Source organism: Phocoena phocoena, chromosome 12 (genome assembly GCF_963924675.1).
Source record: "Phocoena phocoena chromosome 12, mPhoPho1.1, whole genome shotgun sequence".
In the NCBI taxonomy this organism is placed as follows: domain Eukaryota; kingdom Metazoa; phylum Chordata; class Mammalia; order Artiodactyla; family Phocoenidae; genus Phocoena; species Phocoena phocoena.
The window spans coordinates 3,014,449-3,086,537 of record NC_089230.1 but is presented as its reverse complement, the minus strand read 5'-3'; positions in this window follow the sequence as shown (position 1 = coordinate 3,086,537).

The window sequence follows — 72,089 nt, the reverse complement described above, 5'->3', positions numbered from 1 at the left end:
TTAACTCTCTTTCCCTCAACCTGTGGCCTCCATTCCTCCAAATTCCTTCAATGGCCATAAATAACAACCAGGAGCAGAGTGGTTGTGTCTGTTCTTTCCAATTCCAGACGTTTCTCATCTTAAAACTGCAGCGGTCCCAGCCGGAGACTGCAACAAGGGAGAGGCTTGTCTGCTTGCCTCTGGTCACTGCTGTGCCCAGGTGGATGGCTTCAGCCAAGCCTTCTCTTTCTCCCTGCCTTTTTACAGCGGACAAGCTCTCTGCATGTGTGTGAACTTCCTTCATAGGAGTTAATAAGTCAACTATTGCCAGCTAAGGGAGGCGGGTTTTGAAAGAGGGATCACAGCGACTCCTTGATTCCCCACAGTGTTTCACTGCAGCCAGCAGAGAGGGAAACAAAAACACTGAGGAGAGAGCCACCTACAGAGGCCTCAGGAGCAGCTGAAGGAAGGACACCAGGAAAAGAAAAAGGAGTACTTACAGCTTCGTTTGCGTCATTCGGATGTAACCCACAGATGCCCAGGATGACATCTTTTTCTTTTTTTTGGCGGTACGCGGGCCTCTCACAGTTGTGGCCTATCCCCCTGCGGAGCACAGGCTCCGGACGCGCAGGCTCAGCAGCCATGGCTCACGGGCCCAGCCGCTCCGCGGCATGTGGGATCTTTCCGGACCGGGGCACGAACCCGTGTCCCCTGCACCGGCAGGCGGACTCTCAACCGCTGCGCCACCAGGGAAGCCCCCCAGGATGACATCTTTTACACTGAATGTGGTACCCAGAAATTTGGGGTGCACAACAGAAGAAATTGGCATGAAGACATTGTAGCCTTAGGACACTTTCAAATATAACCTCCATCATTTCAGTGTTTAAGCCCATATTCTGATGTGAATAATATCTATGCACTGCAAAAGTAGGTTAGGTGCAATAAATATAAAACCTATCTTAACTTGTGGATTGATGGACTTCAGTGGAAGATACCAAGAGGCAGCTTGCATACTGCACAAAATAAGTTAAATTTGGTCCTACTGCAAAACGATTTCGATACACAATTCGAGCAGCAGACATAACGAATGCCACCAGAAAATTATTCGCTTACTTTTTGCATCTAAAGGAGAGAAATGATACATTCTGCAAATACGTGAAGATACAGACGTAAATGGTTGCCAGAGAGGAGAAAGGGGAGTAGGATCTGTTTTGAGGGGAGGAAACCCGCCTGGTAAGGGCGGAGGAGCGGGTCCTGCCACTGACATTCACCAAGGACCGGATGGGGTGGGAGGTGCCTGCTAGCGGCTGGCTCCGCCCATGCGGTTCCCGAGAGCGTCCCGTGCGCAGCTCGGATACCAGCCCTGGAGACTCGGACACACCCTGCTCTAAGGGGCCGCGCAGAAGCGGCCACCGGGTGGAGAGACCCGCCGAATCGGCGCGGAGCTGCAAGGCCTCCTCACGCTGTAGCGGAGACTAAGAAATGGAGGGCGAGTGAGCAGGGCGCCTTGGTGCGGTTTGCGCCACGGCACCCGGGGGACGCACGGTAAACAGACATCGTTTGCAGCACTGCCCTTAGGGGAGGGAAAGCCAAAATGAGGACTGTGCTATGTACGTTCTACAGCGAGATGTTAAATGCGCCATCTCCCATCCTGTCCCTTCTGGAGGACTGTACAGCGTGTGCGTGCATGCGTTTGTAAGCACATCCTTTGCGCATACACACTCACAAAAGCAAACAGTAGTCCTGTATAGAAAACATGTACGGCCTATAATTTATTTTTCAGTGCATACGTATCCTTTAGATATTTCAGTACACACTCTACATCTTCATTTTTATCACACTCCGCGGTGTGTGGAGGGAGGGAACACAGGAGCAAGATACGTAATCTGCGCGTTAGGAAGTGGGCTGTAGCTCCGCTGACGTCTGCACCTCGTGCTTTGTTCCGCTGCCATCAAAGTGACTGCAGGTCCCAGCCACTGCAGTAATACACATGCGCCGCTGGCTACGAAATCCTCCACCTTACCGTGGCTTTAGCTACGTACTCTTGGTATATTTTAATTTTATTAGTTGAAAGGAGGAGGAGAAAAAAAGGAAATATTAAAGGACTTTAGGATTGTGTTTTAAAAATGCTTTTTCCTGTGTGAAAGATTGACACGGTAAGATTAGAGAGAGATTTCACGCCTGAAAATGTTCTTGTTAAATGGAGTGTCAAATTGAGTTCTGTGGAATTGTGTCAGTATTTCTTCCCGAGAAGAAATAAATCTCTTGATGGTACTGCTTCTCTTTTCTTTGTATATCAGTGTTTAAAACTATGTGGAAAAAACTTTTTAATGTGTTGTCAATCCTTACGTGTTATTCTTCTCAATTATTTTTGAGGGGCTTCACCACTTAAGATTAAGTGTGATTACATTTGCTTTCTAATGTATTACATTGTGTAAAGGTAATGGGAGATACGAATTGAGCACAAATGGTCACAAATGAACCATAACTAATATTTGCGTAGCTCTTACAGGTTGTAAGGTAACAGCAGTGGGAACGCTGTCTATGCGGGCACACGGGGGACTTTCTGGAAGGATCACAGCGACTGCTCTGAGAACTGGTCATTGGGCCTGGGTACGTGTGGATTAATTACAGGGTTAATGCTCTTGAATAAGTAGGGGCAGCAGGTGTTTCCTGCAACCTTGAGGAAGTTTCCAGAGGTGGAGACAGGAAGGTGGGGGAATCATTGTGCAGAAGGAAAGCCAAGGTGTTTGGTGTCTATGTTGGGAACCATTAACAGATGACAGCAAATGAGCATTGATCAGTTTCCCAGGGCTGCTGTAAGAGAGGGCCACACTTGGGAGGAAACAAGTGTATGGTCTCACAGTTCTGGAGGCTGGAAGTTCGAGATCAAGGCGTGGGCAGGGCCGTGTTCCCTCTGAGACCGGGTAGATGCTTGCTGGCCTCTTCCAGCTTCTAATCCCTGCTTCTGTGGTCGCATGGCCTGCTCTCTGTGCGTCCTCTGCTCTTCTTATAAGGACACCGGTCATATTGGATTGGGACTCACCCAAGAGACTTCATCTTAACTTGATTACGGTTGCAAAGACACTATTTCCATATAAGGTCACAGTCACAAGTACGGGGGTTAGGGCTTCAGCATAACTTTTCAGAGGCCATGATTCAACACACAACTAATGCTTTGGGGTTGCACCATTTGGATGGCAACTAACTCAGTCCATGAGGAACTAGTCCTGAGTTTCTCAAAAGACGAAACTAAGAGAAACAGAGGGACTAAGTCGGGAGTTCTCACACTGTCTGGGTTTCAGTGCTTCAAGCCTGATGGCATTAGCAACCTCAACAAAAACCAGCTTGCAGCTACAGGGATACCTGACCCTGGGGCGGGTACTGATGGGGCGATGAAGGGGCAGACCCGCCGACAGTGAGGCTGGCTTCTCAGACACCCGGGAGGACTTGGGCACAGCAGAGCCCACGCCAGGGGAAGAGAGGAAGAGGGGGGACCTGTGGGTCTTTGGGTCCTAGTGACTCTGGGTGCAGGCTCAGCGCCAACAGCTTAACCCGTCTCCGCCCTTGCCCCTCCAGTCCTTCTCCAGTTGGTGAGATCTGGGGAAGCAGGAATGACCACCCATGTGCTGAGCACAAATTAACCAGATGAGTGGCTGGATCTTTTATTTCATCCTGATGTGTGCCATGTCGTGTAAAGACTCATGCGTGACCACGTTGCGTGTTAGTCTATAGAAATAACTCACAGGTGAAGTCCAGCCAGGCCAGTGATTTCTAGCTGTCTTCCACAGAATCCTAGAGCTGGGAAGAGGTACCCTAAGGAACACTGCAGGGGTAAATTTACTTCTCTAATTTAGATAATAATGTCAAACTGTAAATTTAAAATTAAGTTTAAGAATTAAAGTGATTCTAAAAATAAAAGTTATAAGAGAAAATAAAAGCTTATTTTTAGATTTTTATAAACTTTTTGGTTACAGTCGATAGATTAACCTTATCACATATAATAAGTGCTCCAAGTGCCAGATTAAAAAAGAATTTATCTGAGACATCAGCGGATGCACAGGGCAAAAACGACATTTCAGTTCAGTTCCAGGTTAGCTAATTATCAACAAACAAACAAAACAAGAACCTTCCGAAGAACAAAGTACAGTCCACGGTTGATTTTTTAAAATGTACGGCTAAAATCTTACTTATTCGTGAGAAACTTGAAGCTCTCCTACTAAGATTAGAAATAAGGCAAAGATGTCCCCTCTCATCATTGTTTCAACATGGTCTTGGAATTGACTTTTGTCCGTTTGTTTTCTTCCAGGTTTGTTGAGACATAATTGACACACATCATTGTAAAAGTTTAAGGCGTATGACACAATGACTCAACTTACATATATTTTGAACTGATTACCAAAGTAAGTTTAGTTAATATCCATCATCTCTTATAAATACAAAAAAAGGAGGGAAAATGCTTTTTTCATTGTGATGAAACTCTTAGAACCTACTCTCTTAACAATTCTCCTATATAACATGCAGCAATGTTATCTACAGTCATCATGTTATATTAATACATTACATCCCCAGTACGTATTTATCTGATAAATAGAGACTTTTGTCCGTTTATCTGAAATTTTAGAGAGGAGAAGTCCAACTACTGCAGGCAGATCAGGGCTTGCCTGGAAGTGGAGGACTGATTTATTGCAGAGAGAACTTTTGGGGGTAATGGAAATATTCTATAACTAGATTATGGTGGCAGTTATACTGTTGTATACATTTGTCAGAACTAATCAAACTGCACGCTTAAATGGGGTGTGTTTCAGTGTGTGCAAATTATACTTTAACAAAGTTAAAGTCCGCTTAATAAACCGATTCCTAAAAAAGAAGAAATGTGACGCTCAAGACACCAAGCCAAGCTCTAAAAATCTTGCCAAGTGACAAGTTGTTCCCCCGTGGCCATAACGGTCCTTCCCCCAGCCAGGGAGTGCTGGCAGGGATGGTGGGAGCTCTGCAGAAACCATCCCAAACTCAGGTTACATTAAAATTCCTGTTTAATGGAAGAGAAGGTAGGTGCTGGTCGGTGGGCAGCGTGCTCAAATCGACAGAAAAAGCCAGAAACCAGACACAGAGAACCCTGGCCCTCATCCCCACCCTTATCCTGGTTCTCCACCTTACACGGGGCTCCGGAGGTCAGGAGGCAAGTAGGAGGCACTGAATGGCCCAGCACCCACCTCCACGTGGGGCCTCTTTCTGGCCCTGCCTCCGCTCAGCCTCCAAGTCCTGGAATCTGAGCCCAGAGGCAGTGGGAGGAGGGCGGCCCACGGGTGTGTTCGGGGAGAGCTGAGTCAGCCCGCCACCCCTCCAGGGAAAGCTGCCCGGCGCTCCTCTTTTCAGAGTCATTTTTTATGTTTTTTTTATACCTTTTATACCTTCGGGCATCCTTCATTGCAGGGGTCCCAAGCCACTATAGAGCAAACAGATGAAAACTTCACATCCAACATTAAATATATATGGATTTAGCTACATTGCAGGAGACCAGCTGGTGTAATGTTATATTGTGTGGACATTTAGTTAAACATTTAGTTCAAATTTTCTGTGTTTTTCCCACCACAAATTGCAGACAATATTTTTCCCTCTGTAGTTCTTAAAAATTTCAAAAACCCTAGTACAGCAGGGCCTCTGTGCCCACCACACCTAACATATAAAATGGTCTTTCCCTTCACATACTGGCTTCTGGCTGTCTGTTTAGACTATTCTTTTCTTTAAAGTTTCCGTTTCCATTAAGGAGAGCTCACCCAGAGAACTGGGTGCGTGGGCAGGGCAGGTGAGTTTGTCACCGGATGTATCCGGCCAGTCATGCTGGGCATCCATCCTGCTCACGTGTGGAGTCTGCCGGACAGGTCTGGGCTGGCCCGGAGCTTCTGTCTCTCTCACCAGCTCCGGGTGTAGCCTCTTGTCTTACGCTGGGCTCCTGTCTCAGTAGCGACTGAGTTCCCAGAGCAGCTGTCAGGAGGAGGAAAGGAGGAGAGGGCCGGGATGAGTGAAACCAAGGTGTGCTCTCAGGGGGAGGCCAGCTTCCACCGGAGCCCAGGGGGCTCTGGAGCAAGCATCTCACTGCCCTCAGCAGGCGGAGAGCTCCCCAACCTCGCAGGGCCGTACTCCCGAGGGGGCAGCTTCCGGCCGCTCTCAGTGGACTTTCACAGCGGCAGAGCCCCGGAGGGCGGGCTGGGATGCCTCCAACTCCTGCTCTCCTTGCTGCCGGTCTCGGGACCACACTGCGCGCAGAGCTCTGGTTCCCAGCGCGTCAGCAACAGGGATCTTCCCACCACCACGGATTTCCAGGATCCACCCCCCAGACAAAGGTCATTTCCAGAAACTTCCCAGGGACTCCAGTTGCGGCCAAGATTGGGACACACTGAATTTTAACTGAAGTGTCATTGGCTCTAACTGTCGTGCGGTAACGAGCATCGGCGGACCCTTCCTCGCATCCTCTGGGCTCAAGGATCTCGGGGTGTTTTCCCCCCTCACCTACGCACCCACCCACCCAGCACTGGTGCTCAGGGCCGCTCACACTGGAAACCACAGCTGCAGAGCCTGGCCTGCGACCTCAGCCGGCAGGAGACACGCTTTCCTTCCGTCACAAACTTTGCAAAGCAGGGCTCTTTGCCACAGCGGTCACGCAGAGTTTTTAGTGAAATATCTGTTCTGGTTTTTCCGTCATCCCCAGCCTATTGGCAGATGACATCCTGGTGGTGGGGGAAATGGGCCGCATTTATCCAAGTGACAATGTTCTCAGGATCTCCCCTGTTCCCACACCTCCTATGGCTGGTAAGGACTAAGGACCAAGGCCACCTCTCTGGGGAGACTCCTCAATCTCTCCTGCAGGTAAAGTCCTGGCAGCCTTTGGGTCGGTTCTCAGACAGAGGCAGCTACTCAAGCCAACAATGAGAAAGCCCGAGGACTTCCCCGATGGCACAGGGAATCTTCCTGCCAACGCAGCAGACAGGGGTTCAAGGCCTGGTCTGGGAAGATCCCACATGTCGCAGAGCAACTAAGCCCGTGCGCCACAACTACCGAGCCCGCGAGCCACAACTACTGAGCCCGCACACCTAGAGCCCGTGCTCCGCAACAAGAGAAGCCACCGCAATGAGAAGCCCACACCGCAAGGAAGAGTAGCCCCCGCTCCAGAGAAAGTCCACGCACAGCAACGCAGCCAAGATAAATAAATAAAAGTAAAAGTAAAAAAAAGAAGAAAGAAAAGAAAGCCCATTCGATTGGATTCCTTGCTCTGGTTCGGGAAGTGACATGATTAGGTTCCCCTCCTCTTTCTCCCTCTTATGCTTTTCACCAGAAAGAACAATTCATCTAACACATCCAGTGTTAACTGTGGGTGCTTTGGGGTAAGAAGATCGTGTGTGTGATGTGTGTGTGTGTCCTTTTCACTTTACACACTTCTGCACCCGTCAGATTGCCTACAGGGCAGACGGTGAGCACGTGACAGAGATCGTCTCTAATCACAAGGGCTAAGTTGAGAAAGGGTGGGTGTTAGGCCTTTATTGACGTCTGCATGGAGGTATATATGAGTCAAGTTTTATGAATGACCTGGTTCTAAATTTTTCCACGTGTGAGGGGAAAAACAATAGATCTTGTAAACATTTTCTTCTATGTTTAGCCTGTTCCATTAGCTACAAAAATCATAGTAGATGAAAACCTGAGAGCTTCTAATGAAAAGTTAAGACATTTTAGTATACAGTTATCACCTAAAATGAACAGTCTTGTGTGATAGGAATTATTTGTGTATCAAACTACTGAACATATTTTAGGCTACGTGTGGTTTCTCCAGACACTCTCAGAGAAAGACCGAGAAAAGCAAAGAGGATATTGGTCTCATGCATTTTCCAAATTATAGTAAAATGCTAAGGTTGTATTCAATGCTGATTATTTCATATATAGTAACTCAAAATGCAGGTCTATTTTTTACAGATAATACAAGCATGCCTGAGTAACAAGATGAAACGCGAAGATTCACCTCTTATCATATTAATCTCATTGATGTCGACATCAAGTTGTATATTTAAGGTTAGAAAAATCTAGAATTTATACTTTAGCTGTGTTTAGTCATCTGATATCTGATGATTACTAACACTGTACCCCACTTTGGTGAAGATAATAAGCCCAGTGACTGTCACTGTCAAATAGCAACAAATTATCTTCTGTTGACACACCTGAGATTGGCAGGGGAGTGCAACAATAAGAGCTCTGGGCTGACTTGAGTGGCCTAGAGTTTCATCTCACCTCTATCGCTCACAGCTGGGTGTCCCATGTAATCACATCATTGTTGAAGTTTAGGTCCAGGCCAACTGTGAGTCCACTTTCTAAAATGCCATGGCATTCTTGTCTTGAGAATGTAACTTATTGAAGGCTAATTCAAAATAAATTTCAACTCAGAAGGACAGAGTTTTATAGAAGCAAGTAACCGTAACAAATCTAGAAATAAAACATAACATCCAACCCATATGGATGCTTTCCTTAACCATTCAGACCGTAAGATGGATGCCTACAAGATGTAAACGATCCAGCATTTACACATAGAAAATAGCCCTGAAGCTAGAATAATGAAAAAGAATTAATGCCTGAGACCCCTTAAATTTTTTAAGAGCTGAATGTTGATAGACAGTTCTCTGTGGGTCTTTTGTGTCTCTGAATGTCTTGCACGGGAGGCACTGACTGCGTTTGTTTTGGACAGCTTTTCAAGGATGTTTGTGTGTGAACAGCCTTGGGAAACAAAGCTAGGATCTTCGTCCCCGGCAAAGAGCAGGCGTGCTTAGCATCCAGTGTAAAGAAGATAATGTCCCCTTCCCGGCGAACGGCACCCTTGCCCATTACATACGCTTTACGTTTCCTAAGTCAGGGTTCTTCTCCTGGACTACAAGCGACTGCACATTAAAATGTCCTCTTTGGGTTTTGCCTAATGGGAGTGGGGTTTGGGGGTCTGAGCTACTGGCTGTAGCTAAAGCTGAGAGTGAGGAACCACCTTCGCGTTGACCAACACCCATGGTCTGGGCAGGCTGACATGTTAGCTTGTAAGTAGGGAAAAACTCAGAACCCACATTTCCCAACTGAAGGTTGGATTTTCAAAGCATTACCTCTAAGAATCACTAAAATTGACAGTGATAATGATTAGTAGGTTTCTTCTTCCTGATAAGTTTTCAAATATCCGTGCCTTTCTGAGATTGATGTTACAAGTTGCTTAATTCTTTGATCCTTCATCTCCTCATTTATAAAATATGAATAACGGTATGATCCCCATAGGAGGGTTGAGTGAGACATCACATGCGGAAACACCCAGAAAGCGACTGGATATTACAGACACTCAATTTTCATTTGTGGATTTTGAATTTGAAATGTCATCAAGATTTGTCAAAGATCACAGCAGGAAAAAGGGATGAGATTACTTTTCAACCCAGAAGACTAAAAAGTTAAACAAAACATAATTCCCATTTTAAAAATTAACTTAAAAGATATTAATTGTTTAAAGTAAAAAGAATAAAAACGTATTCTAGGGCTTATAACTCATGAAGAAGTAAAATGTATCAGAACAGAAGCAAAGAGGACAAGGATTGGGAAAAGGAAGTAAACAATCATAAGTTCCTTCCAATATGCACGATATTATACAGTAAGTAGTATAAATGTTACCTGAAGGTAGATTTGATCGATTTAAGATAAACAGTAGACTCCAGGACAACCGTATACACACAAAAGAAATAACAACTAATAAACCAATTATGGCAATACAATTGAATTGTAAAAACTGTCAATACAAAAGAAAACAGGAAAAGAGGAAGATAGACAAATAATAGGTGGAACAATCAAACACAAAAGCAAGAGAATAGATTTAAAGACAAACATATTGACAATCACAGTACATGTAAACGGTCTAAACCAGGGATTTCTGCCAAGGGCCAGATCGTAAACATTTGACACTTGTGCACGCAATATGATCTCTGCTGCAAATACGTAACTCTGCTCTTGCAGCAAGAAATCAGTCATTGACCTTCCACAAATGAATGGGTGTGGCTGTGATCCAACAATATTTATTTACAAATCCAGGTGGTGGCGTTTGGGGCAGGGGTCATAGTTCACGGTCATCTGGTCTAAACAGTTCAATTAAAAGGCAAAGATATATATATAGAAAGACACTGAGAGGCTAATACTAAAATTTTGGAAAAACATATGTTATTAGAACACCAATCAAAAGAATGCTGAAGTGGCAAGATTAACAGTAGGCAAAGTAGATTTCAGAACCAAGAATATTACCAAGGATAAAGAAGGACATTTTATAATGACAAGGGGGTCAATTCATCCTGAGGACATAGTGCTAAATTAGTTTGCACTTAATAACATATCCTCAAAATATTTAAAGTAAAATTAAACTGAAAGGAAAAATTGACAAATCTGTAATTATCATTGGAGCTTACAACCTCCTTCTCTCAATAACTGACAAAACAAGGAGACAGAAGATTAATAAAGACATGGGAGTCTTAACAAGCACTAACATCAACTTGTCTCAACTGACATCTGCAGAAAACTGCAAAATGTACATTCATTTCAGGTGAACGTGGAACATTTGCCAAGACAGACCACATTCAGGGCCAAAAAATAAGTATCCATAATAAAAGGATTGAAATCATACAAAGTACATTCTCTGAAAAAAATAAAATTAAATTAGAAGTCAATGACAGAAATATATGCGGCAAATCCCCAAATATTGGAAATCGAACAACATGCTTCTAAATATGCAATGTTTCAAAGAAGAAATCAAAAGAGAAATTAGAAAATATTTTGATTCGGATAAAAATAAAAAACAGTCTATCAAAATTTGTGGGATGCAGGCAAAGCAGTGCTTAAAGGAAAGTTTATAGCATCAAAGGCTTATATTAAGAAAGAAGTGTTTCGAATCAATGATCTAACTTCCAGCTTAAGGAAAGTAGTAAAGGGACAGGACTTCTAATATGGTAGAGTGAAGAGCTTGGTAAATTCTCTCCCCCCAGATTAAAAATAACACTGGACATAATTATTTTAAAAAACAACTTCAGGGCTTCCCTGGTGGTGCAGTGGTTGAGAGTCCGCCTGTCGATGCAGGGGACACGGGTTCGTGCCCCGGTCCGGGAGGATCCCACACACCGCGGAGCGGCTGGGCCCGTGAGCCATGGCCGCTGTGCCTGCGCGTCCGGAGCCTGTGCTCTGCAACGGGAGAGGCCACAACAGTGAGAGGCCCGCGTACCACAAAAAAAAAAAAAAAAAAAAAAAAACAACTTCATGGTTCTAACAATTGACCAAAAACATATGACAAATTGAGAAGTGGTAATTCATGAAAGCCTAGAGAAGCTCAGATAATAGTAGCGGGAGACCGAAGGGTCTGTGCCTGTGGCTGATCCCATCCCTCTCCACTGTATCAGTGAGGCAGTTGTACCAGTTTGGGGCAGGCAATGGAAGCCAGCATCTTTGCTGCTAAAGGAGACTCACTTGATTTGGAATGGAGTGCAAAACGCAAGCAAACAACAACCCTACCCCCAGTGGTATTGTCAGTAACAGTGGAGATCTTAGCGGCAAACACATTGGGAGGAGAAACGGTCAGCTAGCCTGAGGCTGTAGTCCTGACAGGACAAGCAACACACAAGCAGACTAGCCAGGAAACGGCAGGGTGATCCAGGAAACGAGACAGCTCCATGGGGGAACCTGGAGAGACACAAGCTATCTAGCAGCTGACCGTGACCCTACACAGACACACAGAGGAGACGCAAAGGGGCCCACTGAAGGCTAGAGCCAGGACAGACCTGAATGTGCTTTCCACATCACACTCCCATCTGTTGGCAGATAGTGGAAGCCCTGCTGGCTCGGCTGTCGGAGCTCAGCGGTCATCGGCTGACCACTGAGCTCCACGTTGATGACCCCTGGGGCACCGCACTTAAAAATGAAAACAAGAATAAAAAACTCAGCCAAGACACCGTGGGGAAAACTGATTCCACAGATTTAGTTTAGACAAGCTACAATAAAGACACCAGCAACAACACCTTCGAGAAGGAAAAATCAGAACCCATAGTTGGTGCTCAACCATTGCCATTATACTTGAGTTTGTCAATTCCCTTTAAGAGTATAAACTTCCCCTTTATTATTTTGAACATATTTATTTGGACTGCTGCTTTGAAGGCCTGTCTGCTAAGTTCAACATCTGACCACACTCGATTCCATCAGTTGGCAGCAGGTCCCCAGTTCTGGGTCAGCTCTGATTCTCTCTCGTGTGGATCTGTAGCTCAGGCTTACCCTGCCTGCGGCCACCTTGGTGCAGGTCTCACTCCGAGAAGCATCAGCCACAGAGCCATAATGATGAAAAGCGTTTTAAAGTTTTCTAACATCTCTCAAACAGTGACAAAGAAGGGCCTGGAAAAAGGCAGATTGAGGCACGTTAAAGTTTTAAGGGTTTGTTTGAGCAAACATCCATCCACGCGGGCAGCACAAAATGGAAAGTGGTTAGGAGCCTCTACTGACAGGAGCCAGGGGGGAGGTTTTTATAGAGAAGTTGCAGAAGGAAAGCAAGGAAACCATTGACCGGCTACAGCCCAAGTGGTTGCCTTATTTGGGAAAGCCCATTGGCTGCTTGGGATCCATTGTTCTCCAGTTCAAGTGCATGGACTCTGGCTTACTAGGCTAGGAGGCGTGTGGGCCACCTGTCTACCGGCCTCCTTGTCTAGCGACAAGGTCTCTTTCATGATGTTTGGGAAAACTTCTTGAGATACACTTTCCAAATTCTCCATCAATATCTAAAAATATCTGTCTTCCTTCTCTTCGAGCAACCAAAGCACTTTTGTCAAACTTAGATCTTTAAGATCATTCCAAAAGGATTGAAATTTTGCAAGATTCCCAAAGGACAAAACCTTACAACACTTCAGAAAACAATAACGATAACAACTAAAATAACAACGATAATACCTTGCAGTAGGAACTTGCTTTTCCCCAAGTGTCACACAATTTTGAATCTTACTTCAAGTTTGTTAATATCATTATTCTGAATGTTCCACAGGAAATCAGACAGCCGAAAGCCCAGAAGGTGTATGTTTTCTAAATTATACCAAATTAGAGATCTAAACTTCAGGAAGTTTTCAGTGCATATGCCAGATTTATCCCAGGGGAAAATGAAACAAGAAATTCCTGGCAATTAGAGAACATGTGTGAAATCGCTGGGGTAGGCAAACTGTTTTCCAAATGCACACTCTCATGAGTAAGATATAAGTGTCTGCTGAACTGATCATCTGATTGATTCTGTCAATCACGTGGATATAAAAGGGTCTCTTACCATGACCTTGATTTGCATTTCCCTGATGACTAGTGACACGGAGCAGCTCTTCACATGACTCTTAGCCTCTGTGTGTCTGCTTCTGTATTTTTACCCATTTGCCTGTTGGATTTTCCATTTTTTTATTGATTAGTATGAGTTATTAAATACTCTTTATATCGATTCTCTGTTGGTTACACTTTACAAATACATTCTCCCACTTTTTAGCTCACTTTCACCTTCTTTAAGGTCTCATTTGGTAAACAAAAGTCCTGTTTTAACATCATAGAATAAAGATTGTCTCTTATTTTTTCTTTTTAGAGTTTGTGTCAGTCAACCAGGTGGAGTCAGTATAGAGGAGTGCCTGTCAGGTAGCTCAAGAGAGGGCATGTTAAATGGGGAACTCCTTACAAAGATGTTGAAAGAGTTGAAAAGATATTTAGGAGCATAAGACAGCCCAGAGATCAACCGCATCAAAAGTTCGCAAACATCCCTCGGCCTCGAGGAACAAAAAAGAAGAACTTGGAAGGAGGAGGGAATTGACCTGAGAAAAAGCAGGCAAATGACAGGGACAGTTTTAAAGTTTTGCTTTTGACGTTTAAGTTCTTAATCCATCTGGATTAGATTTTTGTTTATGGTGTGAGGTATGGATCAAATATTATTGTTTTCCAGATCAATAACTCATTTTCACAGTTAAATCCTCTGAAAGATAACATGTAGATACAGACCCTTCTTGATTTTTAATCAAATGATTCATTAAATATGAAACAATGGTTTATTAAAAATAAAGTTAGAAATAATAAATGTATCTCAAAATGCTTTACATTTTTGGTTGAAAACAGAATTTTAAGAATTTAAACTTTATAAAATTTAGCAACTCTTGACTTCCAAAATCTCTTGGTTTTCCTACTAGACCTAGAAAAAAATATTCAGATCAGGAAATCATCAATATTTTTGAAAACAAAGGAAGTCGTATTTTATATTCCTATTCTCCACAGAAGTGTGCACATATACACATTCGATTTTGTAAGAAGAGATGAGAAAGAAACAAACAAACTACATCCACTGGATAAGTTTTGCTCAAAGGAACGTCTGTTCAGTCTGAGTTTCTTGGCTTCATGACACTGCCCCTTCTGGGGATGTTTTAGGGTCCTTGGAGAATTTAGAATCTTAAGGATTTGCTCTGATTGACACAGCTTCCTTCTATTTCTTTAGATTAGTGGGTTCTTTTATATTCAGTGTTTAGATCAGTTTTTAAGAACCAGCTATTGCAGAATAAGGCCCGAGAGAAACAGAGGGTGCAGCGGCCGTGTGGTGTGGAGCGTGGGTGCCGGCTACGGGGGTCTGCTTGGCAGGTGGGGTCCTGGCTTCACTGCTCGATCCAGGACCTGTGGACATTCTGGTTTCAGTATTTCAAAGTCCTTTTTCTAGAGAATTGTCTTGAGTTCCCTAAGGTTGTTATATGAGTCAATCAAATACACCAGCAGAGCTATTGCTGTGTATGTCTGTCCTTGACTGAAATAGACATTACACTCATTCCTCCCTCTTTTTCAGCTCTTTATAGTCTGAGAGAAAGGAACATATTCACTAACAATTAGATCAAAAAGTAGTACTAGAAAATGGAAAAGCACCACGGCATCCTCAGGAGATAAAAACATCTCACGCTTACATTTGAAAGTCATATGGAATTGCCTGTACAACGTAAAAATTTTATGTCAAAGATTCCCTGTGGCACAGGCTTCGGAAATCGCCTCTGAATGTGGGAGAACACCTAGCTATTTACCTAGTTTACTGCAGATCTACTAGGTGCCTGATACTTTGCCACATGTATTCGTTTCCTAGGGTTGCCCCTTATCCAGGAGTAGAAAACGTCTCTTCTCCCTTCCCTGGCTGTCACAGATCTTCGCTTGTGTCCTGGAGGTGACAGTTTTCTGCTTCTCTTCCTGCGACTTGAGACTTTTGTTTTTAAGAGAAAAGGATCCGGGAAGTAGGCAGAGCTGTGCGCCTCTCCCTCAGCACCTGCCGCTCTTCCCCTGCCTGCCGGGCAGAAGGGGAGGCCCTGCCAAAGGGCCGCCCAGTGAGCACAGGCACCTTTGCGCCTGGAGACACCCAGCTGTTCCACGCTGCCCACTGGCCACCCTTGGCTTTTAGCACTTTGGTGACATCTAGGTGATTTCTCCTCCCCCTTGTCTGGAAACCATCTTTCTCCCCTGCTCTCCTAAAGCAAAGCCGTCCACGTGCCCATCGTTCCTTGGAAGTGTTTGTCTGTGGAATTCAGGTGAAATGGTTGCCTTGCAAATTCAGCGTGATGAACAGTTATGATGTGTAGATTATCTAGTTTTCTCTTATTAATAAGATGAGATTGATCTTAGCAGCTTTCTATATCCTGCACAGAAGGTACCTCTAGAGTAGACATCTAAGAGTGGAATATCTAGGCTACGTGCTGTATATGGCGTGAGCTGTGTTTACTCACAACCCTCTGACCCCAAATGTATAGGGTTTTTTTTTATATACCATCAAATTCTCTCTGCACAGTAACTGGGTGTCCTACAATTCACATCAATTCTGGCGCTAACCGCCCGGCGTTACTGCAGAGCTCCTAAGTTAATGGCTCAGTCCCACAAGACTGGTCCCCCTTCTGACCATCAGGCCATAAGTCAGGAGGTTCCCATGGCTCCCTCCTCAGGTTCGGTTATTTACTGGAATGGCTCACAGAACTCAGGAAGATGGTTACTTACTACCATTGGTTTGTTATAAGGGATACAGAGGAATGACCAGATGAAGAGCTACATAGGACAAGGTGCAGAAGGGTCCCAACACAGGCGCTTTGGTGGAGCTGCATGCACCGCCCTCCCAGCACAAGAATATGCTCAGAATCTCTCCAAACCCTGTTGTTTAGGGTTTTTTTAGTGGAGGTTTCACTGTGTAGGTGTGGTTCATTAAATCACTCTCTGTTGGTGATTAACTCAATCTCCAGCCGCTCTCCCCTCCCTGGAGGTGAGGGCGGTGTGGGTCTGAAGGTTCCATCCCTCTAATTGTGGTCTTTCTGGCAACCAGCTCCATCCTGAAGCTATCTAAGGGCCGAGACACATCTCACTAGCACACACGAGGCACTCAGCACTCGGGGAATCCGAAGGCTTATCGGAGCTGTGTGCCAGGGACCAGAAGATCAAATATTTATTGTGTATTATAGCACACACAGCTGTCATAGATAAAAGCAAACTCATGATTTGGGTGTTCGCGTATATTCTGTCCCCAGGAATAATATCCTTACCAGAAACTAATCCAACTTATTTTCCTCCTTCCTTCACTCCCACGTTTAGGGATGCTTGGTTTCTGGTGTACGCAGAGGACACGTTCCCCAGTGAGTTTATGGAGCTGACTCTTCAGCCAGGGGAGCTTAGCATCAAAGGCAGAGAGCATCCTGGAAAACCTGCTGACAGTAAACGTGTAGCAGAGGACTTTTTGGTGAAAGGTGCAGAGAATTTTTTTTCTGAGCGCCGTGTAAGGGTGGTCCTGGAATTTCCACCTCTGGTGAAACAGCCGAAGTGGAGGTAGTCCCTTTCAAATTGTTTCTGATCAGACTACTTCAGGAAGACTGATGACTGTACAGGTCGTCTTCCTAAAGCAGCTAAACATGTGAGGGACCCTTGTGTTGTCTTAGAAGTATCAATAAGTGGAAATTAAGCAATGGTTCCAGGTGTCATGATCTTTGTCTAATGCATGATGGACAACGGGGTAGCAATTTTCCACCCACTTAGGTCAGTGGTGTTCCTCAGAGGGGGCAAACCAGGGACTAGCCAGGGAATCAAAGCTCTGTCACTTGCTTTGGTGCATGGAGAAAAAAAGACCAGGGAAGCTAATCTGATAAGTGAGGAGACTGGTTTAGGACACTGCGTTAGCAAAAAGGCTAACGCCAGCTGCTGAGGAGAGGACACGGAACAAACCCCAAACCCGTGCACGTTTTCCACAGGAAGTTCCTCTGGTGCAACCGGCCCCACCTGAGGGGAAGGAGATGTGAACGAGAAGGGACAGAAGTCGGAACCAGGAGGTGACGGAGCACGAGCGGAGGAGGAGAGGAGAGCGGCCTCGGCTGTTACTTGGGGACTGGTCGGGGGGGCTGCTTCCTATCTTTGGGCATTGTGTTCACCACCTGTAAAGTGAAGCAGCTGGGCCAGATCATATTTAAAGTCCTTCCCTCCTTTAAGATTGTATTTCTTCCTCGTCTTAGATAAAGTAAAACCGTGGCTTTGTCCTGGGAACCAGGTCTCAGACGCTGGGCAGAGTCCTGGCCGGTGACACCTGGAGTGATATTAGCTATATTTCTGTTGGAATTCAGTTAAATGCTGAAATGTAAACTGGAAACTACCTTTGAAGATCTTATTTTTCTCAGGAGAGAACATAACCTATAACATACTTCCTCCTCAGTTTCCCAAAAGCAAAGGGCTTTAAATAAAACTATCTTGTAAAGATTTACCATAAAATGGCAAGGCATTTTGTGTGTGTGTGTCCACCGAATTTTGTTTAGAGAGGAAAGAAACGTTTTCTTCATCATCAGCCAGAGAATTAGGAATGAGTAATTTGAGGTTAGGACAAAAATGTCCATCTTTATATCATAACTGTACATCGTTATTTTTAATATTAGTAACAATGATGATCACATGCAACCTAGAATAACTTTCATCTGAGAACTTTTGAGCAGCTATCTGTTTATGATCGTATTTTTCTTCGCTACATCTCTAGGAGGAAGTGGACTGCATGACTGCGTTCTCCAGCTGTGCAAAGTAAGGAAGCAGCACCCTGTGCTCGTGTGGACGCCAGGCTCCTCCAGAGGTGATTCTGGGCCGAGCGCTTTGTTTCCCAGACCAGATGTCATCAGCTAATGAGGCTGCTGCCCGGGGTGGACGTCACCAGAATCCATTCGGGTGCTACAGACCTCTCCCAGATGTGTCACGGGTCACCATCCCCACCAGTTCTTTGTCTTTCTTTCCTTTTCTTCTTTTTCTTCTTTCTTGTTTGCTTCGCTTCCCATTGACTAGTAGCATGGGGCGTCACACATAGAAGACATCTGTAAATATTTACTGAATGACTGTATTGATTGCGTAAATAGACACATGGAAAATGGAATGTTTACCGTGGCTCTGCAGGTAAACAGTCTCAGCCATGCCATTTTGTCCCATTTGTATAATTAAAAGTGAGACAGTACATGCAGGGCTATCCTCTTTATTCACTTGGTGTCTAGGAGGGATTTCTAGGCAGAGCAGCCTGTGGATAACACAGAAGCTAACATGTACCGAGCATTTATCAGACACCAAGTTACGGTGCTCCTGGCATGATCGTGTAATGGATCCCTCACAAGTCTCACATGGTCAGGGGTCCTGGCCGTTACTCATAAAAATCAAGTGCCTAACGTACAGAAAGGGAATACTTTGGATGCATACTATGTATTTTATAAAAGCTACGAGAAGACTGGGAAAAAAGGCTCAATGAGCAGAAACCAGTCGAGGTTCGGGGATGGGGCAAATGTCACCTCCAAGAAGGAGGTCCGCTTAAGACCCCCTTCTGCTGTCCATCCTGACCCACCTTCCGTCTTTGTGACCCTCCCTTGGGATTCAGCAGCTTGGCTGAGAGCATCTGATTGGTGGGCTTAGGTTATGTGCTCTTGTCTTTGCTGCCAGGGTTGTGGGCTTTTCTGGGGGGAGGCGGGTTGCCTCCACCAAGACTCATAATATAAGCCATTACTGTCCAAAAGGATGTGTGTTCATATCCTGGGCAGGAAAAAGAAAGCCAATTAGATGTAGGTATTATTATTATTCCCATCTTACAGAGGAGGAAATCGAGGCTCAGAGAGGTTATATAACTCATCCAAAGCCACACAGCTGCTAAGTTGTATTGCAATGTTAAGTGATGAACAGAGGCACAAGGGAATGAGTATGTCCTGCCTTTTCATTAATCAGCTAAATTATTCAACAAAATACAGGTTGAGCAATTACCGTGTGCCAGGGAGTGCTCTCGGTGATGAAGATACCATGGCGAGCTATTTTCTGCTGTCGTGGTCCCTCTCTTCTTGGTCTTTACAATCTAGTGTGGATATAGACATTAAACATGTCACCGTGAAGGGAAATAAACGATGGCCAATTTGTTGAGATTAAGAAGAAAAAATACCATAGGAGGACTGAAAGTGAATGCGGGCTTATTTAAGTTGTCTAAGACAGAAGGTTTTATCTGAGTAGGGGTTAGTGGCAGGAAGAATGGGGGAAGCAGTGTCACAGGGATTTCAGGATCCACACACCCCTGGGATTGGAAAGAGCTTGGTGTAACCAACAGGACACACGCCCCTCTGTCTCCTCAAAGATGATCTTAACTAGAGTCCGTCAAACTCATCATTTTTATGAGGCCGGAGTAAACATGTGTAATCATTAAATGCACGAAGAGACCTGAATGATCGGTTATTGATTATTTTATGTCATGATGCATTCCTCAATGTTGAATTCTTTATTTAAAATTTAAAATCACTCAAAATAAGTAACAAAAGCTCTTCTATGGTAAAGAACAAAAGTCAAACAGCAACAAAGAAACAAGCCTGCAACGTGCCCAGGGAAGGCCTCTCTGGCCTCAGGGAAATCCATTACCCCGAGAAGGTGTCCTCGATGGTACAGTTTCCTTATGCCAGTGTGGGGGCCAGAAATGTAGAGAGGGAGACAAACCTCTAGGAGGTGGGAATTCCACTCTTCAATCAAGGATCCCTCACCAAACCCTGCGCCGATTCCTGCAGCCCAGTCCAAACATATTAGTGCTCCGGTCGGAAGCAGCCCCCGGGAAAGGTCAGGTGCAGCCTGACTGTGTGCGTCAGTGGTCTTGGCTATGCTGCGGTGACAAACCGCTCCTGTTGCTAAGTGGCTTGGAACAGCAGTATGTATTTCCTGCTCATGCCTCTTGTTCACTGTGTGTAGGTGGCGGGTCTTTACTCACTGTGGTCACTTAGGAACTAGCTCAGCGGGGACGGAACTTAGCACGTGCTTGCACCGTAGCTGGGCGAGGAAAAGGGCCGTGGAGGGTCTGCAGTGACTCTTCAGCCTTCTTCCTTGAAGTGACACATGGCTCTTGTCAAAGCAAGTGACATGGTCACTGCTAAGTTCAAAGTGGGTGGGAAAGTGCCTGGGAGCAGAAGAGAACTGAGATCTTCACGGGTAAACCTAATGAAAACCACGGGGACAGATGAAAGGATCCACGGAGCCCTGGACTTTGTAGGGTCTCATGAGTACCACCAAAGTTTGCAGCCAAACCTTTTTTCTTTTATCCTTTAAATCTGCATACCAGCCAGGATCCGTTCGAGATAACAGAAGCTACTGTAGGTATTTCAAGCCTAGAGGAATTTAGTCCTATAGCGCTGGAAATGCTGAGAGAGGAAAAGGGAGGAGAGGGAAGGAAGATCAAAAATGAAGTGATTGATTCGAGGGTCAGGGAGCTAACAGCCCTGAGCTGGGGTTCCCAAGCCCGCACCACAGCTGCATCGTTGGCTCTGAATCTGCCACTAAAATGCCACCTCACGAGGGCTGCAACTGTCACCAACAAGCTTGCCCTGGTGGAACTTGACTGAGGTCTGCAGATCGGGTAGAAGGCGTGTGTCGCTGTTTTTATTTACGAAATAGAAAACAGACTCACAGACGTAGAAAACAAACTTATGGTTACCAAAGGGGAAGGGGGGCAGGATAAATTAGGAGTTTGGAATTAGCAGGTACAAACTACTATATGTAAAATATTGATAGATAAACAATAAGGACTTACTGTCTAGCACAGGGGACTCTACTCAATATCTTGTAATAACATACAATGGAAAATAATATGAAAAAGAATATATGTAGGTATGTGTAACTGAATCACTTCACTGCACGCCAGAAACTAGCACAACATTGTAAATCAACTCTAATTATTTTTTAAATGGCCGTATTGTGGGTATGTGGGAAAATACCCTTATATTTAGGAAATACACACTAAAGTATTAGGGGGTAACAGGGCATCAGTTTGGCAAATTACTCTCCATAGATGCAGGGAAAAACCATCCTGTGTATTTTCTGAATTGCAACTTTTTTGTAAGTTTGAGATTAATCTTTTTCAATTTAAGAGCTGAGCATAGGAGCACGAGTGGCTCGTCTGAACAACAAATACACTCTTTCCCTCCCCACGAGAAGCCACAGCCTCGCTCTTCCCGAAGATCCATCAATTCCCAGAGGCCAGCTCAGCTCCTCTTTCCTTGCCTGCTGCTTTCTTGGTACCAGGACCCTGAAACACCTGGGTGACAGCCACAGCTTGAATTTTAATAGGACTCTCATAGTGTCCCCAGATGGGAATTCAGAAATGTCTGCCCTCTGGGAACCAGGACTTGTAGAACGTTGCAAACACGTTCCACTGAGAGATTGGGATCATTCACTGGATCAAGATGGTGGTGGGACCACTGTCCTTCCTGCCCTGTCCCCAGCCCCATAGAGCATAGCTGCTGGGGACATAGCACCACTTAGGGGTCACTGATTAGGGTAGAGACTTGCAGTAGCACTGGTGCTCCTCTTACGAGGGCATTCCTTACTTTTTAAATCAACTCCATTGGGGTGTAACTTACACACAATGAAATTCAACAGTTTCAAGTGTAGAATTCATGGATTTTTATCATGATTAGAATTTTTTACTACCTCAAAAAGTTCCCATACCCCTATGCCAACTCCCCCAGACCACCGATGTGGTCTCTGTCACCACAGTTCAGCTTTTTCTAGAATTTCATAGAGATGACTCAAACAGTATGTGGCCTTTCATGGTTGGTTTCCTTGGCTTAATTTCATGATTTTGGGATTCAGCCATGTTCGGGTGGAGTGATTTGCTCCTTTATACTGCCTGATAGAATTCTATTACATACGTACACCACAATTTGTTTGTAATAACCCTGAAATCAGCAGCGTAAGTCCTCCAACTTTGTCATAATTTTTAAAAACTGCCTTGGATTTTCCAGGTCCTTTGCATTTGTCAATAAAGTCTAGCATCAGCTTGTTGATTTCTACCAAAATACCTTCTGGGTTTTGATTGGGATTTGCATTGAAAGCATAGGTCAGTTTTGGGAAAGGAAGCATCGTAGCAATATTGATTCCTCTGTTCCGTGAATATGGAATCTCTCTACACTTGTTTGGTCTTTAATTTTTTTCAACTATTTTTGTTTTTTTTAGTTTACAGTATAGAGGTTTTGGACACATTTTGTTAAATTTATCCCTAAGTATTTCACGTTTCGATGCTCATGTAAATGCTCACACTTAAATGTTAATTTCCAATCAGTCATTGCTAGCGTACAGAAATATAGTTAATTTCTGTGTATGGCTCATGTAACCTGCAACCTTACTAATTAGTTCTAGTAGCTTTTTCATAGTTTCTCGGGGATTTTTCTATGTAGACAATCACGTAGTCTGTGAAGAAAGCCAGCTTTAATTTTTCCTCTCCAATCTATATGCTTCTTTTTTTCTTTTCCTTGCCTGTGTAGGACCTCGAAAATCATGTTGAATAGAAGTGGCTAGAGTGAGTCTTCTTGCCTTGTTTCAGATCTTAGGGGGAAAGCATTCAGTCTTTCACCATCACGTACAATGTTGGCTACTGTAGGTTTTTTATCGCTGTGCTTTATCATGTGATAAAATTAATGTATATGCCTAGTTTTCCAAGAATTTTATTTACTAAAAATGAATAGTAAATTTTGTAAACATCTTTTTAAAATTTATTAAGATGATCATATAGTGGGGTTTTTTAGTCCTTTGATACGGTGAATTATATTAATTAGTTTTCAAACGTTAAATCAACCTTACTTTCATGAAATCATACCCACCCATTTATGATGTATTATATTTTTTAACAGGCAGCATTCATTTGGTTAAGGTCTCTGATCATGAGGTATATTGATCTGCTTTTGGTGTCAGGGTCATACTGGCCTCCTAAGTGGAGTTAGGAAGCGTCTCAACTCCTACCATGTTCGGGAAGGATTTGTGTACAACTGGTACTATTCCTTCCTTAAGTGTATCATAGAATTCACCAGTGAAGCTACCTGAGCCTGGAGGGTTTTGCTTGTTTGGGGTGTTTTTGTGGAAATATTTTTAACTAGAATTTAATTACTTTCTAGTTATAGAGCTATTCAGGTTATCAATTTCTTCTTGAGTGACTTTGGTAGCTCCTGTCTGTAACGAATCTATTTCATGTAAGTTGACACATTAGTCCCTATGAAATAAAGTAGTTCCCTTATTATCCCCTCAATGCCTGTAGGCTCTGTAGTGATGACCTGCTCTCATATCTGATTTTGGTCAACTTTGTCTTCTTTATTTTATTCTAATCAGTCTGATTATACTGTAGTTTAGTAATTTCATCAACCTTCTCAAATAACACAGTTCTGGCTGCACTGGTTTTCTTTACTGGTTTTCTATCTCACTGATCTATTCTCTTTAACATTTTCTTCATTCTTCTTGCTTAGGTTTAACTTGCCTTCTTTCCTAATTTTTCAGAGTTGAAGCTTAGGATTGATTTAAGACCTTTCTTCTTTGCTGATATAAGCATTTAATGCTAAAAAATTACTCTGTAAGCACAGTTTTATGTGACTGCCACAAATGTTGGCATGTTGTACTTTCATTTTTATACAATTTAAAGTATTTTCAAATTTTCTTTGTGACTTCTTTTATCCATGGTTATTTAGAATGTGTTGTTCTGGCTCCAAATATTTGGATATTTTCAATATAATTTGTTATTAATTTCTGGTATTTTGCTGTTGTGAAAGGAGAATATGCTTTTATGCTCTCAGTTCTCTTAAATCTATTTAAACTTGCTTTATGGTCCAGAATATAGTCTTTTTTGATAAATGTTTTATTTGTACTTGAAAAACTGCTGTTGTTGGATAGCGTCTACTACAAAAGTCAATGTTCTCAAGCTGGATGGTCGTTGTAAGCTGAATAATGCCCCCCAAAGAAATCCAAGTCCTGCAACCTGTGACTGTTACCTTATATGGTGATAGGAACTTTGCATATGGGATTAAGTTAAGGATCTTATCCTGGATTATCTTGATGGGTCTAAAACGTAATCACAAGAACCCTGTGACCGGGAGGCAGAAGTTGACTTGAAGGTGATACACTGCTGGTCTTGCAGATGTAGGGAGGGGTCAGGAGTCAAGTAATGCAAAGAATGTGGCTTTAGAAGATGGAAAGAGCAAGGAAATCAATTCCCTCTGGAGCCTCATTTGTCTCCTTCCCCCAGGGCTCTCATTCCTGCGCTGCCTACTGTCCAATACCTGTAAACCCTGTTTTACAGTTTGTCTGGTTTTATAGTTGTTTTAGTTGAGAAGGTAAATCCAGGTCCTATTACTCCATCTGAGTTAGAATTGGAAGTTCCCAGCACTTCCCGTGTTTACATAGTGAATGGGTGTCCTCTGGACATTGCACAAAACATAAGCCGCTTGCGGGCGCTCTGGACTTCGGCTGGATAGCCGCTCGTGACCATTTTTCTAAGATCCCTCCCTCCATCGTCTACCACGGTAGTTCTGGCATTCCTGCTTCACTTAATAGAAAAATCCATCACTTTTCCAAAATTCCAGGTCAGTCTAGCTGTCTGTTTCCACTATCCTCTGGGGTCCTTGCCAGGGTGTTACACCTTATGTCACCGCAAAGCTCTCCAGGTACAGTAGGCAATTAGCAGGGAGACACTAAAAGAAAAGGAAAACGTTAGGTGACCCAGTCTGATCGCTTTTTGAACACGCTGATAACTGGACCTCATGACAAATGGCATTTTCTAGAGGAGTCATTAACTGTTGAATGTTTTTAGCTGAATGTAAACCTGTGGTAAACAAACCTAAAATCTGTGGGTTTATGGCCCATAGCTCCCTGGAAAATGTTACATAGGCAATACAACCCTCTGGGCATAAAATGGGGATGTTTCATAGCCTATGACATGCCCTGCTGTGTGACGTGACCTACACTTTACCTGGAGACCTCAGCTACTGCCCTGGGTCATCATCTTGTATGTCCTGTGGAAAGGAAAGCCCCAGAGAGCCTCCTTGGTGGTTCCAGACCTCTCCCTGCTCCGCCTATGCCCCAGGACCTCGCCAGCAGAGATCTTCTAGATCCTAGCGCCCCTCCCCATCCACCCACACACCCTCTATGCTCCTGGCGAGCCCAGCGTATCCTCAGTTGGACTTCACTAGGCTTTGACCCTTGATATCCGTCTAGTTCCCAGAATAGAAGATGGAGCTCTTCTCCCCCGGGGCCTCGGCCGATCCTGTGGGGAACCCTGGCACTAGGTGGATCCTTCCTGCTTACCCAACTGAAGTCAAGAACTCAGACTCTGTGCCCCCATCAACCAGGCCCCGGCGACGTGCTCCTCCTTAAGCAAGGTGGTCCCTGTGGTCACAGGTATCACCCGGTGAGGAAGGCAGCTCTGGGCTGAGGGCACTCCCAGGTATGTCATGGGGCATCAGAGTACCCACCACAGCATTCAATCTGAATTTTTAAAATTCTAGTTGCGAATCGCTGAATTGTAATTGGTCATGTCCTGAGATGGAAAAATACTGACCTAGCTCCTGCTTCAGCTGGCACGTGGCACCATGCTTGATGCGGAGCGGGTGACAGAATCACACTGCAACGCCAGCTCTGCTGATGGAAACGCCTTCTCTCCAGGAGCCGAGGCCGAACACGTTGAGCTAGTCTTGACTCATCTTTTGCTCTCGCTTCCCACACCCATCCCTCCACCTCTTCCGGTTTGCTCCCCCTCCAAAATGCGGTGTATCCGGAACCCGCACTCTTCTTCCCCTTTCCCTGCCGCTGCCTTGGTGTGCGGCAGACTTCCGCCAAAGGGATGCTTCAACAATGTAAATGAGATAATATCACTCCTCGGCTCAAAACCCTCTGTGGAGCTCCATTCCATTGAGTCAAAGGCTGAGACTTTACAATGGCGAAGCCCCTTAGGTCCCCCGACCCCTCCGTGGACACATCTCCCAGTGCTACTGCGTGTGGTCCGACCCGGGGGCCTTTACCTGGAACACCTTCCCCAGACACCTGCCTGGTTCACTCTGTCACCCTCTCCAAACTGCTACCCAAATAACTGTCCAGCAGTGAGGCCCACACTCTATCATTCTAATCACAGCCCTCACCAGCACCTCTTCCAAACCCCCTGACCCGGCTCTGTCGTTCGTAGTATTTCCATCTTACAGCATACGAAGCAGTTCACCTATTCATGTTATTCTTTTCTGTTATTCTTTCCCTCCACTAGGGCTCTCCATCCCAGGAGGGGCGGAAGTTCTGCTTGCTGTTCACGGATGTACGCTGGGTGCCTTCAACACAGGCGGCGCTCAGTAACTGTTCGCTCCGTCAGCGGCTGACATGGAGACCCGGGCTCACTGAGCTTGACTAGCTTTCTCTCCAAATGCTACCCACATTTTTAAAAACATTCTCATGCACGTAATGGAAGGTCACATAGTTGAGCCCTAAAACAAGAACTTCCAAAATGATTTGTTTTCAAAAGGTTTTAACTCCTAGGGGCTTCTCTGGTGGCGCAGTGGTTAAGAATCCGCCTGCCAATGCAGGGAACATGGGTTTGAGCCCTGGTCCGAGAAGATCCCACAAGCCACGGAGCAACTAATCCGTGCACCACAACGACTGAGCCTGCGTTCTAGAGCCCGCGCTCCACAACAAGAGAAGCCACTGCTCCCTGCAACTAGAGAAAGCCCACGCACAGCAATGAAGACCCAACGCAGTCAAAGATAAATAAATAAATAATTGTTTTTCAAACAAATGGTTTTAACTCCTAAACCTCACTCCTAAATTCAAATCTGATTGGAAATTAAGAATCGTTTGATTTATATAACTGACAAAAATGAATTCAGGACAACATCCTTTCTCCTAGGAATTGCATCTCCAGGGCTTCTGCTAAAAACAGTCTGCGATTCTAAGAGTCTGTTCACGCTCCTCGGCCGCATCCAAATATTTTAACGCCAACCCCACGGCCTGCACAGTTGGGCGGCCCAGCTGGTCGAGCTGGGGAAGCTCACGGCTGCTGACGTCATTGGCAGAGCCCAGCCTGGAAGCAGCCCCCACTCCACCTCCTCCCATGCGCTTCTCTTTCTGCCCAGTCCTATCAGCTAACTTTTGCTTCTCAGTGTCCAAATTCATCTCCTACAATTTCCTCAACAAGGAGATCTGTGACCTTTCTAGACTCTTCAGTCTTACTCTCAACCTGTGAATAGGTCAGTGAAAAAGATAGGAATTAAGTGTGAATAGTAACAATTCATGACACTTTTAGTTAGCCATTTATTTCTCAAGGTATTAATGTTAACTTTTAAAGAATACCCGAACCCATCCTTTTAAGGTTTTAGGTTTTCTATCTGAAAGGAGGATGAAGAGCATTGCAGAGACGAGCTGTCAAGCAGTGCAAAGCGGAGGATTATGACAACTGATGTATCAGTTCTCTTCACTTGCTTGCTAACGTCTGTGAATTTATTTTTTCTCACTTTGTGTGTGAAGACCAATAGTTTCCTTGGTTAGGCTCGTTGAACAGTATACCTCTTTGCCACTATGGTGTGCAAATAAATCAAATAGAAAAATCACACAACAAAACGCATGAGAGTTTAGTGTATAATTGAGTGTGGGGGGGAGCCCCAAACTAACACAGTTCATGATATAAATAGGAAATGTTTTCTTAAAGAATCTCATTTATTCTAGCATTTGCTTTAATCTGACATTTCTCCCGCTATGTTGGCTGTCTAGTTTAATTAGGGGACATGAGTGCCTAAGATCCAAAAACAGAAACAGGAAGAGGAAGAGTGAAGGAGTCCTATGGACAGCTACCTGGCTGACCGGCGAGCCCAGGGTCCCTGGGTCCTCAGCGTTCCTGCCGCATAGCAGGCAACATGGCGCCATCATCCCTGGGAATTCTCTCGCCCATATTCTCAGGGACAGTTCCACAGCGTGCATTCTCTCGCTCCATGTTCCTCCCTCCCCCCACTCACCCTATTCTGGGAAACTTCCCGGCATGTCCTGATCAGTTTTTAAGACGGACAGTACAATTGCTATCTTCCCTGGTTTCCTCTGTCTCCATCTCATCCCTGTTTAATTATGAGCTCACCCTTAGTCTCACCTCTTCTAAGATTTCAGCCCATTTTGTTCCCAATTTCTGAGGACTGTCACCCCAAACTTTTGTTCCTTTAAAATCTGTGACTTTAATCAGCCCTTCTTTTTCCTCCTGTTGTTCCTTTAAATAAAGTAGAGCATTAATTTGAACGATGTTTATCAGGCTGCACAGGTTAGGAGTAGTAAACCAGCTTCCCTGTTACTCACTTCAGAGCTGCCTGAATGTATGGATACCTCCTCTTTCCAGTTCCTTCTGTTCATTCTCGAGCTCTTTGAATCTGACTTCCACTGAAATCTTTTTGAAGAAACAGCTCTACGGTGTCTAGCAGCTCGTCTACTCATCCACATCTCGTCTGTACATCTTTACATGGCTTTTCCAGAAAGTGTCAGTGAAAGCTTATACACTGAGTCATACTTCTCATTAATTTCCGTTATAATTTCAGACATACTCTCCTACAGAAAGAAAATTACTTTCAGGTATAATAAAAATCACATTAACAATCATGAAATTCACTTCCCAGTACATCTGGTATTTTTGAATGCATTGTCCTTGTTCATTAATGGAAACCATCTCTATAAAGGTTGGACGACTGTACAGATTGGTGGATACATAGCAAGTTTGGTGCACTGGTTAATGGAATAGTGCTATACGGAAGGAGGTTTCCAGTGGAATGCCACAAAGCTTTTAATATGGTCTACAGTCTTAGAAACCAGTCTTGGAATAAAATGATCTGCGTGTAGCATTTATTCAATATGGAAAGCTCTCATGGATAGTAAAATTTGTAGGTTGGCTTCAAAACCAAATAAAACCAAAAGTAGAAACCTTGGCAGTTTGACATATTGGTCTAAATCCCAAAAAATGAAACTTAATAAGTACCATATCAAGTCTTGCATTTGAATTCTGCACCAGGACAGCACAACTTAACCGCAGTTTATAATTAAGAAATTTGGGGATTAAGAAACTCTACAATTCCAGGGGCAACTTTGGCATAATCCACTGACCGGAAGCCCAAGTTTGACTGTGCTCTTGGGCTACGTTAAAAGTATTTCCAGAAGGAAAGGGGATGTTAATCCTGCTCTGGCTGTTCCACCCAGATCTGCAGTGGGGTCTGCGGGCACCCTTCTCAGGGGATGTTGGCAAACTTGCATAAACTCCATTATGAGCAGCCCGAATCCTGGGGTGAGGGCAGGGAATAACAAAATCCTTGTTGACTGGGCAAGGCTCAAGTAACTGGTAACGTTCAGCTTAAAAAGAAATCATAGCTGTCCTCAAATTATTAAAGATTTCAATGCAGTAAGAAGAGTAGACTTTGATCTGTAGTTTGCAGCACGCGGGCTCTCTCGTTGAGGCGCACAGGCTCAGTAGTTGTGGCGCACGGGCTTACTTGCCCTGCGGCATGTGGGATCTTAGCTGCCTGACCAGGGATCCAACCCGTGTCCCCTGCATTGGAAGGCGCATTCTTTACTACTGGACTACCAGGGAAGTCCCATATTTTTTAGGATCTTAACACTGTAGTATGTCTTAATATCTGGTGAGGCAGGTCTCCCCATTTGTACTTTTTTTTCAAGTTTTACTTACCTTTATGGACCTTTATTCTTTCATACAAATTTCACAGTAAGGTTTTTGCATCCCTTGAAAAAATTTGACTGGAATTTTTTGGTGGAATTGTCTTGGATTCGTACTTTAACTTGGGGAAAACTAGCATCTTTATAACATTAATAGGTCTTGTCCAAGAGTATGGATTGTCTCCCCATTTCTCCATTTCATGTTATGTCATTCATTAACACTTAATATTTTTTCTGTAACATTTCTATGCATTAATGATTCATTCCTATATACTCTAGAGTTCTGACTACTATTTGGAATAGTATTTTTATTATATTTAAGTTAGTATTGTCATTGTAGAGAGATACTAAGATTTCACAAGTCTTGTATCTGAAAATGTTGGTGAATTCTTTTCCTAGTTTTAATAGTTGGATTTGGGGGGGATAAATGATTATATGATCTTCAAATAACAACAGCTTTATCTCTTCCTTCCAATCCTTATTTCTTTTTCTTTCCTTATAACATTGGTCAGGAGCTTAAGTAAAAATGTTAAATAATAGGAGTAGTGATGGATGTCTTTTTCTTGCTCACAATTTTAGAGGAAATATTAAAATGACCTTCATAAGTTTAAAGTATGCTATAACTTTCAAGGTATATAACTTTAACAAGTTGAAGAAATCTCTTTCTACTTCTAGTTTGTTAACAGTTTTCACTACAAATGTGTGTCAAATTTACCAAGAACGTTTTCTACATCAACTCAGATAATCACGTGTTTTACACTTGAGTCTTAGTTAGTGTGGTGAGTTCCACTGACATGTTCCCTGATGGTGAACCATCCTGCATTTGTGAAAATGTCATTTAATTATTGTGTCTTTTTTAATATGCTGTTGGATTTTCTTAGCTGTATCTTGTTTAAGATATTTACAACTGTGCTCAAAATAAACTATACTTATAATTTTCTTCTCTTGAATTGTCCTTTTCTAGCTATAGAATGAAAAGTGCAATTTTGTGTCAGTTTAAATTTGGCAGGAAATAACATTATAAAGTAGGAATTAATTGTTCCTTGAAGGTTTATAGAACTTATCAATAAAGCCATCTGGGATTTAGCGTTTTGGTGAGGAGGGAGATTTTTTTAAGTGTTATATTTATGTGTGTGAATTGGGTGCCACCTGAAAGTATGATTAAAACAATTTCAGAGGCCCTGGTCAAGGGATTCAGTGGACCACTTATCTCTTGTATAATCTGTCTGTAGGGTTCTATCCCTCTCCCCCGACATACCACCCTCTTCTTTATATTCCTCTATGAGTCACACTGCCTGGTGCAGAGCTTGAACTGAACTGATCAAATTTAGGCAGCTGTCGTGGATTGCCTCTTTTCTAGCCAAAAGCCCTAGTGAAGTCTACCTGCCTTCTCTCATTCTAAGCAAATTGCCATTTAGAGACTCACCAGTGTCTCATGACCACCTGTACCTTTTGAATCACTAGTAAAGCTTAATAATGAGTGCAATTACTTTTTTTTTTAATTTATTTATTTATTTTTGGCTGCGTTGGGTCTTCACTGCTGCACGCCGGCTTTCTCTAGTTGCGGTGAGCGGGGGCTACTCTTCGTCGCGGTGCGTGGGCTTCTCATTGCGGTGGCTTCTCTTGTTGCAGAGCACAGGCTCTAGGCGCGTGGGCCTAAGTAGTTGTGGCTCGTGGGCTCTAGAGCGCAGGCTCAGTAGTTGTGGCACACGGGCTTAGTTGCTCCGCGGCATGTGGGATCTTCCCGGACCAGGGCTCGAACCCATGTCCCCTGCGTTGGCAGGCAGATTCTGAACCACTGAGCCACCAGGGAAGTCCATGAGTGCAATTTCTGATTCTTGAGAATTTGACTTGATATTCTGACTAAATTTTCCAGTTTATCATTATAGAATTGTGCAGAGTATATGTTTATAACGTTCTTGATCTCTTCTTTACGTATGATTGCGTAGCAACCCTCAATCTTAACATCATGCATTTGCATCTTTTCTCTTATTTTCTTGGTGGTCCTTATCTTTAGAACTCCACCTGCCACCGTCACAAACACACTGCCACAGACATAATGCCACCTTTACCCATGAATACTCCAGTGTGCATTTCTTTTTTTCTTTTTTTTTTTTTTTGCGCTACACGGGCCTCTCACTGCTGTGGCCTCTCCCGTTGCGGAGCACAGGCTCCAGACGCGCAGGCTCAGCGGCCACGGCTCACGGGCCCAGCCACTCCGTGGCATGTGGGATCTTCCCGGACCGGGGCACGAACCTGTGTCCCCTGCATCGGAAGGCGGACTCTCAACCACTGCGCCACCAGGGAAGCCCCAGTGTGCATTTCTTAAAAACCAGTGCTTGCTTTATCTAATCAGAGTGCAATGATTAAAATCAGGAGGTAAACTTGGTACAGACTAACATCTAATCTACAGACCTTTTCCAAATTTTTCCAAGTGTCCCACTAATGCTGCTGATGGAGAAACAAACAAGGAGACAAAGTCCTGGTTTGGACTCCAATCCCAGATCACGTGCCACATCTGGTTGTCTTGTCTATTTAGCCTCCTTTAATCTGGAACATCTCCTTGATTTTCTTTGTCTTTCATGAACTTGATTTTTTAAAGAATGTGTGGCCTGTACAATTTTTCAACAAGATGCTTGACTTGAAGGAGAATTTATTCAGTATCAGTTTTGTTAGGATAATTTAGTCCTATTCAAAGACAGAGAATGCCCTACAATTGACAGGAATATATAAAAAAATTAAAAGCAAAATCTATCAAGGAATGTATAAAGGGTTTTTATTTGTGTTTATCATTAAACACTGAGATGAAAATAACTTACTGACATAAAAACATTAAAAATTTGAATAAGCATGTCACTAGTGAAGAAAAGAGCGTATTTTCGGAGAACCAGTTTTTCCCCTCACCTCATTTATAGTTGCTGTTGATCAAAACATACAGTTGACAATTTAAGGGATAAAAAGAGAGCTTTATACTTGAGCACGTACACACCAATTATTTTATGTAGAGTCAAGTCATGGGGTAGGTGTTGGAGACAATCAAAGACTAGGAAAAACTGTCACAGTGAGAATATGGTACAACCAGCTTGTGGTGTCTCAGTAGGCCATATACTATGGTCCGGGCTTTCCCAGCTCTGGATAAAATAACAAGGTTTCTGTTTGTCTGGGCTTTGGGGGCTTCTTGTTAGTTAGTTTATTTACTAGATACCTTTGCCTGGTGTGAAACACAGTGCATTCTCTATTTTTCTTTGCTTGGCTGGTCTGATCCAACTGGAATTTGCTCTTAGTTGACTCTCCTTCAGGCTTTCGTTGGTTCGCTTCGTGCACGTGGCCCTTTATAGTCAATTTCACCATCTGACCATCTCGCCCACCACCTTCAGGTCGGTACAATCATTGTTTTCCAGCTGCCTTCTGTCTTTAGGGTTAGACTCAGCCCCGCTGATCAGGAATCTCTCCAGGGGCAACTTCACCGAAGCAGCACCCCACGTGTAGCAGCACCCACAGAATCCGCTCCAGGGGGACAGAAAACTGGGCAGTGGCTCCTGTACACGGCCAGCACCTCGAGAGACCATCAAGTAACTGTTCAGAGGGCTGGGCTCTGTGCCCCCTGAGGCAGAAGCAGTGGGCTGGGGTGATGGTCAGCACTGAGGGGCGCTCCCGCCGCCCTCCGCCCCCCTCGCCGCCCCATCCAGCTGAAACACAGTCAGCAAACAAGCCGACTTTCTGGACAACAGCAGACTTCTCACCAGAATTTTGGCAAGAGTACACATTTTCTTCCCTTGTTGCATTGCGTATAAGTTATTGTCTCAGGGAGAACACTCAGATCTTGGTCTAACTGCCTTAATGGATATAGTTTTTAAATTCCATTTTATTCCCTCAAGAAAGGGAAACAAAGCCATCAATTACAGGGTTCATAAGTCCCCGGAAAAGAATTTGACCAAATATCTTCCAGTCGGAGGTCTTTTGAGTTTTCTGCTTTTTCCCTATCTTGGTCTAGAAATTGAGAGATGTCTACTGTCGTCCAGGTGGCATTTTAAACCCAGAACACGTTTCAGCACACACTGGTGCAGTTTCCTTTCATTCAGGTGAGAATTGGCTTGTCAAGCTGGTATCTGATGGGTGGCTCTAACAGACGCAAGGTCACCAGGTCCTGGAACGTTGCTCTAGGGGCACGTCTCTGTGACCCCTTGACTGAAGGGCCTTAGTGGCCAGGGCTGCAGGTGGCGATGCCCACAGACCCATGGGCTGCCCCTCCTCGATTTGCACCTTTCTTTGTTAAGCAAGAACCATTGGTACCAGCACCTAAAGCTGAGGAAATGCCCACTCAAATCTCTAAATTAAAAATGAACTCAGGGAGTCACCTCCGCTGGTGGAAATCAACCGATCATCAGAGAAAGGAGTGTCTGGAGCCCATTTTGTCACATCTCAAAGGGCAGTGGTCAATGTCGGGTTAAACCCATGTCCCCAACTGCCCACCCAGTCCTCTTTCTACCACATAATAAAACTCCTCTGCAATTTTCCCACATTATTGATGATAAAATAGTGGCTACCTATATGGCTGTTTTATATACTCTTCTAGAGCTATAGAAAACACAAAATTTTCAGCATCTTGACACAAATTAAACATTCCAACAATTGCTACTATTCAAAAAATAAGCCATTTCTTTGGGTTTTCCCCCCTTTTTATAGAAAGTTATCTCAGACCATATATTCTTAAGCAATTTCTAATAAGCATCCATATGGCACTATTAAGTATTGTGAAACTGAGGGTATTTCTTAAAATCATGAATGCATAAATACGTGAATGCTAAAGCTTTCAACCATCAATCATTTTTTTCCACAGATTTCTCCTGAACAAAACTTCTGTAGTTAAAATAACCAGAATCATATGTACCTCCGAATTTTGTAAATATTTCCGATTTCATGGATTTCTTTTCCTCCTATATTTGAAAACCAGTTCTTTATGGGAACACAAGAAAATGCTAAATGTGGGAGGTGTGAATGGTCTCAGCTCACAGCCTGTAGCCTGGCTATGATATATTTCAGTACCATGTAGAAATAACTAGTTTAAAAATATCACGCATTCTACAATTTCAGCATTACACATGAGAAGGGATAAAGAACCAACTGTTGAAGCTCTCAGGAAACTCGTGGCTATCAAATTAGTACTGCACTGAAAGCCTACACACAGCCGAGAGCAACTTATTGAACGGGAAACCTAAGCACATTTTAGCAAAAGTTACATTATAATAGTCATTACTTCCTATCATAATGGATACACTTTTAGTTTGGTTCAAAGTTTTAGGGGTACAAAGCAAACAGCACTGAGCTTCTTGAGGCTTCCGTTTGATGTGTGTCAATACAGTTATGGACATAGGAATTTCTCTGGTACCGTCTTGGTGGGGCTGCTGGGGGCTGCAGAAGGGGAGGGTTAACAGCTGTCATCACTGAAAACAGAACCCCTGCACTCCCCAGTTATGTGAGAAGTAGATCACGTCTGAACTACACCCAGCAAAAACTATGATCACTCCATAAATCATTCAACAATATTGGGGTTTTTTTTGCGGTACGCGGGCCTCTCGCTGTTGTGGCCTCTCCCGTTGTGGAGCACAGGCTCCGGACGCGCAGGCTCAGCGGACATGGCTCTTGGGCCCAGCCGCTCCGCAGCATGTGGGATCTTCCTGCATCGGCAGGCGGACTCTCAACCACTGCGCCACCAGGGAAGCCCCTGTTGTTGTTGTTGGGTTTTTTTGGCCACATTGCATGGCATGCGGGATGTTAGTTCCTTGACCAGGGATTGAACCTGTGCCCCCTGCATTAGAAGCACGGTGTCCTAACCACTGGACCACCAGGGAATTCCCAACAATATTTGTGATGCAGGATTTCCCTGGCTGTCCAGTGGTTAGGACTCCACGCTTTCATTGCTGAGGGCCCGGGGTTCGATCCCTGGTCAGGGAACTAAGATCCCGAGCGCCCCCACCCCAAGAAATAATATATATACATATATATATGTATTTGTGATGCAATAACACTCTGGTCAGAACTTCGGGCTGGGAGGTGAGGGATGAAATGCATGTTACATAGGAAAACGAGTACCTAACTCTTCCTGAAAGAGTTGTGAAAACTACACAAAGCTTATCTACCATTGTTGAACTAAAACGTGGAAAGTAATTCGAGATTTTCTAGGCAGCTAAGTAAGAGGAGAGTATGCCTGGCAGAAGAGAGGCAATGAAAATGTATCGTAAAGTACTTACCATGCCCAAGAAACTGTACCAGAAGTCATGAGAATAAAAAGATAAAGAACCATGTCTATATAATTGGAAATAAATAATAGGAATTTGGGGACACGAGACAATAGGAGAGAAAACAAAGTAAATGTGGAAGCAGGGTCAGTATACAAAAAAGGATCATAAGTAGCTGAACACTTGAAAATTTGGCTCCATACTTCCAATCAACCAATGAAAAGAGGAAAATACAATCAATCGCCTAACTGACAGCACAAACAAAATTTTTAAAAATTAGTTGTCGCAGAGAAACACAAGTTAACCTAACCGAGCCCTGACATGGCATGATTCTTTGTGATGTACTGAACAGTATCCTTGACAACTTCTGTACATTAAGAAGAGCTTGAAAGGAAAACAGCTCTCCCTAATGTAGACTTAAGGCACAGCAACCAAAGCATAACTGGGTAAAAGACATTCTATTGGGGGTCAAAATAATGCAACCCAAGCCCACAGCTCTCTGAAGGTCTGGCAGGGGAAATTGATGGACTGCATACCCTCTAGTCAATATGCAGGATGGGTGCCACCCCTGGACCATTCAGGGGCCATTTCCCCCTCATAGGGAGGAGTTCTGAAGCAGTATCTAAAGATGGATTCAAAGTTTTCCTCAGAAAGCAATTGTGGGTTGATTACAACACAGAGAATGGCCAAGGCGATTTCAGCTTAAATAAGACCATCCCACAAAGTCTAGGCTGGGTTCGAGAACTGGTTGTAATGAAGACTTGGTTCCAGGCTCCTATGCAGTTTGTCTTACGACCAGAAGAGCAAACAAGCACTGCGAAGGATACAGAGTAGCCAGGGGTACAACCACGTGGCCTGAGGGCTCCTGACCCTTATCAGTTGCTCACTGAGATGTAACGGAAGTCTGACACCGTGGAAAGAAGGATGGCTACCCTGCTGGAGAGACCACGCACGGAGAGAAAGAGGCTGGGCCAGCTGCCAGCTGAAACCACCATTCCAGCAGAAGCACCAGCTCTGTGAGTGGAGTCGTCCTGCAGCCACAAGAATGATACCAAGTAGGAGGAGCAGAAGAACAGCTGAGCTGAGCCCAGTCCACACTGAAGGGTCCTGTGCAAACCGTCGGTTACTGGTTTCAGCCGCTGAGTTTTGGGCTTGTTTGCCAAATGGCATTAGATTACTAAAAGAGCTCCACACTGGGAAAAATGTAAAGCACATATATCCAAATACCCATGAAGACCACCTCCTCCCCAAATCCAAAAAAGCAATCAACCATCTACTGTTAAGCCTTGTTATTTCCTGATTGACTCAATAAATCAAAGGGCTGTGTAGGCTGTTGCCTGGACACTAGTGACATGCTGAAGGACAGCACAGTTGTTTGTGGTTACAGAGCCAGGAAGTCCTTTCAGTAAAGAACTGTGTAAAACAACCCTCACAAAAGACACATATCTGCCCAAAATTAGAGACTTGATTTTGAAATAGTTGCTCTAAAGCCCTTGCATTTAGTGGGTTTAGTGAAGAGCCTCTAAATACATAGAAGAGCTAGAGATGTGGATGGAAGAGAGCGTAGGAAGAGAAACTCCGTCCAGATGGAGAAAAGCTCGGCAACGAGGCGAAGAGGAGGACGGGGTGAGGGAGCTGCAGACAGGCGGGAACCGGCTGGAGGCCCTCAGCATCTGTTTCCCAGGGCCACCCCAACAAAGTGCCACAACCCAGGTGACTTAGAACAACAGTTACCTGTTCTTTCATGGTTCTGGAGGCTGCAAGTCCAAAATCAAGATGTCGGCGTGACCCTGCTCTCTCTGAAGGCTCTAAGGAAAGATCCTTCCAGCTTCTTCCAGTGGGTGCCAGCAATCCTGGGCGTTCCATGGCCCGTGAAGGCATAACTCCAATCTCTACATCCGTTGTCACGTGTTGTCCCTGTGTGTTTCTGTGTCTTCACGCGGTCTTCCCCTCTCTGTGTATCTATGTGTGAATATAGCTCTTCATATAAGGACATCACTGGATTAGGGCTCATCTTATTTCAGCATGACCTCACCTTCGCTTGACTAATTGCATCTGTGAAGACCCTATTTCAGATAAGTTCACATTCTGAGGTTCTAGGCATTCATAATTCAGGACACTTTTCAACCCAGTACAACCTTCAATTCTAATTAAGATTCTTGGATTCTTAGAGCTCGCAATTGCCCCATCAGAGCAGGGATTAAGTGAATTACTGCAAAAGGGATGAGCATGTCAGGACCTTCTATGAATGGAGAAATGGTCATTATACTTCTTTTGTAATCATAGATAGTTATGTATTACTTCTTAACTCTTGTATATATGTTTTCTCCCTAACTAGAGGGTTGTGGAGGGATTGTGACCTACACTATTTTTCATCCATGTACTGTGCAATCATCCAGCATGAAAAACTATTGGAAAGAAAGAGTGAAAGGAAACCAGGAATAGAACAATATACATTGAATCTCCACCCTGTGTCAGGCATTATTCATAAATTATCTCGTTAATCGTCAGTAGACCCCCTCCAGATGAGGAAACTGATAAGTAGACAAGTTTGAGACCTCCCCAAGGTCACACACAATAAAGTTTGACTATTTTACTTGCCTTTATGGAACCCACACATGCACCTCAACAGCATTTAACAAGAATTGACAATGAAAGAGGTCTTGTGGGAGGGGTCAGTGTTGCCATGGCCTCTCTTCACGGGCTTCAAGGAAGACTGTTTAAGACTGGATTTCCTTTCAAATTATTGTACTCATTGCTAGACTGTGCTTCTCTGAATGCAAGTGGACCACGTGGCTGTCAGAATTTAAAAGTTATGTATATAAAACATATAAACATTAAAGTTACGCAAGAAAATAGTTCGGTGGAAACTTAGATTATTTTTTTTCTTCCTTATGCTTTTCTGAATCTTTTCATGAACATCTTTGCTTCTATAATAGAAATGAATACTCAAAAAGAAAAAAGAAATGAATACGCCTTAAACATTTTTAAAAAATAATTTTGACTTTGGCATTCAGGTCAGGACTTGGCACTTGGCTTAGCATCTACTAGTTAAATGATGTTGTGTCCCTTCAGTACCATCGTTGCCCATATCTGTAAATAACGATGAAAATGGTATCCACCTCCCAAGATTGTTCAAACTAAAATCAGACTGTAAAAGTTCAAGTGCCTGGCACAGTGCAAAGACAAAGTGTGTGGGAAACACCCATGCATTTGCTATTTCATCTTCTCTCCCCAAGAAGCAAGTCAGCTCGAAGCAGACGTGACCAGGTCCACACCCCCAGCACAGCGCTGTTCACAGACATCAACTTTACTCACAAGCCCGTCTCTCCAATAGAGCATTAACCCCATTAAAATAAAATAAAAGGGAGCCCAGGCTTAAAACCCTCCCAAGCAGACAAAACCAAGTAGGCCAGGTAAGCAAAGCTAAATCTAACTTGTTTCATGAACATAAGCAAAACTGAACTTAGGTTATGTCTTATGAGTATCTCTGATACTCATAAAAGAAACTTAGATTATCTTCTTAAAATGGTATAAGATAATCACTTTTAACGAATCCCCTGCCCATTGTAGTAACCAGTCACTGTAAAGGGTAAACAACTTCCACCTTTTCTCTTTATAAGCCACCCTGTGCCGTCATGCCTCTGAGTATCCCAGCAGTTTGGGGTTTGAAAGCTCCTAGTTTGCAAACTGTCCTTACGTGCACAGTAGACTCTTCTTAATGACTCTTTTGCTATCTGATGGTTTTATAGTGTTTACCGTTTCTGGGTATTTGACATATTTAAGGGTAAACTGGGTATTTGTCCTTAGGCCAATCCCCCCTAGAACAGCTCCTGGCGTGTGGTAAGATGCAAAATATTTCAAATTCATAAATGAATTAATGTTACTCATCGATGTGGTTTTATAATTTTATAATCAAATTCATAAATGAATTAATATTACTCATCAATGTGGTTTTATACTTTTTCAAAAGAGCGTGTAAACTTTTTTAATGGGTGTTTTTTATTACTGTTTTATAATTTGGAATCCTAACAACACATTTAAAACACAACCCTCCAAATTATGGCAGGGCCGGTTTCACAGGGACTGACACCTGTTACCTAAAAGGATCAAAATGTTTAAATAGAAAAACACACCAAGAAAAGAGTAAGGAAAAATATATAAAGACATGAAAAGGAGAAAAGTTAATTTTGAGTCCTGAAATACACAGAAGTCATATTTGAACGTAATTCCCTTGGGAAACCATACCCCATTGTCGTGAGTGGAGCTCTTGGTGTGGATTGTTGGTTTTTAAACAGCCCATGAGTGAACGCCCATGCCCTGCTGTGGGCTGAAACTTTTACAAACATATTTAGAGTGATGGGCAGTGCAGGTTTTAAGGCACCAACTAAAAGGTGAAGCCTTGACAAATATACCAGACAAGTTCCTTATGTGTGGAGTTATTTACCAAGGAGCTATACCTCCTGCAGGCAACTGCATTTTAATTGTGAATAAGTTAGTCTCCAAAATAATAAAGATTAATCTAAGGATTTTAAATTCTGGTAGCTTTAACATGGCAAAGATCCCTTCTGTTTGCATCAATACAAAAATGCTTGAGTTGCTGTTTCTACTAAAAATTTACCCTCAGATTTCAACATCAATAAAAAAATTTTATTTTGAATTGTACCATATTCTCTTTAATGAAACGGAAAATTAGATTTAAAACGCTGAGTAGCAATAGAGTAACACACCCATCTGACTTCTTCTTTTTTAAGTAAGGGGTAGTTTTTGTCTATATCAAGCATTTAAAAATCTAAGTGTTAATAGGCATATAAAGTATTCTGCCCTTATATTTTTTGAGCTACTGGGGAGAGCGTTAGATCTTTCAAAATCATATACTTTTTTTTATTGGAGTATAATTACTTTCAATGTGGTGTTAGTTCCTGCTGTACAATGAAGTGAATCAGCTATATGTATACATATATCCCCTCCGTCTTGGACATCCCTCCCATCCCGCCCCACATCCCACCCCTCTAGGTCATCACAGAGTACTGAGCTGAGCTCCCTGCGCTATATAGCAGGTTCCCCACTAGCTACCTGTTTTATGATAGTGTGTATATGTCAATCCCAATCTCCCAATTCATCCCCCCCCATCGCTGAGTCCACATGTCCGTTCTCTATGTCTACGTCTCTATTCCTGCCCTGAAAATAAGTTCATCCATAACATTTTTCTAGATTCCACGTGTATATGTTAATACACAATATTTGTTTTTCTCTTTCTGACTTACTTCACCCTGTATGACAGACTCTAGGTCCATCCACCTCTCTACAAATGACCCAATTTCGTTCCTTTTTATGACTGAGTAATATTCCATTGTATATACGTGCCACATCTTCTTTATGCATTCATCTGTTGCTGGACATTTAGGTTGTTTCCATGAACTGGCTATTGTAAATAGTGCTGCAATGAACATTGGGATACATGTGTCTTTTTGAATTATCAAAACCATACACTTTTAAAACAACAAGTACCTATCCAGGCTTTACTGCTTACCGATTAGACAGGAAAACTTGCAGAATTACTTTAAAATGAGAGATCAATTTCTGCATTTTTAGGGGATATACACACACACGGAGTATTATTATAAATGTTAGTTCTGGAAAGAGGTAAAAATATAAATGATATCATGTTTGTTATGGAACTTCTATTACCCAAAGTCTCCTCTTACATGCTCTTGTAAAATTAAGAACCTCAAATGATATGTCTTTGCCAATCTTCTATCTTTCCCTTTTTCTCTCTTCAGCATCTGATTTTCTTAACAGATGAAACCCTTAAATATCTTTAAGCATATTGCAGCTAGCAGCCTCCTCTGGCCAATTTTGTTGACTGTTGAAACAGCTTAGGAATAAAAAATCTGAGTTTTGGAATCAATATTACAAAATCGACTGCCTCTCCGAAGCTTTGAAAGGTTGCCCATAGCTATGACGGTTGGTAAAGTGCTGACTCACCCCTTTTGTGTAGAAGCAAAAGGCCGTATGTTTTAAGAGACACAATTATTAGATTTTTCCAGAAACGTGGGTAGAACCTCCACTTGGAAAAATAAACAACCCAACTTCCCTCAAGTCAGTCATGGCACATGACTGGTCATTTTACAAGCCTCCAAATCCCTTTTCAGGGCCAGCATAGAGGTGGACATATGCTATGGTTTGAATCACTTGATCACCTTTTCTTTCCAGGAGAGTTGAGGCAGAGAAAAGCCATTTCTGTCCCCAGCATAGGTGGGAAGGGGTAACCTGCACTGGGGCCCAGCTCTTGCGAAGTGTGGGCACCGGCACCCACTGGACAGGGAGCGTGCAAGGCAGGGGCTGTGACAGTGGCCACATTTCAGGTCATCAGTGGCCAGCTTTGCAGTTTCCAGACTGTTCTGTGCTCTCATGGAAAGAAGCAAAATCAACTTATTCTGGGCTCCAGGTAGGTCGGAGCTACAGAGAGTCAGAGAAAAGACAGCGAGGCGATGGTGAGGCTCGGAATAAAAAGCAAAGGCCTTTGGCGCCTACAACTCTTGGGCTTGTATGTCAGCCTCATATAGTGTCCGTCCATCGCTCTCATACTTGAATGTACGGTGAGGGTTGGTTTAAATCTATGTCGACCTTACAGTCTAATAAAACAGCTTCCGTGTTTTCTTAATTAAAAAAAAAAAAACTACTCTGATTCTAGGAATAAGGTTCTTGGGAAGAAATACATTTTCTAAGTGCTTCAATTTCTTAGTTCACAAAACGGGTGACCAGATACCACATTATGGAGTGTTGTGAGAGAGAGAAAAAAAACATTAAATTTCATGTGCATGCAAATCACCTGAGTATCTTGTTAAAATGCAGGATCTGATCTGGCGTATCTGGGGTGAGAACAGAGATTCTGAATTTCCCACGGGCTCCCGGGAGATGCTGATTCTGTTCATCTGGGGCCCGCCCGGTGAACAGCAGGGTGACGGGGCAGCAACAGCCATTCCCAGATGGGAAGAAAGAACAGTGAATACATTTTAAAGTGAAATAAGCAAATGCCAAAATGACTCTCAAGAGTCAAACCGCAGCAAATTCTTTTATTAGAGATAAGATGGGACGGCAAGGAGGAGCCGTGGAAGTTTCTCAGTGTGCCATCCAGTTCATGCCTCTGGCTGACATTCAGTTAGTTAGGGCTGAGAAAAGGAACGTTATTCATATTCCCGCATTTCACAGAAGAGTCCTAATTTCAAAGCTTTACCTCATTGCTCCTTTTAGCACACGTTTCAGTGAGATTGTAAATCCTCGCCTTTGATTCAGAAAATAATGGCCCCGGTAGTCTGACCCGTGTCACTGCCGCGTCACATCCAGCCCTGGTTGGCGAGGCACTGGGGGCTGCAGGTGGTCCCTCCAGGGCCCAGGGTCTTCCGTCTGGTGGCTCACGGCTCCTCCCTCCCCTGGAACCCCAGGGTCCCTGGGTCCTCTGCCTTCAGGTGACAGATGGGCAAGAGCGGGGGGCTGGCAGAGTGGGGACCAGGCTGGAGTGTGGACGTCACCCCACCCATCGGGGAGAACTCAGGCACGTGGCTCCTTAACTCAGCGACCCTGGTCCAGCCGTGTGACCAGGAGGAAAGGAAACACAGAGTGTTATCTCCGAGGTGCCACCTAATTGACTTTTAGCCGTCCTATCGGTCCGAACGAAGACAAATTTACTGGGCTTGGAGGAGTGAATCCTAACCGCGTAGCAGGGTTGAGATCTGAAGAGTTTTGGGATGTGCCCGCGCCACCCCTCAGACCCGGGGAGGTGGATATTTGAGGAACCCTGGCCAAGTCCATCCCTGCAGTGGGGCACCCCCAAAACTCAGAGGAGGTTCAGCAGGGAAGAAGGGCTTATCAAACAGCCTTCACAATAGTCTAGGGGGAGGAGATACGATCCCCAGTTTGTAGTTAAACACATGAAGAATCAGGAAGGATCTGGAAGTTTCTCGCCAAGACGGGGAGCCAGGATTCCAAAGGTCTATTCTACCCCAGGGCCAAACATACAGGGCATTGCTCCTCAGGACGTGGAAGTAACTGTTAAACAAGCCTAACTGGACTGCCCCAGGGGCGTGCGTGTGTGTGCATGTGTGAGTGTGCACGTGTGTCCAGGAAGGGCAGAAGAGGCTGGTCATAGTTAATGTACGTGTTAGACTCAGCGTGTTCAGATCACCAAGGTTCCTGCCCAATTATTCTTCAAACTCTGAACACAGAAAACCTAGCCACGTGGAAACATTTGCTGACAACGCCAAAATGTGTTTTCATAGCTTAGTGCAAATGTGTCCTACAGATGCCAACTTAGGTGAGACAATTTCCAGCTTAAATGTGAGTGAAAAATGACTGTCGTGACCTCACGTAGACCGCAGGCCAGCCCGCATCTGAGATGAGAGGCCTTCATTTCTTACTTCAGTTTTAAATTGAAACTGATCTTAATCATGTTTTCAGCCCGCGTGGTTGTGTGTGAAATAAAAGCCCTGCTATAAAAATTACATGGGCAATAAATAAATATTAAAAAAAATTTACGTGGGCAGACTAGTTCTAGTTCTTTGAGTTTGAAAGAACTGAGCCAATGGCAGGAGACACACGTTCCCACTTTGGAAATTTAATTCATAACATGAGCAAAGTCAACTGCCTTTTGGAAAATCTCAGGTAACATCCAGAAATTTTAGTAAATGGTTTGATCCAGATGGACGTACAATAGACAGGACTTGGCAGCCAAAAGCCCCCACCTGGAGCTTTGTTCCTCTGTCACCCACAGGAGTGCCAGCCTCGGGGACCCCTCCTCACCGTCTCCAAACACTGAGAGGGAACACAGAATAAGACTTAGTGTGAATTTGACAATTTTTATTTGACAACGATCTGGAATCATCCTTTTTCATTTGAATGTCTTATCATGACAAACACAGACTCAGAAAAAATGTGATGGGCCAAGAGAGGGGTAGAGATGGAAAAGATAAATTATAGAGTCAGCTTTCCAAGGTCCAGTTTCCCAAGAAGCTCTTTAGCTTCCCAGGGAAACGGGGATGGGAAGGAAGGAAGGGAGGGGGGAATGGAGGAAAGGAAAGGAGGGAAAGAGGGAGGGATGGACGGAGGGAGGGACGGAGGGAGGAAGGGGGCAGGGAGGGAGGAAGGAATCTTGAGTCCAGATCTGTTTTCCAAAGGCCACCCCAAAATCACAAACACACAGGGCTAATCAAGGATTTACTTTTAAGTACCTTAGAATTAAATCAGAGTAGCTGTGGGCTTGGGAAAGTATTACAAGCGGAATTTTCAATGCATTCACTTTGATCTTTGGTCATATTTTGAAGCTATTCCAGTTGAATAAATGGGTTCCATTGATTATTTATTTATTTATTCCAGTTGAATATTCCACACATTCTGATCTCAAATAATGAAAACTACTTTCAGTCTGCCAAAGGTTCGCGTTCAGGGTCTTCTGGCTCCCCTCAGGATCCCCCCCCCCCCAGAATATGCAGACCTCCTTCATTCCACAGTCTGGAGGACAGTGTGACCAAGGTGAGGTCTGGGTGGGACCTCCTTACCTGGTCTGCCCCCTTCCCGATGGCCTCGCACGATGGCAGCAGTGTCCCCACCCAGCGCGTCTGCCTGTGGCTCGTGGAGAGCAGGGCCCAGGTACAGGCAGAGAAGGTTTTTCATCTGAGAAGGTTCAAGGGAAGCTCTGTGGCTGACTGTTCGTAAGGGAACTTGTCACTGCAGGAACCACGAGCGGAGACACCAAGGCCAGGCTGAGCAAACCAGTTCTGAGTCCCGCTACTGCATAACTTGGGGTAAATCCACTAATCTCTTTGCGAGTTTGTTCTCTTCACCTGCAAGCGGGATTATCAGGGGCCGATCAGCACGGCTTTGAGACTTATCGTGCTGGCTGTCAACAGGGACCCAGCACATCGCATCCGTGGCCTGGGCCCCGGCACAGGCACATCCCAGGGATGTCTCACGTTAGCAGTTTCTCTGTTTCCACTGGACGGTTCCCATCAGGACACAGTCATTCTCCAGGACAGCACATTCTAAAAACTGTTGCTTCATTTGACACTCCACTCCTGTTTTCCTCATGGACAACCTTTCCATGGATTTGTCTACACACTCTGTCTACACTCTGTCTGCACATTCTGGGCCATGTACCCTTGGTCTCCCTTGGGTCTAGATTCCATCCCCAGCATGCCCCGACCTGGTTCTCTCAGTCTTCACCACACCTTCCATCTCGTTATGTTTTTGTCCTGATCTTACCTGGAGGAGCATCTCCCCAGCTGACACCAGCTGGAAACCCCTCCTCCCTTGACCTCTCCCCTCTGGCTCTCCCCTGGGACTCCCCACCTGCACAGCAGCTCCATCGCTCTCTCCTTGGCGGGCTTCTGCTCCCCTTCCTGAGCCCTAAATGTTGCCTGATTCTAAGCCTTTTTCTCATCTGTCCCAGAAATTCAATTACCATTTTCATGCTGGAGACTCTAAACGTTCATGTCTAGCCCACATTTTCTTCTAAGCTTCAAACTTGATTACCCAATAGGAATCACAGGCAACTCAAACTCAGGTGTCTGAAAGGAAACTCTTTGGATTTCTCCCCTAAAATATGCACCCAACACCCAGTCCCCCCAACTCAGTCAGTAGGGCCTTTGTTCATCCAGTTACTCAAGACAGAAACAGAGGGGGTTCATCCAGTTACTCAAGACAGAAACAGACAGAAACAGCTCAGTTCCCCGTCCCTTTCTTTTCGTGTTCACACCCAATCCCCAGCAAACCTAGGCACACCAACTCCCAGAATGAATGCCGGTCCACCTCTCATCCCTCTCCAGGCCCTACAACCTGGGCTCTCATCTTTCACAGGGAGGGCTGCCCGCCCCTAACATGTCCTCTGCATTCACCGTGCTGCCCTCCCCCACCAGCCCATCTCTTTTTCCTAAATGGTTTATCATGGCCTTTAAGACCCTGCCTATTGGATAAGCCCTGACCCATCTCTCCACCCTCTTCTTGATTTGCTGTCCCTCTCACTCACTCATGTGGAATTTCATCACTTCCTGGAATACGCCAAATTGTATTTTTCCTCAAGGGCTCTTTGCGCTGTGTTTCCTCTCTCTGGAATCCTTGCAACTGAACTATTTGTGTGACTAGTCATATTCTCATGCTTTATGTCTTAATGAAATATCACACCACGTGAAGTTATTCCATGACCCCCGCCCACACATACCATTATGAGAACCATGTCAGTTTGCTCTAGAGCACATGCCATGAGCGCTGGGTCAGACTGTCCAATTCAACCTTCCATTCCAGCACCCAGCACAACACGTTCATGTACAGCAAGCACTTAATAAATATTTGAAGAGTGAGTGAAAATCATTATCCTTAATAATAAAACTCATGCTGCATACTTCAGGAGTAGGCAAATCTAATTAAACCACGTTATTGGAAAATACTTTGTAAAACAATTTAAGTAAGTATATTAGGTCTTTACCTTCTATGCCTATATACTGGTAAATTTTTAATATATAAGATGTCTAATCCCATAATAATAAAAACCATTGAAATTTTTTACAAGAATACACATGTTGATTTTTTAAAATTCTCTCCAGCAAATTAATTTTAAATACCCACGCCGTTTACGTGGGAGAATTCTTTTATTCACCCCAAATTTTATTTAACAACCTACTCTGTGGCAAGCCGTGTTTCATCAGTTAGGATGTTTCTGGCTACAAGTAACAAACAAAACTACAACCAAAATAATAATAACAATAACATGACTCAAGGTGACTTAAAATATAAGGAATTTATAATCTCATATGACAAGAACACCAGAGGTTAATTGTACACCGGGATTAGCCCACAATCTCTTAGGGATGTCGTCTGAGACCCAAGGTCCCAGATGGAAAGATCTTTCCACTCTGCTGTCCTTTGACAAAGACCGTCTCCTTGACCAGTTGCGGTCAGTCTCCTCTGAGCTCTCGTCTTGACCAGCCTTGCCCGTGGCCTGCCTGCCCTTGGCCTGCTGAACCCAATTTTATCAAAGACTCCTGCTAAGTCAGTTTATTGAGAATCCCCACCCTGATGTCTAGTCAAGCTCCTCTTAGTAAATTCCCATCCACGGAGCCCCTCACTCTGCTCTTAGGCTATCAGTCCCCAGTTGTCTTTGCTGCATTCAGAGTTGAGCTCAGTTCTGTACTAAAGTCAGGAGCTCAAATAAAATCCGTCTTGCTGTTTGTAATAAGTGTCCGGTGCAAAATTTTTCTCTTACACCTTGCTAATGGCTTTCTTCTTAGCTTGCTCACAAAATGACCAAAGCAGTTCCATGGGTCAGATCTTGCCATGGCAACCCTGGAAACCAAAGGAGCACGTGTCTTTCTTGAGAACGAAGATACCTTTCCCAAAGCAATGGAGCAGACTCCCATCCCGTTGGGGCGACAGCCCATCCCTAAAGAGCGCGAGACTGCCACCACCAGCTCATGCCCAGTATTTGGGGGGAGAATGGCTGTTTGTTGGGGATTCAACCACAGCGACTCTTACAACTCTGCTAGGGATGCAACAGAGGGGAAGACAGCTGACCATCCCGCCCCCAGAGAGCAGGTCATGTAGGAAATCACCCGGACGCAATGGCAGCCTCCAGGCACACTACTGGGTAAGCTATACCGGAGGTCACAGGCAGAATAAAACGCTCAAGTCACACAGGTTACTAACGTCAGTTACAAACACAGGGCAAGAAGTAAATGGAAAGAGTTGGGGAAAGTTAGCATTAGTTAGGATAAGGTGCAAGCAGGTGGGTCGCACCACCTGAAACCTGGGTACATGGTGGTCTCTCTCTCTCCTGTTTATCTGTCTGTCTGTCTCTCTCTCTCCCCCCATCCCATTTATCTATCATCTGTATAACTATACATCTCTCTATCTCTCTCTCTCTCCCTCTGTCCCGTTTATCTATCTATCTATCTATCTGTCTATCATCTGTATTTCTATACATCTCTCTCTCTCTCTCCCTTTCGCCCACTCTGCTGCGTCAGACTTTCCCACTAATGATGCCATTATAAGGACCAGAGTTGAATTTTGAGCAAGGGAGCCCACACTAAGAAGGTGCCTCAGGCCAATAACACACAGTCATTCCATTAAGTAAGTTCGGGGGCAAGCGTGCCTGGCCGTGATTTACCAGTTAGCCTAAGGAACAGCTATGGGTTTAATTTGTGCTCCTTGGGAAGAGGGCACATGGAATCACTGATACATGGGCTCATTCATATTAAGTGCTCATGTATGTTTAGTGTTTCTTAAGCATTTAGGGACGTAGGCATTCAGCGTCATGCATATTCTGCATATAATGGTTTAGGATATTATGAATATTTAAGACCTTCGTATGTTTGATGTATTATGAATATTCAGTACCCAGGCTACTCACGAATATGGGCTGTCTACTTGCTATCTAACACTCTCATGCTACTTAGCACAACCTATGAACTCTGCCCACGTATACAAATTTGTACTTAACTAGCTCCTTTTCCATTCTTAAAATACCTTAAAAGTTTTTACCTATGGTTCACGAACTTACTCATCTTTTATAGTAGAATTGAATACCCTCAGAAGTAAATGCACATTACAGAGCACAGAGTCTAGCGATTCTAACAAACAAAAATGAAGAGAATCGAGTAGTGACAGATTGTTTTTAGTCCAGAGAAGTAAATAAGTAGGTTCCAATAGAGAATGGCAGGGCGATCTTTGCTGGGAGTGTGGCCCGGGGTGGCTATGGAAGGCCTGAAGGATGAGTAAGGCAAGCCATGCAATGAGACGGGGTCCTACCCCTTGCCATGCCCTTCTGCAGGAACGCAGCGGTTCTAGAACCTGACAGAGTCCGGAGTGCTGGGCTCAGTGAGGGGAGCAGAGATACTAGGAGCTGCAGGCAGACAGGAGGGCGGGAGCCTAACATTGCACTGGAGGCCACTGGGAGCTTGAAGCTGGGGCATCTCATAGTGTGGTTGATTTATACCTTTACAAATTCTTTCTGGCTGATGTTTGGAGCCTGGATTGGTAAGCAAAGCAAGGATGGAAACAGGTAAACTTATCAGGAAGCTGTTGTGATAATCCAGCTCCAGACGATGGTGGTGTGGACAGGATGGCAGATGTGAAGATGAGGCAGATTGGAAGGGAGGGTCCAGGGGGACCTTCTGGCCTGAGGAACTGGGTAACGGCAGTGCCGTTTACCGAGGCAGGGAGAACACAGTTTGGGAGGAAGACGGGAGAGCTCCGTGTGGACAGGTCACGTTCGAGTGGTCAAGAAGAGACATGAATAAGACAGTGGAATAATCAGACCTGCATTTCAAAAGATGGAGACATGATCTGAGCCTTCTCGTGTGTAGATGGAATGAACGAGGTCACCCGAGGAAGGCGCAGATGCGGAAGGGACAGTGGCTAGAAAGGCCCGTCTCCCACAGAGGTGAGTACTTGCTGACCACGCGGCCCAGCTTGTCTTAGGTATCTCTCCTGGAGAAACAAACACCTAAAATTTATACATGAATAATTATAGCACTACTATTCATAATCACCAGAAACTGGAAGCAACACAAATGGCCTTCAGTGGGTGAAAGGGTGAACACACTGTGGTCCGTCCATGCCAAGGACACCACTCAGTGGTAAAAATGAATGAGCTGTTGATACAGAGAATGGCACGGGCCTGCCTCAAGTGTATTCTGCTGGGAACAGAAGGAGCCGTGTCACACACACCCCACCGTTCCATTCATACGACTCTCGGGAAAAGGCAAAACCCTAGGGTCAGAGAACAAGTCAGGGATTGCCAGCGATTAGGGGCAGCGGGAGAGAATTCATGGGTGTGAGAATTGCTCTGTATCCTGTCTGTGTCGTGGTGACAGACATCATTATGTGTGAAAACCCATAGGACAGTACTCCCCCCCAAAAAAAGGTGAATTTTATGCAAAATTTTTAATAAAATAAAAGTTTAAAAAAAAGACCAAAGAGTTCCAAAGCTGGGAGGCTTTACGTGACTCCTATTATGAACTAACTTGAAGTGGTGCTACAGATGGTGCCGTGCGTCACTGGGACCTTGGGCTCTGAGCTTACCGCCCTGCGCTGGAAATCACCAAACATCTCTCAGGAGAGATTCAGAGGATAAACAGAAAACACATTTTCACTCCCCAGAAGGGAAGTTTTCTATAAATCAGAAACCAAACTTATCTAAGTGAAGTAAGTCAGACAGAGAAAGACAAATATCATATGATATCACTTATATGTGGAATCCAGAAAAATGATACAAGTGACCTTCGTTACAAAACAGAAAGACTCACAGACTTAGAAAACAAATGTATGGTTACCAAAGGGGAAAGGGAGGGCAGGGATAAATTAGGAGGTTGGGATTAACATATACACACTATTATATATAAGATAGATAATCAACAAGGACCGAATGTATAGCACAGGGATCTAGACTCAATACTCTGTAATAACCTATATGGAAAAAGAACCTGAAAAATAATAGATACATGTATATACATGACTGAACCGCTTTGCTGTACACCTGACACTAACACAGCATTGTGAATCAACTATACTCCAATATAACACAAAAATTTTTTAAAAAGAAACAAAACTAATGACATCTATAGGACTGCTCTTAACCAGTAACACGTGAGTGGGAGGGAAATACCCCATTTTATTCTGACCAAGTGTGCTGCAGAGTTAGCACTGGAACCTGGGTGGGATCCTGTTAAAAAACCCTGGCTAAAAGCTTCCTCCTAAAGCAAAGGGAATGTGATTTCTCACACGTGAAGGCACGTCCCGCAGGCTAACAGAGTACAAGCCAGCAAACCCCATCCGTCTTCACCCACTTCCTCTTAAAACCGAATTACCCGTGCAACGCCTTTCTACAAAACCAATCGTTTTACTGCAATGGAAAGATACAACTTACCAAGTCTATGTTGCAGTGAAAGGCAGCGACAGTGTGGGCTTTCGTGTTCTACCTGGAGCCCCAGGGCAGCTGTGCGCTCCAGTGAGGGAAGCCGGCCAGCCTGCAGGATTCCTACCAGCGCCGTTCTCATCCTGCTGGGGTGTCCTCACCCAAGTCTCCTCTTTTTCTCCCATGATTCCTCTCAGTGAAATTCTTTATCTGCAGTACCTTAGAGAGAGAAGGGACAAGAAAAATGAGTTCCCAGGAATAAGAAGGTCCCAGGGCACCAGATTTTTAACCTTCCGGAGGGTGAGAAGGTATCTTGAGAAATGCAGCCCTTGTATGCGGCAAAGGGTCAGTGAATTCATGTCCTCAGTGTGGGACTGCCTCCCTGCCCGTGGACCATGACACAGCCATGGAGAGAGTGACACCCATCAGTAACACCGACCTAGCATGTTGTACCACGAAGAAGGCTGCCCAGCATGGAGCCACAATTGATATCAACACGTCCATACCTACATTTCCAAAGAAGACATGCAGACGGCCGGCAAGTACGTGAGAAGGTGCATAACCCCACTAACCACCAGGGAAATGCAAATCAGAACCACAGTGAGGTATCACCTCACACCTGTTAAAATGGCCATCATCGAGAAGACAAGAGATAACAAGTGCTGGTGATAAGTGCTGGAAAAGGGAACGCTCTTGTGCACTACTGGTGGGAATGTACATTGGTGCAGCCACTATGGAAAACAGTATGGAGGCCCTCAAAAAATAAAAACTAGAATTGTCATATGATCCAGCAGTTCCACTTCTGGGTATAAATCTGAAAGAAGTGAAATCAGGATCTCAAAGATACATCTGTAATCCCATGTTTGTTGCAGCATTATTCACAGTAGGCAAGACACAGAAACAATCTAAACGTCTTTCAATGGATGACTGGATAAAGATAATTTAATATATTTACACACACACACACACTGGAATTAAAAAAAAAAAGGAAATTCTGCCATTTCCAACAACATGGATGAATCTGGAGGACATTATGCTCAGTAAAATAAGCCAGACAGGGAAAGGCAAATACTGGGTGGTATCAGTTATATGTGGAAACTAAAAAAATAAAATTTCATAGAAACAGAATAGAATGGTGGTTAGCAGGGGCTGGGGGAGGGGAAATTGGGTGATGTAGCTCAAGGGATATAATTGTTCAGTTACAAGAATAAGTTCTGAGGATCCAATGTACAGCCTAGTGACCATGGTTAATAATTCTGTATTACAGATTTGACAGTGGCTGGGAGTAGATCTTAAGCATTCACACACACACACACACACACACACAGTTGACTATGTGAGGTGATGGTTGTGTGAATTGTCTTGATCTGGGTACGCATGCTACATCGTGTATGTATATCAAATCATCACATTGTACACTGCATATATAAAACTGTGTCTGTCAATTTTCTTCAATAAAGTTTAAAAAAATAGCATGTCTGTTCTTGTACAGAGACAGATCTGGAAAGAAAGTTTACTGAAATCTTAGTGGCTACGAGTTGTTAAATGATTTTCAATTTATTCTTTTTAATTTTCTGTTTTATTTGAATTTTCTTCATATAGATGTGCTATCTATATAATTGGCAATATAGTTGTTTACATTGCGTTAAAAAGACAGTGCGATTTTTATAAAGCACTCTTTAAATATGTGGAGGAAGGGCAAGTTCTATGGGAAACTGGAGGGAAGGTTGGCAATTTTAGGGAAATGCAACGACCTGGATGAATTCCGGTTTTTACTCCCCTTCCTTCAAGATCGCAAATCGTAATCTGCAAAAGACCAGTGGGGAATAAACGAGCGAAATCAGCCCTAAAATGAGGTTCAGAGCTTCTAAAAGAATCAGCTGTGCTCATCCAACAGATTTTAGTTCACTTACTGGTTCCCTGAGTGCTTGGTCTCCTGGATGAGGTCACACCTCACTCTGAAGCCATCACTGACCTGGGCATTCTTCTCCATGTCACTTGTCACCGTTAAAGTGTGACATTGTGTTGATTGATTACGTGACCAATATGGCCTGCCCCACTGGACTTCAAGCTTCATGAAGACATACACCATTTTACCTGCCCATCATTCTACCCTTGTCATGTAGCAAGGCCACTGATATACATTATGGGCTCAAAAAATATGTTTGAAAAATTGCATAAAAGCACTGTAGCATAACATTTTTTAATAACTATAGCACTTATCGGGTTGTGAAACACATCTTAAGTTACCTACTCATCCTAAGATTGCATTTTATTCTCTTTGCTTTGGTTGCATATTTTAAAGCAATAAACTACTCACTATTTATTTTCTTGACAGATACCTAGTTATTGCCATCCCTCTGAGACAGCACTGGAGGAAACACCAGAACCATAAGAATATGTTTCACTGTGAGAAAAGGTGAAACAGGTAAAGCCCTGGATTTGGGAGCTTGAGACCCTGTGTTTCCCCGGCATATTGCATGATGCTTGTGTGTGGACATAGTGTGGCTCCAGCTGGTAAACTGCTAACAAGCAGCAGGATCTTTTCAAGGTCATTCAAAAAGATGTAACAGGGCTTCCCTGGTGGCGCAGTGGGTGGGGGTCCACCTGCCGATGCAGGGGACACGGGTTCGTGCCCCAGTCCGGGAGGATCCCACACACCGCGGAACGGCTGGGCCCGTGAGCCATGGCCGCTGAGCCTGCGCGTCCGGAGCCTGTGCTCCGCAACGGGAGAGGCCGCAGCAGTGAGAGGCCCGCGTACTGCAAAAAAAAAAACAAAACACTGGGCTATATAGTAATATAAGAAACAGTAAGTAATATAAAATAAAGCATATTTACCCCACCACAGTAATCACAACTACTCTGAATATTAAAGATTTTTTTAACCCTTAGAACAACTCTGAGACAGACAGCTAGGGAGGCCCCATATCCCATAGTGCTCGGGGTCAGCTTTGCGACCTTGGGAAATCGTTTTACCGGATGTGCAGTGTTAAGAATTCCGTGAGCTGACACATGGGGAGCGCTCACTTGGCATAGGGCTGGGTCTCAGTAAACATTCAATAAATCACAGCAATCATTTGAATATTACTTGATGGGAACCCAAGATTGCTCTAGTTACATGACTCGCCCAAGATCCCAACAATTTGAGGAGGTTGAGCTAGGGTTCAAATCCAGGTTCAGTTCTGTTTTCAATCCCTAGTCCTTCCTCTTGCCGTGCTTCCTGGCCGCCTTTCTCACACTGTCTTACCGTGGTGACCTCACAGACAGCACTGACCTTTGCCAAGAATACCCCATAACACCAACAGGTCTCTTCCTTGATAAACTGAGTATTTGCATGATCACTTGTCTTCAGCGGTTCCCTGTCCATCTTCTCTGCTGGTAAATCTGCTCTGCTCACAAAATCCTTAAACAAACCAAGAGACAAAAACCCCTTTCTCCTTCCTGCCTTCCCTCCAGGGCACACATTTATAAGATGTTGTCTGCTCTTTAGCCCCTGTGTCGTCCCCTCTCTTTGGCCCTTTGCAATCTGGCTACTAGTACATATGTGCAAGCCCCTCCCCTTGGCTTCCTGACTCCATCTTGTACCTTCTTGCTTTTCTCCAACTTTGTCATCTTGTCTGACTGCTTTTCCTGACCTCTTTCTAGTTACTCCTGACTTTTTCATTTTCTCTTAAAAATCAGATAATTTCAGGATGATAAGACATCTCAAAAGTTACCTGGTTGAACTGCCATCCACTGTTTGACCTCTCCCACCCCCCATATCCCTCTCTAAATGCCCACACGCAGGGCAGTGCACCTCTGCCTACCGAACACTGTGGAGAGATCTATCACGTATCCCATCAAAACCGGCTTCTGACAGCCGTTTTCACTTCTGCACTTGAGGTCACCAAGGGCAAACCCCATCCCTGCCCTTCACACAATCACTGCAGATACAGAAGGCTCTCATCTTGCCCTGACTTTGCCCCGAAACTCTGAGATTTCTTTTCTCTAGATAACAGCCCAAGTTTCTTCAACTGCAACTCAAGATATGATTTCTTATTTTCCACTCTCCTGTCACTGAGCCTGTCCCAATTTATGTAGATTTAAACTCTGAATTTTGCTTGCCTGAGAGGATCTGAGCAGCACATAGAGGGACGCTCCCCAAGAAGATGCAAGTGGCATCTAAAGTGTGTGTGTGGAGTGAGGGGTCGATAGTGGAATGGGGTCTTAAATGGATGGATGGATGGGCAGACGGGAACAGACAGATGGATAGAAGATGATAGGTAGGTAGATAGATAGACAGACAGGTAAACTGGATTCATACATCAGAAGGAAAGTCAAACCACAGCTAGGCAAAATAAAAGCTGTTTATTTCAGTGTCGAAGGGTGACAAGAGCAGTAAGGGTGAGCACGAGCCTCGATAGTCAGATGTGTGTGTGTTGCTTGTCCTGGACATTTGTGCGTCAGTGTGTGGTCGGCAGGTCCTGACCATACAGTGATAGCCAAGTCTCGCCTACAGCTCTGCTTCTCCACCAGCACTACTTGCTGTCCAGAAGGTGGATTTCTATTATTCTCAGACATCTACTGCTCTCTGAAATTATCCTGTTTGACTTACAGTTTTTTGTCTGCACCCCAATCCCACACGTGGGGAGTAAACTGTCTTGTTCTCAGTAGTAGGGCTTGTACCTAACACATAGCAACGACTCCATAAATATTTGTCAGAACAATAAGCGACGTAGTAAGTGGCTGAGTGTGTGGTCACACAACAGAAGAGGGTGCGCTAACACACAAGCATTCTATGACGCTGGGCCCTGGGAAGCACTGCCGATGTTGTTCCGCCATCGTGTGGCCTTTTCGGCTATTGCAGCGGAAGACACAGCGGAACTGCATTTTCACAGCTGTTTTCCAGATGAGGATAATTCTTGTTGCGCTGGCCCATGGGCTGGTGGAACTAGGTCAGAAGCTAATCAGATCTCCTATGCTCACCTGCTTCTCTCTTACCTCCCTTTCTGTCTGTGTCTGTGCACATCCCTTAGAGTCAGTGTTCGCTGAGGTCCATGTGCAGCCTCTGCCTTTCTCCTTGGGAAGTGTGTGTTGGCCCATTACACCTGCATGCTAATGACCGCTAATTCCATATCTCATCCATTGACCTCAGACTCCTCATTTAAGCATTCACAGATATAAGCTTCTTTCTTTTGTTGTCATGCAGTTCAAAATGGTTTCTAACTTCCCCTTGATTTTGTCTTTGGCCCATGAATTATTTAGAACTGTATTGTTTAGATATTTGGGGGGGATGTTTTCTAGATATTTTATTGTTAGTGATTTATAACTGAATTCCATTGTGTTCAGAAATACATTTTGCAAGATTTTGGTCTTTTTCAATTTATTGAGACTTGCTTTATGTGCCGACATATTGCCCATCTTAGTGAATGTATTATGTGCACTGGTAAAGAATTTGTATTCTGCACTTATTCAATGCAGTATTCTATAGATATCAATTCGATAAAGGTGGTAGATAGTCTTGTTCAATCATCTGTGTCTTTACTAATTTTTTGTCAGTCTGTTCTACCAGTTGCAGAAAGAGGCATAATAACTCTTAGCCATAATTGCAGAATTGTCTATATGTCCGAATTCTGTCCATTTTTGCTTTATGTGTCTGACGCTCTGTTGTTAAGCATATATACATATTTAATTGCTAAGTCTTCCTGACGAATGGTTACTTTTTATTATGATGATAAAATGTCTCTGGTAATACTCTGCTATTACAACAACCACTCAAGCTTTCTTATATCGTACTTATTCTTGCTCGTGGTGTATGCTTTTTGTTCCATTTCTTTCAAGCTATCTTTGTCTTTATATTTAAAGTATGTCTCTTGTTGCCAGCATATAGTTTGGTCTGACAATCTCTGATTTTTAATTACCATGTTTAGACCATCAACATTTAATGTAAGCATTGAAATAGTGGGGTCCTTGTCTTCCATTTTATTATTATTTTCTTGTTTTGCTCCTCTGATCCTCCTTTCTTTTAGATAATCTGATTTTTTTTCTATTTTAATTTGTCTATGGTCTTTTCAGCTATATCCCTTGTGTTTATAGTGGCTGTTCTATGGATTAAAATATACATACCTAACTTTTCACATTTGACCTAGAGTTATATTGTCCCACAGACTTGAAGACCTATTGCACCCTCTATACCTCCATCCTGCAAAGCTATCATTCAGATTTGAAGGAGAGATAACGAGTTACAGACAAGCAAAAGCTAAAAGAGTTCAGCACCACTAAACTGCCTTTACAAGAAATGTTCATGCAGCTCAATATCAAAAAGCAAACAACCCAATCCAAACATGGGCAGAAGACCTAAACAGACATTTCTCCAAAGAAGATATACAGAGTGCTGACAAACACATGAAAGGATGCTCAACATCACTAATCATTAGAGAAATGCAAATCAAAACTACAATGAGGTGTCACCTCACACCAGTCAGAATGGCCATCAACAAAAAACCTACAAACCATAAATGCCAGAGAGGGTGTGGAGAAAAGGGAACCCTCTTGCACCATTGGTGGGAACGTAAATTGATACAGCCACTGTGGAGAACAGTATGGAGGGTACTTAAAAAACTAAAAACAGAACTACCATATGACCCAGCAATCCCACTACTGGACATATACCCTGAGAAAACCATAATCCAAAAAGAGTCATGTACCAAAATGTTCACTGTAGCTCTATTTACAATAGCCAGGACATGGAAGCAACCTAAGTGTCCATTGACAGATGAATGGATAAAGAAGATGTGGTACATATATACAATGGAATATTACTCAGCCGTAAAAAGAACTGAAATTGAGTTATTTGTAGTGAGGTGGATGGACCTAGAGTCTGCCATACAAAGTGAAGTAAGTCAGAAAGAGAAAAACAAATACCATATGCTAACACATATATATGGAATCTAAAAAAAAAAAGGTTCTGAAGTACCTAGGGTCAGAACAGGAATAAAGATGCAGACATAGAGAATGGACTTGAGGACATGGGGAGGGGGAAGGGTAAGCTGGGATGAAGTGAGAGAGTAGCACGGACATATATACACTACAAAATGTAAAATAGATAGCTGGTGGGAAGCAGCTGCATAGCACAGGGAGATCAACTCGGTGTTTTGTGACCACTTAGAGGGGTGGGATAGGGAGGGTGGGATAGGGAGGGTGGGAGGGAGACGCAAGAGGGAGGGAATATGGAGATATATGTATACGTATAGCTGATTCACTTTGTTATACAGCAGAAATTCATACAACATCGTAAAGCAATTATACTCCAATAGATATGTTAAAAAAGAATAAAAAGATATAGAGTGGCTGAATGGATTTAAAAACAAAATCCATCTGTATGCTGCCTAAAAGAGATTCACTTCGGATCTAAAAACACATACAGACTGAAAGTGAGGGGATGGAAAAAGGTATTCCATGCAAATGGAAATCAGAAGAAAGCTGGCGTAGCAATACTTATATCAGACAAAATTGACTTTAAAATAAAGACTGTTACAAGAGACAAGAAAGACATTACATAATGATCAAGAGATCAATCCAAGAAGAAGATATAACAATTGTAAACATATGCACTCAACATAGGAGCACCTAAATACATAAAGCAAATATTAACAGACATTAGAGAGAAATTGACAGTAACACAATAATAGTAGGGGACTTTAACACCTCACTTACATCAATGGACAGATCATCCAGACAGGAAATCCATGAAGAAACAGTAGACACATTAGACCAGATGGAGTTAATAGAAACATATGGAGCATTCCATCCAAAAGCAGCAGAATACACATTCTTTTCAAGTGCACATGGAACATTCTCCAGGATAGATCACATGCTAGGCCACAAAACAAGTCTCAGTACATTTAAGAAAATTGAAATAATATCAAGCATTTTTCTGACCACAGCAGTATGAGAATAGAAGTTAACTACAAGAAAAAAACCCACAAACACATGGAAGCTAAACAATACACTACTAAACAACAAGTGGGTCACTGAAGAAATCTAAGAGGAAATCAAAAAATACTTGGGGACAAATGAAAATGGAAACACAATGATCCAAAATCTATGGGACACAGCAAAAGCAGTTCTAAAAGGAAAGTTTAGCGATAGAAGTCTGCCACAGGAAACAAGAACAATCTTAAATAAACAATGTAACCTTACACCTAAAAAAAAAACTAGAAAAAGAAGAACAAACTAAGCCTAAAATAAAAAGTATCAGAGCAGAAATAAATGAAATAAAGAGTAGAAAAACAGTAGAAAAGTTCAACAAAGCTAAGAACTCTTTTTTTAAAAGATAAACAAAATTGATAAACCTTTAACCAGACTCATTAAGAAAAAAAGAGGTCTCAAATAAATAAAATCAGAAATGAAAGAGGAGAAATTACAGCCAACACAACTGAAATCCAAAAGATCATAAAAGATTACAATGGAAAATTATATGTCAATAAAATGGACAACCTAGAAGAAATGGATAAATTCTTAGAAATATACAATCTCACAAGACTGAATCAGGAAGAATAGAAAATATGAACAGACAAATTACCAGTAACAAAATTGAATCAGTAATTTTAAAAATTACTAACAAACAAAAGTCCAGGAGCAGATGGCTTCAAACGTGAATTATACCAAATATTTAAATAAGAGTTAGTATAGCCTTCATGAACTATTCCAAAAAGTTGCAAAGGAACATTTCCAAACTCATTCTTTCAGACCAGCATCATCCTGATACCAAAACCAGAAAAAGACAGTACAAAAAATATTACAGGCCAATATCACCGATGAGCATAGGTACAAAATTCCACAACAAAATATTAGCAAGCTGAAGCCAACTATACATTAAAAGGATCATACACTGTGATCAAATGGGATTTATCCCAAGGATAGTTCAATATCCACAAATCCATCAACATGATACACCACAGTAACAAATTGAAGAATAAAAATTATATGATCATCCCAGTAGATGCATGAAAAGATTTTGACAAAACTCAACATTTATTTATGATAAAAACTCTCAAGAATGTAGGTATATAGGGAGCATACATCAATAAAAGCCATATATAACAGACACACAGCTAACAACATACTCAATGGTAAAAAGCTGAAAGCATTTCCTCTCAGATCAGGAATAAGACAAAGATGTCCACTCTTACCACTTTTATTCAATATAGTATTGGAAGCCCTAACCACAGCAATCAGAGAAGAAAAAGAAATAAAGGAAATCTAAATTGGAAAGGAAGAAGTAAAACTGTCACTGTTTGCAGATGACATGATTCTATATAGAGAAAATCCTAAAGATGTCACCAGAAAACTATTAGAACTAATAAATGAATCAGCAAGGTTACAGGATACAAAATTAATACACAGAAATCTGTTGCATTTCTATGCACTCACAATGAACTATAAGAAAGAGAAATTAAGAAAACAATCCCATTTGGAATTCCCTGGTAGTCCAGTGGTTGGGACTCTGCATTTTCACTGCTGAGAGCCTGGGTTCAATCCCTGGTCAGGGAACTAAAGATCCCACAAGCCACACAGCACAGCCAAAGAGAAAAAAAGAAAAGAAAAGATTCCCACTTACAGTTTCATCAAAAACAATAAAATACCTAAGAATAAATCTAACCAAGGAGGTAAAAAACGTGTACTCAGGAAACTATAAGACACTGATGGATGAATGAAATTCAAGATGATACAAACAAATGGGAAGATATACCATGCTCATGAGTTGAAAGAATTAATATTGCTCAAATTACCATACTACCCAGGGCAACCCACAGATTCAATGCAATTGCTATCAAAACACCAATGACATTTTTCTCAGAACTAAAACATATAGTTTTTAAATTTGTATGGAAACACAGAAGACCCTGAATAGCCAAAACAATCTTGAGAGAGACAAACAGAGTTGGAGGAATCACACTCCCTGACTTCAGACTATACTACAAAGGTACAATAATCAAAACAGTATGGTATTGGCACAAAAACACACACACAGATCCATGGAAAAGAATATGGAGCCCAGAAACAAACCCACACTTATATGGTCAATTAATTTATGACAAAGGAGATAAGAATATACAATGGAGAAATGACAGCTTCTTCAATACGGTGCTGGGAAACTGGACAGCTACATGCAAAAGACTCAAACTGGACCACTTTCTCACACCATATACTAAAATAAAGTCAAAATGGATTAAAGACTTAAATGTAAGACCATTAAAGACTTACATAAAACCATAAAACTTCTAAAGGAAAACATAAGCAGTATACTCTGTCACATTGGTCTTAGTAATATATTTTGCATTTGCCTCCTCAGGCAAGAGAAACAAAAGCAAAAATAAACAAATGGGACTACATCAAACTAAAGATCTTTTGCACAGTGAAGGAAAGTAGCAACAAAACAAAAAGACAGCCTACTGAATGGGAGAAGATATTTGCAAATGATATGTCTAATAAGGGTTAATTTCTAAAATATACAAAGAATCCTTACTACTGCACATCAAAAAAAAAAAAATTAAAAATGGGTGGAGGGCCTAAGTAGACATTGTTCCAAAAAAGACATACAGATGGCCAACAGACACATGAAAAGGTACTCAACATCAATAATCATCAGGGGAACGCAAATCAAAACCACAATGAGATACCACGTCACACCTGTCAGAATGATTATCAACAGAAAGACAACAAACTGCCATATGTTCTAGAAAATACCACACGACCTCGTTTATATGTGGAAGTCAAAAACCAAAGCAAGCAAACAAAGTGAAAGCAGATGACTAGAAATAGAAGACAAACAGTGGGTTGCTGGTGGGGGGGTGGTGTTGGGCAAAATAGGTAAAGGAGATTAAGACGTTCAAACCTCCAGCTTTAAAATAAATAAGCCAGGGCTTCCCTGGTGGCGCAGTGGTTAATTATCAGCCTGCCAATGTAGGGGACATGGGTTCGAGCCCTGGTCTGGGAACATCCCACATGCCATGGAGCAACTAAGTCCGTGTGCCACAACTACTGAGCCTGCACGCCTGGAGCCCGTGCTCCACAACAAGAGAAGCCACCGCAATGAGAGGCCCGCACACCGCAACAAAGAGCAGCCCCTGCTAACCGCAACTAGAGAAAATCCACGCGCAGCAACGAAGACCCAACACAGCCAAAATAAATAAAAATTAAAATAATAATAAACTAAAATAAATAAGCCGTGGGAATGTAATATACAGCATAAGGAAGATGGTCAATAATATTGTAATAACTTGGTTGGGGACAGATGGTTACTAGACTTGGTAATCATTTCTTAATGTATGTAAATGTCAAAGCAATATGTAGTACACTTATAACATAATATCAACTATATTTCAATTAAATAAACATTAAATATAGTGTGACCGTATGGCCCAGCAATACTACTCCTAGGAACATACTCAAGAGAAATGAAAACATATGTCTACACAAAATATATATAAATGTTTATAGTAGCATTATTCATAATAGCCAAAAAATAAGTGTTTATTTGGAAATGAACACAATTCAGAACAGTTCCCTGCAGTCAGGATTATGGAGAATACGATCAGAAAGATGTTTAGAGAGGTGACTTTATTTTGCATGATAGATATTAGGTGCTAACTGCATTATTCTTTGAAATTTTAGTATATGTTTTTATAACAAATTATTAAAAGGAAAGTGCACAAAAATTGGTATAGACGATCTTACTTACAAAGCAGAAATAGAGACAGATGCAGAGAACAAACATATGGATACCAAGGGGGAAAGGGGTGGGGTGGGGTGGGATGAATTGGGAGAGGGGGATTGACATATATACACTATTGATACTATGTATAAAATAGACAACTAATGAGAACCTGCTGTATAGCACAGGGAACTCAATGTTCTGTGGTGACTTAAATGGGAAGAAAATCCAAAAAAGAGGGGATATATGTATCATATAGCTGATTCACTTTGCTGTACAGTAGAAACTAACACAACATTGTAAAGCAATTATACTCCGATAAAAATTTTAAAAAGAAAAAGAAGGTGCACAGAAAAAAGACAATACAAAATGGTTGCAATCAACGTCATGAGTCCACGAATGTCCTGGGAACTTCCCACAGGATCCAGGATTCAAGCTTCTGGTTTGAAAAACTTGACAGGGTCAGCAAATACCTTTGCTTTGCGGTGGTACTTTTTTCTCCACTGCAGGTTGCCTCCAAGGAAAAGAGTGTTTCTGTGGGATGCCCTGTGTCCCTGCCATGCAAGAAAGTGGAATCAGATGGAGAAGGAGGGAAAATCCTTCAAAAACCATGATTTCCGTGCCTAGAGCTGTCTTGTGTTCACAGAGAGACGCCATCTGCCCATCCAGGAGGGTGCAGTGAGATTCTCTGCCCGGGCTCAGCAGGCTCCTGTGAACTATTTTTGTCGGAACTGATAACTCATAGCTTCAACAGAGAACAGTAGCCAGTCCCTAGCAACCATGCACCATTTTCCCCCCAGACGTTTCCTACTTCTCTAGATTCCTATGGAGACCATTATTTTCTTCTTGCTTTAATCTTTGTGTGACACAAGCAAAATCTTCCCGGCTTTTATGCTTTCTTATCGGCAGGAGTAGATGTGGATTGAGCCAAAACGAGAGGAAAGAAACAGTAGTGAACCCAAATCCCTCAAACCGCCAGACTGCCTTCGTATTTTTTTCAACCCTGAGGGACAGCTACGAGGAGTCATCTCAGCTTCCTCTTGGCTTTTACTAACTGCTTCTTGGCCTCCGGGGCGGGATGGACCCTGGACCAGACACACAAGGTTCATATGGCATCCTGATTCTGGGTACTGCTATCGAGCATCCAATAAAACACTGCAGAGAGCAAGGTGAATAGCCACGGCAGATTTGCAGACGGATAAGAATAAACAGGAGGAAAATTGAGCTGTTTTTCTAGCAATTCTTCTTTTAAACCTGGTTCTTAGGATTTGCTTCCACATTTTAGTCCTCATCATACTGGGCAGGGCTTAAGTCCCCGTTGAAGTTCTCTTCCCTCATCTGTCAGTGCATCAGTGCTGTTTTAGTCCTTCCATGTCACCATCCTGTGGTCTTTGCCAGCTCCTTGCCCTTTCTGATCTGTAAATGACAGTCCCTCCTTGGGGAATTCCCTGGCGGTTCAGTGGTTAGGACTCCACGGTGTTCTCGCTGCCGTGGCCAGGGTTCAATCCCTGGTCAGGGAACTAAGATCCTGCAAGCCGCACAATTTGGTTAAAAAAAAAAAAAAAGGCCCTCCGATTTCCATGCAGAACCCTCTTCTGTGCCTCACCTCAAAGTCTGCTGAGAAACCTCATCTATTCTTTGACCTCATGATCCACGCGTGCACAGCAACTCCCAGATTTATATACCCAGCTCAGACTTTCTAAAATGGTATTTGACAAATCCATGTGAAAACCTCACAGCTGCATCAAACGATATGTCTACACTCGTCTGTTTCCCACCTGATGTGCTCTCCCCCAGTGTTCACTACCTCCGCTAATCCTGCCATCATCTCCCTTCTCCCTCGTAACTGACTTGGGTGTCACTCTTGAAAGTGAGGGTAGTCATCAATTAGATCCATTAAACTGTAATTGGTTTAATAAATAATGAACCTGCCTTCACTGATTGAGCTCTCTTTGTTTTCACAAAAACTTGCATGTCCTCCAAGAGGCATGTAGCCTAAACATTAAGATGTTTGCTTGAGTTATTTTTCTGGAACTTGGAGTCAGCTGTGTCCAGTTCCAGTTCAAGCTGGTTAAGACTGGTTGGGACCCATCGACCCTCCAACTGGGCGTGTCGAGTGTCCAACAGGTGGCCATTTGATGTCAGAGAGCCAGAAAATCCACCCTCAGAGCTGGCTAACGCTGCCATTTTCTGAGCACGCATCCCATGAAGAAGTCTGTAGCGCGGTTGCATCTGCGCAAATCTCAAATATTCCTCCTGAAGGCAAAGGGCTCCGGATACTTATGGGAAAAAGAAAAAGGGTGGTCTGAGGCCCGGGGAGCTTGGGGGAAAGTGATTTGAGATTTGTTCTCCCATCTCCTCGTATGGTTGCCTCGAGTTTCAACCCTTTTTCCGCAGCAAACCTCTGCATCTCAGTGTTGGCTTTGCTGCATGTGGGGCAAACTGACCTAGCTGAGCAACACGCTTACCCCCCCCCAACCGCCGTCGCCCTGCCCCTGGCGCCTCAGCTGCATCGAATCTTGTTCACTCTTCCAGGGAAATCTCCCTCTTGGGGCTGGAGTGCAAGTGCCTTGGGGCAGCAGGGGAGGCAACATCCCTTCTGACACCGCACAGAGTTCTCGCGCGGCTGCGTTTCCACCAGCGTCACTTTATGGAGGACAGGGCGCGGTGACGGTGGTGACAGTACTCAGTCCCGGGGCCAGAGCAGCGACAGGTGATGACTGCCCGGGGCCGGGGCCGGGGGCACGCTGGGCTGAGACTTCCCTCCACAGTGCTTCCTTGGAGGTGAGGGAATATGGGAGCAGGGGAGCCAGGATTCCTGCAGCAGGTGGGAGACTTGGGAGTGTCACCCACCGAGCACAGCTCTGTCCCTGCTGCTGCGAGGCTGCACCTGGGAAGCCTGCGAGAGAGTGATGCGTCATTTTTCCAGTTACTGGGATCAACTTTCTGCCCCCTCCCCCAGGTAAAAAGTGTTCCCAGAGTATGACAGCTGTGTGAAAATCAGCAAGTTCCTGAAACAGCCGACTTCCCCTCCCATCACCCCAAGGCCTCGTAGGCCTGGAGGAGGGCAAACAACTTAGAAACAACACATAACAGTTTGTTTGTGCACGTCTCCATGAAGCCAACCTGCTTCTCAGACACATAAGCTTCTTGTCCCGTCCATCTGAGCAGCGCCGCAGTGAGAGCGCGTGGGATACCCTGGCAAGGTGTCACCCCCGAATTCCAAGGGGCACCGTGGGGCACGTACAGAAGCTGAGTCACGGCTCGGAGGACGGTGTACGTGACAGATGCCAGGTCTGCAGTGGAGGGGACGGGCCGTCTGGAGGCGTGGGGACAACGGGAGTGCCGGGAGCATGGGGAAGGCTCAGCCCGCAGCCCGGTTAGGAGGGTCCTTTGTGGGCAGTGAGCTTCATCAGCCTCGGCTGAGCCAGGCCGGTACAGGGTCAAGGGTCAAGGGCACGGGGCCAGGCTCACAGGACTGCTGCTGAGGAAGTGCCTCCCCCCTTCTAGACTCAGACAAGGGGGCGATCAGGACTGCATGTGTTCATTATTAATTACATAGTATTAATTATGAATTTTACTGTGCAAATTCCCTCCTATCTCCAAAATGTATTTTGCTCAGAATGGCAGAATGAGGAGAGAACCACTTCATTAATTGTAATAAAGATTAAAAATGCAATGATTAAGTTTTTCCTAACTGGGTTTTCCTGACAGATGAACTTTTAAAATAGCAAGAAACATTTTATTCTTTGTGTTATTCTTTGTGCACTTGTATATACTATTCACAGTTAAAGGACCTTTATCGCTATTTTCCTTTTAATTTCACCCTTGCCGAAATAAAGCTTTTGGTTGGGAAAACGTAAAACAAAATAAAAATTAAAATATGTGTGTGTGGATATGTATATGTTTATGAATATGTATATGTGTATTAACATGTACATTATGTACATGTATAAGATAAGTATATGTACATTATATGAATATATATGTGTGCATGTAAGCCTATATAAATATGTACCTATGTGTATGGATATGGATATGTGTGTATGTCTAAATGAGTATGTATATACGTATATGAGTATGTATGTGGTATGTAAAGTGACCATCACAGGATTACCTCCTTGACCCCTGCCCCAGGTAGGCCAAGCCGCCTGCCTGCACCCACACCACCCCAGGTCCCAGAGCCCCCCTCCTGCCTGAGAGCAGTGCCCTGCGGAGGCTTTGCCCTCCTGCATCCTGGGGGGGGGGGGGGTGCCACACCAGCCTCTGCAGGACAAAGGTGTGGCCAGTATCCCCAGGACCGTCCAGCTTGAGCTGACTCCTCCAAGAGATCGTCACACCAAGTCACTCTGTCACCCAGATCGTCCTCACCCAGACCCTCTCCTCTGCTCTGTGCACTCCCAAACCCTTCCACTGCACATCTGAAAGCTCTTTTTGTTTCAAATTTGTACAGCTTTACTGGTATATAAGTAACACATAATAAGCTGTACGTGTTCAATTTGTGCAGTTTGATGAGTTGTGACATGTGTGTGCTCCTGTGAGGTCATTGCCACGATCAAGGTCATGAGCATGTCCATTACACCGAAACATTTCCTCTTTGTGAGCCATCTCTCCCTCCCAACTTCCACCCTGCAGCAACCACAGATGTGTTCTCTGTAACTGTATTTTATATAATTTTATATAAATGGAAAAATATACTTTGTCCTTTTTGTTGTCTGTCTGCTTTTATGCAACATAATTATACTTAGATTCTTCGGTGTTATTTCATGTATAGATAGTTTATTCTTTGCTATTACTGAGTGGTATTCCATTGTGTGGCTACACCCAAAATATGCTTATCCATTCACCTGTTGATGGACATTGGGGCTGTTTTCAGTTGCTAGGTAGTACAAATAAAGCTTCTGTAAGCATTGTACACCAGTATTTCTGTGGAACAAAACTTCCATTTCTCTTGGGCAAATATCTAGGAGTGGAAAAGCTGGACCACATATAGATATGTCTTTAATTTTTAAAGAAACTACCAAACATTTTCCAGAGTAGGTGTACACTTTTACATTGCTACCACCAGTGTGTGAGAGTTCCCAAATCTTTGTCAATACTTATTACAGTCAGTCTTTTAAATTTTAGCCATGATAGCAGGTGTGTGGTGGTTTCTCATTGTAGTTTCAATTTGCATTTCCATAATAATTATATACAGTGTATTTTTATTTTTTATCTATATATCTTATTTTGTGAAGTGTCCGTCCAAATCTTCTGTCCATTTTAAATGAGTTGTTTGTTTTCATATAATTTAGCAGTAAGAGGTCTGTATATGTACAAGTCCTTTGCTGGATATATATTTTCTCCCAGGCTGTGACTTGCTTTTTCATTTTCATAACAACGTATTGGTATTTTAAACAGAAAACATTTTCGCTTTGAGAAAGCCAAACTTATTGATTTTTTTGTCTTTTACAATTTGTGGCATTGGGGTTTAAATATCTTTAAATTTTTGCCAAACTCAAGGTCACTAAGCTTGTCTCCTCTGTTTTCTTCTACAAGTTTTATGGTTTTATCTGTTGCATTTGGGCCTGGGGCCTATTTCAAGTTGATGCTTTAAATGGTGAGAAGTAGGTGTTTACACTTTTGTTTTTGTTTTTATGGCTACCAATTGCCCCAGGACCATTTGTTGAGGAGATGATCCTTGAATTGCGGTTGCACCCTTGTCAACTGATTATAGATATGTGGATCTATTTTTGTAGTTCTTATTTAATTATCTTTTTTTATCTTTATGCCAGTAACACACAGCTTTGATTAATGTAGTTTTATGATATGTCTTGAAATCATTTCGGATTTTGTCCTTTTTCAATGTTACTTTGACTATATTAGGTCATTTTCATTTCCATTTAAAATTTACAATTAGCTTTTCAACACCTAACAGAAAAGGCCTGCTGGGATTTAATTGAAATTTTGCCTTGAATCTATAGATCAAATTAAGGAGAACCAGCGTCTTAACAATATCGGCTTCTAGTCTAAGCCGTTAACATAGTGTATCTCTCCATTTACCTAGATCTTCTTTTATTTTTCTCAGCAATGTTTTACAGCAAGATATTACAGATAAGATAAATGACCATAATTCGGTAATTTGCAATGCATCCATGTCATATCAGGTAAGAGACAAGTTTTACTAGGCAAAATAGAAAACTCAAATTACAGTAGATTGAAAAGATTGAAGTTTAATTTTCTCTAACGTATAAATCTCGAAGGCGGCAATTCAAGGCTTGTACTGAAAGTCCATGATGTCTTAGAGGCCCAGGTCCTTCTAGATTTCTTCTCTATCATTGTTGTCACAAGGCTCCCATCTAAGGTCAAAGACACTGCTGGAGCTACAGTCAGTGTGTCTGTAATACATACAGAAATTCAGATGGGGATGGCAGCGGATGGAAAACTGCTTAAGACACAGGAGTGAGGTTTAGGACACAATTCAGAAGCAAGCGGAATAGAGTGGGAAGTGAATTAACGATTCGAAGAAGTCAAGGTAAAAGTGATGAGTGCAAATGACATGCATATAATGCCTGACAAATGCCCCAAAACAGGGAACCAAAAGAACAGGACAAGTGTCAAGCTATAAATTACACAGAAATACACAACAAGTTAGAAGAAATTTTTAAAATATATTCTTTAGGTTGAAAAGCCCACAGCAGCCACTGAAAAACAGGCACCGAACATTTCACAAGTGACTGAAAAGCAACGTAAAGAAGAAACCTTTAAACATCCAGACAAAAAAGACTAAGTCACCTGTCAGAGGAAAGTATCAGACTGGCTCCAGAGTAATTCCGAGAAACGTTCCATCCATCTGGGGAAAACTGTATGCGGGTTTTCTAAGAAAGAATGTGACCGATAAATTTTCTACCAAGCCAAATCGTCACTTAAATATAAAAGGATAGAACAGGAAATATAAATGGATAGTAATAAAAGTAACTGCTAGGGCTTCCCTGGCGGCGCAGTGGTTGAGAGTCCACCTGCCGATGCAGGGGACATGGGTTCGTGCCCCGGTCCGGGAAGATCCCACATGCCACAGAGCGGCTGGGCCCGTGAGCCATGGCCGCTGAGCCTGCGCGTCCGGAGCCTGTGCTCTGCAGTGGGAGGGGCCGCAGCAGTGAGAGGCCCACGTACCAAAAAAAAAAAAAAAAAAAAGTAACTGCTAGAACAAAATACAAATGTCCAGCTTACTAGTAGTACACAAGTAAAACAAAACAACCACAAAAACAAACACAGATCGATTTAGTGGAAAACATGTTTTAAATAAGCAATAAAAATAGTAAATGTAACGTAAAAATCATGACAAAATACTAAAAACATCCTCCATAACAATCAGTGCAATGGAACTAATCTCATTTGTAAAATATAGACTCTCAAATCGAATCAAAGGGCAAAACCTAACATATGCAATACTGAAAAAAATTTAAAAACCACCAAAAACGAAGTACAACTGAGCGAGAAGCTGGTAATGGTCTCACCTGAGAAATGGGACCACCATCTGAAGTGAGACAATGACTTTTTCTTTTCCACAGATGACACTGTATATAAAAGGGTCTCAATTCAGTGTTTGCAAGAACCGGGAAGATACAGCTAATTAATTAAAACAGCAGAACAGAATAACAGGCATTGATGGGACCTACCTGGAAAAGGCATTTAAATTCAAATTATTTTTAAAACTAGGTGACCAAACGAAATGTTTCTGCAGGTCAGACACACAGGACAAGAGTCTCTGATCCTGGTAGTTTTACTCAAAGGAAAAAAAATCTTTACATAAGAGGTAAAGTAAGGAAGTCAAATTACTGTTGGAGTGACGGGGGGCGGGAGAGAGTTCTGAAGGGGTCAGTCTGTGAGGGGCTTGTGGGAGAGCCAGCAGGACCAAGAAGGAGCAGGTCAGGCCGTAGCAGTGGTGGGCTGTGCGGAGGGTGAGCAGAGAGGCTCAGCGTGTAGTCACTGAAGTTCAATTCATGTCTGTCCCATGGCTCTGTGAGCTTCATATTATTACTTCCTTATCTGCCCCCGTGCTTTGCACTTGAAAGAGAGACCACCTAGAGTCACAGAAAATCACCAGCTTTGGAGCTGGATGAGCGTGGATTCAATCCCAACCAATTACTACCCACATTCACAACAGCTATGCTATTTGGCTTCGGCCAAGTACAGTAAGATATGTGAAATGTTGAGGGCAATGCTGCATATCGCAACGTTTATCCTTAGGACCGAGTCAGGCAAAGGCCAGGTCTCA